Source organism: Triticum aestivum, chromosome 5A (genome assembly GCF_018294505.1).
Source record: "Triticum aestivum cultivar Chinese Spring chromosome 5A, IWGSC CS RefSeq v2.1, whole genome shotgun sequence".
NCBI lineage: Eukaryota > Viridiplantae > Streptophyta > Magnoliopsida > Poales > Poaceae > Triticum > Triticum aestivum.
In genome coordinates this window covers 390,996,915-391,069,003 of record NC_057806.1, presented here as the reverse complement: position 1 = coordinate 391,069,003, position 72,089 = coordinate 390,996,915, and the positions used below count along the sequence as shown (strand labels likewise).

The 72,089-nt window shown below is 41.2% G+C and overlaps 3 protein-coding genes across 6 annotated transcripts; 1 reads left to right on the top strand and 2 right to left on the bottom strand.

Annotated features, from left to right (window-relative positions):
• Window positions 1-36,423: 36,423 nt before the first annotated feature.
• On the bottom strand, window positions 36,424-38,963 carry LOC123103547 (endo-1,4-beta-xylanase 4). The gene is made up of 5 exons (XM_044525164.1): window positions 38,808-38,963; window positions 38,650-38,696; window positions 38,308-38,472; window positions 38,054-38,144; window positions 36,424-37,955 (listed from the first exon to the last, which is right to left on the bottom strand). The coding sequence occupies exons 1-5, from the start codon at window positions 38,863-38,865 to the stop codon at window positions 36,553-36,555; spliced, it is 1,764 nt and encodes a 587-aa protein (XP_044381099.1). The 5' UTR covers window positions 38,866-38,963; the 3' UTR covers window positions 36,424-36,552.
• A 3,528-nt stretch (window positions 38,964-42,491) lies between these two features.
• Window positions 42,492-45,490, bottom strand: LOC123103548 (ubiquitin). Of its 4 annotated transcripts, none has more exons than XR_006449857.1 (5): window positions 45,300-45,490; window positions 44,329-44,544; window positions 44,065-44,131; window positions 43,030-43,109; window positions 42,492-42,823 (listed from the first exon to the last, which is right to left on the bottom strand). XR_006449857.1 is itself a non-coding variant. In XM_044525165.1 (4 exons), the coding sequence occupies exons 1-4, from the start codon at window positions 45,400-45,402 to the stop codon at window positions 42,802-42,804; spliced, it is 408 nt and encodes a 135-aa protein (XP_044381100.1). In that variant the 5' UTR covers window positions 45,403-45,489; the 3' UTR covers window positions 42,492-42,801. The 4 variants fall into 4 exon arrangements, 2 of the variants coding, with proteins under 2 accessions (XP_044381100.1, XP_044381101.1); XR_006449858.1 differs by having other exon boundaries at window positions 44,407-44,544; XM_044525165.1 differs by lacking the exon at window positions 43,030-43,109 and having other exon boundaries at window positions 45,300-45,489.
• Window positions 45,491-53,469: 7,979 nt separating this feature from the next.
• LOC123103549 (uncharacterized) lies at window positions 53,470-54,575 on the top strand. The gene is made up of 2 exons (XM_044525167.1): window positions 53,470-53,869; window positions 54,282-54,575. The coding sequence occupies exons 1-2, from the start codon at window positions 53,532-53,534 to the stop codon at window positions 54,286-54,288; spliced, it is 345 nt and encodes a 114-aa protein (XP_044381102.1). The 5' UTR covers window positions 53,470-53,531; the 3' UTR covers window positions 54,289-54,575.
• The last annotated feature ends 17,514 nt before the right edge of the window (window positions 54,576-72,089 follow it).

Sequence of the window (72,089 nt, the reverse complement as noted above, 5' to 3'; positions counted from 1 at the left end):
TCTATTCCGCCCATAGTGCTATATCCATGGCTCACGCTCATGTATTGCGCGAAAGTTGAAAAAAGTTTGAGATTACTAAAGTATGAAACAATTGCTTGGCTTGTCATCAGGGTTGTGCATGACGAGAGCATTCTTGTGTGACAAAAATGGAGCATGACCAAACTATATGATTTTGTAGGGATGAACTTTCTTTGGCCATCTTATTTTGAGAAGACATGATTGCTTAGTTAGTATGCTTGAAGTATTATTATTTTTATGTCAATATTAAACTTTTGTCTTGAATCTTATGGATCTGAATATTCTTGCCACAATAAAGAGGATTACATGGATAAATATGTTAGGTAGCATTCCACATCAAAAATTCTGTTTTTATCATTTACCTACTCGAGGATGAGCAAGAATTAAGCTTGGGGAAGCTCATACGTCTCCAATGTATCTATAATTTTTGATTTTTTCATGCTATTATATTATCTATTTTGGATGTTTATGGGCTTTATTATACACTTTTATATTATTTTTGGGACTAACCTATTAACTGGAGGCCCAACCCAAATTGTTGTTTTCTTGCCTATTTTAGTGTTTCGAAGAAAAGGAATACCAAACGGAGTCCAAACGGAATGAAACCTTCGGGAGAGTTATTTTTGGAACGGAAGCAATCCAGGAGACTTGGATTAGACGTCAGGGAAGCTTCGAGGAAGTCACGAGGCAGGGAGGCGCGCCCTACCCCCTGGGTGCGCCCCCACCCTTGTGGTCCCCACGTGGCTCCCCTGATCGACTTCTTTCGCTTATATATGTCCATATACCCTAAAAACATCAAGGAACAGAATAGATCGGGAGTTCCACCGCCAGAAGCCTCTGTAGCCACCGAAAACCAATCTAGACCTGTTCTGGCACCCTGCTGGAGGGGGCAATCCCTCTCCGGTGGCCATCTTCATCATCCCGGCGCTCTCCATGACGAGGAGGGAGTAGTTCACCCTCGGGGCTGAGGGTATGTACCAGTAGCTATGTGTTCGATCTCTCTCTCTCTCTCTCTCGTGTTCTTGAGTCGGCACAATCTTGATGTATCGCGAGCTTTGCTATTATATTTGGATCTTATGATGTTTCTTCCCCTATACTCTCTTGTGATGAATTGAGTTTTCCCTTTGAAGTTATCTTATCGGATTGAGTCTTTAAGGATTTGAGAACACTTGATGTATGTCTTGCACGTGCTTCTCTATGGTGACAATGGGATATCACGTGATCCACTTGATGTATGTTTTGGTGATCAACGTGACCTCGTGCACTTATGCATAGGGGTTGGCACACGTTTTCGTCTTGACTCTCTGGTAGAAACTTTGGGGCACTCTTTGAAGTTCTTTGTGTTGGTTGAATAGATGAATCTGAGATTGTGTGATACATATCGTATAATCATAGCCAAAGATACTTGAGGTGACATTGGAGTATCTAGGTGACATTAGGGTTTTGGTTGATTTGTGTCTTAAGGTGTTATTCTAGTACGAACTCTTTGATAGATTGAATGGGAAGAATAGCTTCGCATTATTTTACTATGGACTCTTGAATAGATCGATCATAAAGGATAACTTTGAGGTGGTTTCGTACCCTACAATAATCTCTTCGTTTGTTCTCCGCTATTAGTGACTTTGGAGTGACTCTTTGTTGCATGTTGAGGGATAGTTATATGATCCAATTATGTTATTATTGTTGAGAGAACTTGCACTAGTGAAAGTATGAACCCTAGGCCTTGTTTCCTAGCATTGCAATACTATTTACGCTCACTTTTATTACTTGTTACTTTGCTGTTTTTATAATTTCAGATTACAAAAAACCTATATCTACCATCCATATTGCACTTGTATCACCATCTCTTCGCCGAACTAGTGCACCTATACAATTTACCATTGTATTGGGTGTGTTGGGGACACAAGAGACTCTTTGTTATTTGGTTGCAGGGTTGTTTGAGAGAGACCATCTTCAACCTATGCCTCCCACGGATTGATAAACCTTAGGTCATCCACTTGAGGGAAATTTGCTACCGTCCTACAAACCTCTGCACTTGGAGGCCCAATAACGTCTACAAGAAGAAGGTTGTGTAGTAGACATCATAGAGCATCTTTATAATCACCCAGTTACGTTGTGACGTTTGAGAGCACACTAAGTATTCCTCCGGTATTCGGGAGTTGCATAATCTCATAGTCATAGGAACATGTATAAGTCATGAAGAAAGCAATAGCAACAAACTAAACGATCATAGTGCTAAGCTAATGGATGGGTCTTGTCCATCACATCATTCTCTAATGATGTGATTCCATTCATCAAATGACAACACATGTCTATGGCTAGGAAACTTAACCATCTTTGATTAACAAGCTAGTCAAGTAGAGGCATACTAGGGACACTCTGTTTGTCTATGTATTCACACATGTATCAAGTTTTCGGTTAATACAATTCTAGCATGAATAATAAACATTTATCATAATATAAGGAAATATAAATAACAACTTTATTATTGCCTCTAGGTCATATTTCCTTCAGTCTCCCACTTGCACTAGAGTCAATAATCTAGTTCACATCGTCATGTGATTTAATGCCAATAGTTTACATCTTTATGTGATTAGTTCACATCTCCATGTGACTAATACCCAAAGGGTTTACTAGAGTCAATAATCTAGTTCACATCACTATGTGATTAACACCCAAAGAGTGATCATGTTTTGCCTGTGAGAGAAATTTAGTCAACGGGTCTGCCACATTCAGAGCCGTATGTATTTTGCAAATTTTTCTATGTCTATAATGCTCTGCACGGAGCTACTCTAGCTAATTGCTCCCACTTTCAATATATATCCAGATTGAGACTTAGAGTCATCCAGATCGGTGTCAAAACTTGCATCGACGTAACTCTTTATGACGAACTTTTTTTCACCTCCATAACCGAGAAACATATCCTTATTCCACTAAGGATAATTTTGACCGATGTCCAGTGATCCACTCCTGGATCACTATTGTACTCTCTTGCCAAACTCATGGTGAGGTACATAATAGGTCTGGTACACAACATATCATGCTTTATAGAACCTATGGCTGAGGCATAGGGAATGACTTTTCATTCTCTTACTACTTTCTGCCATGGTCGGGTTTTGAGTCTTTACTCAACTTCATACCTTGCAACACAGGCAAGAACTCCTTCTTTGACTGTTCCATTTTGAACTACTTCAAAAACTTGTCAAGGTATGTACTCATTGAAATTTTTTATCAAGCATCTTGATCTATCTCTATAGATCCTGATGCTCAATATGTAAGAAGCTTCACTGAGGTGTTTCTTTGAAAAACTTCTTTCAAATACTCCTTTATGCTTTCCAAAAATTCTACATTATTTCTGATCAACAATATGTCATTTACATATACTTATCAGAAAGGCTGTAGTGCTCCCAGTCACTTTCTTGTAAATGCAGGCTTCACCGCAAGTCTGTATAAAACTATAAGCTTTGATCAACTTATCAAAGGGCAAATTCCAACTCCGAGATGCTTGCACTAGTCCATAGATGGATCGTTGGATCTTGCTCATTTTGTTAGCACCTTTAGGATTGACAAAACCTTCTGGTTGCATCATATACAATTCTTCTTTAAGATATCCATTAAGGAATGCAGTTTTGACATCCATTTGCCAAATTTCATAAAATGTGGCAATTGCTAACATGATTCGGACAGACTTTAAGCATCGATACGAGTGAGAAAATCTCATCGTAGTCAACATCTTGAACTTGTAAAAACCCTTTTCGACAAGTCAATCTTTGTAGATAGTAACACTACTATCAGCGTCTGTATTCCTCTTGAAGATCCATTTATTCTCAATGGCTTGCCGATCATCGGGCAAGTCAATCAAAGTCCATACTTTGTTCTCATACATGGATCCCATCTCAGATTTCATGGCCTCAAGCCATTTCACAGAATCTGGGCTCATCATCGCTTCCTCATAGTTCGTAGGTTCTCCATGGTCTAGTAACATGGCTTCCAGAACAGGATTACCATACCACTCTGGTGCGTAACATACTCTGGTTGACCTACGAGGTTCGGTAGTAACTTGATCTAAAGTTTCATGATCATCATCATTAACTTCCTCACTAATTGGTGTAGGCATCACTCGAACTGTTTTCTGTGATGAACCATTTTCCAATTTGGGAGAAGGTACAACTACCTCATCAAGTTCTACTTTCCTCCCACTCACTTCTTTCGAGAGAAACTCCTTCTCTAGAAAGGATCCATTCTTAGCAACAGATAACTTGCCTTCGGATCTGTGATAGAAGATGTACCCAATAGTTTCCTTTGGGCATCCTATGAAGATGGATTTCTCTGATTTGGGTTCGAGCTTATCAGGTTGTAACTTTTTCACATAAGCATCGCAACCCTAAACTTTAAGAAACGATAGCTTAGGTTTCTTGCCAAACCACAATTCATATGGTATCGTCTCAACGGATTTAGATGGTGCCCTATTTAATGTGAATGCAGCTGTCTCTAATGCATAACCCCAAAATGATAGTAGTAATTCAGTAAGAGACATCATAGATCGCACCATATCTAATAAAGTACGGTTATGACATTCAAACACACCATTATGTTGTGGTGTTCCAGGTGGCATGAGTCTGTGAAACTATTCCACATTGTTTTAATTGAAGGCCAAACTCATAACTCAAATATTCGCCTCTGCGATCAGATCATAGAAACTTTATTTTCTTGTTACAATGATTCTCTACTTCACTCTGAAATTCTTTGAACTTTTCAAATGTTTTAGACTTGTGTTTCATCAAGTAGATATACCCATATCTGCTCAAATCATCTGTGAAGGTCAGAAAATAATGATGCCCGCCACGAGCCTTAACACTCATCAGACCGCATACATCGGTATGTATTATTTCTGATAAGTTAGTGGCTCGCTCCATTGTTCCAGAGAACGGAGTTTTAGTCATCTTGCCCATGAGGCATGGTTCGCAAGCATCAAGTGATTCATAATTAAGTGATTCCAAAAACCCATCAGCATGGAGTTTCTTCATGCGTTTTACACCAATATGACCTAAACGGCAGTGCCACACAATAAGTTGCACTATCATTATTAACTTTGTATCTTTTGGCATCAATATTATGTGTATCACTGTGATCGAGATTCAGTAAACCATTTACATTGGATGTAAGACCATAGAAGGTTGATACGTCTCCAACGTATCTATAATTTTTGATTGCTCCATGCTATTACATTATCTATTTTGGATGTCAATGGGATTTATTTTAACTTTATATCATTTTTGGGACTAACCTACTAACCGGATACCCAGCCCAAATTGTTGTTTTTTGCCTATTTTAGGGTTTCACCTAAAAGGAATATCAAACGGAGTCCAAACGGAATGAAACCTTCGAGAACGTGATTTTCTCAACGAACGCGATCCAGGAGAATTGGAGTGGGCGTCAAGAAACAATCGAGGAAGCCACGAGGCAGGGAGCGCGCCTACCCTCCCTTGGCACGCCCTCCACCCTCGTGGGCCCCTCGTTGCTCCACCGACCTACTTCTTCCTCCTATATATATCCACGTACCCCCCAAACATCTAGGAGCACCACGAAAACCTAATTCCACTGCCGCAACCTTTTGTACCCGAGAGATCCCATCTCGGGTCCTTTTCCGGAGCTTAGCCAGAGGGGACATTAATCACAGAGGGCCTCTACATCAACTCCATGGCCTCTCTGGTGATGTGTGAGTAGTTTACTTCAGACCTGCGGGTCCATAGCTATTAGCTAGATGGCTTCTTCTCTCTCTTCGGATCTCAATACAAAGTTCTCCTCGGTCTTCTTGGAGATCTATTCGATGTAATCTTCTTTTGCGGTGTGTTTGTCGAGATCCGATGAATTGTGGGTTTATGATCCAGTTTATCTATGAACAATATTTGAATCTCCTCTGAATTCTTTTATGTATGATTGGTTTATCTTTGCAAGTCTCTTCGAATTATCAGTTTGGTTGTGCCTACCAGATTGATCTTTCTTGCATTGGGAGAAGTGCTTAGCTTTGGGTTCAATCTTGCGTTGCTCAATCCCAGTGACATAAAGGGAAACGACACGTATTGTATTGTTGACATCGAGGATAAAAAGATGGGGTTTATATAATATTGCATGAGTTTATCCCTCTACATCATGTCATCTTCCTTAAAGCATTACTCTGTTCTTATGAACTTAATACTCTAGATGCATGCTGGATAGCGGTCGATGTGTGGAGTAATACTAGTAGATGCGGATTCGTTTCAGTCTACTTGTCATGGACGTGATGCCTATATACATGATCATACCTAGATATTCTAACTATGCTCAATTCTATCAATTTCTCGACAGTAGTTCGTTTACCCACTGTGATACTTATGCTCTTGAGAGAAGCCACTAGTGAAACCTATGGCCCCGGGGTCTATCTTCCATCATATTAATCTCCCAACACTTAGTTATTTATATTGCCGTTTATTTTACTTTGCATCTTTATTTCTCTTTATCATAAAAATACCAAAAATATTATCTTATCATATCTATCAGATCTCACTCTCGCAAGTGACCGTGAAGGGATTGACAACCCCTTTATCGCGTTGGTTGCGAGGTTCTTATTTGTTTGTGTAGGTGCGTGGGACTTGAGCATGATCTCCTACTGGATTGATACCTTGGTTCTAATAAACTGAGGGAAATACTTACGCTACTTTGCTGCATCTCCCTTTCCTCTTCAAGGGAAAACCAACGCAGTGCTCAAGAGGTAGCAAGAAGGATTTCTGGTGTCGTTGCCGGGGAGATTCGCGCCAAGTCAAGTCAAGATTTGACTCCCGACAACGAGCCATTTCTGGCGCCGTTGCCAAGTCAAGACATACCAAGTACCCATCACAAACTCTTATCCCTTGCATTACATTATTTGCCATTTGCCTCTCGTTTTCCTCTCCCCCACTTCACCCTTGCAATTTTATTCGCCCTTTTTTCCTCTTGCCCTCTCTTTTTCTGTTCGCCTCTTTTTCGCTTGCTTCTTGTTTTCTCATGTGTTGGATTGCTTGCTTGTCACGATGGCTCAAGATAATACTAAATTGTGTGACTTTGCCAATACCAACAACAATGATTTTCTTAGCACTCCAATTGCTCCTCTTACCGATGCTGAATCTTGTGAAATTAATGTTGCTTTGTTGAATCTTGTCATGAAAGATCAATTCGCCGGCCTTCCTAGTGAAGATGCCGCTACCCATCTAAACAACTTTGTTGATTTGTGTGATATGCAAAAGAACAAAGATGTGGACAATGATATTGTTAAATTGAAGCTATTTCCATTTTCGCTTAGAGATCGTGATAAAGCTTGGTTTTCATCTTTGCCTAAAAATAGTATTGATTCATGGACTAAGTGCAAAGATGCTTTTATCTCTAAGTATTTTCCTCCCGCTAAGATCATCTCTCTTAGAAACGATATTATGAATTTTAAGCAACTTGATCATGAACATGTTACACAATCTTGGGAGAGGATGAAATTAATGATACGTAATTGCCCTACACATGGTTTGAATTTATGGATGATTATACATAATTTTTATGCTGGATTGAATTTTGCTTCTAGAAATCTTTTAGATTCGGCAGCGGGAGGCACTTTTATGGAAATCACTTTAGGAGAAGCTACTAAACTCCTAGATAATTTTATGGTTAATTATTCTCAATGGCACACCGAAAGATCTACTAATAAAAAAGTGCATGCGATTGAAGAAATTAATGTTTTGAGTGGAAAGATGGATGAATTTATGAAATTGTTTGCTAATAAGAGTGCTCCTCTGATCCTAATGATGTGCCTTTGTCTACCTTGATTGAGAATAATAAGGAATCTATGGATGTGAATTTTGTTGGTAGAAACAATTTTGGTAATAACGCGTATAGAGGTAATTTTAATTCTAGGCCGTTTCCTAGTAATTCCTCTAATAATTATGGTAATTCCTCCAACAATTCTTATGGAAATTTTAATAAGATGCCCTCTGAATTTGAGACTAGTGTTAAGGAGTTTATGAATTCGCAAAAGAATTTCAATGCTTTGCTTGAAGAAAAATTGCTTAAGGTTGATGAATTGGCAAGGAACATTGATATAATTTCTCTTGATGTTGATTCTTTGAAACTTAGATCTATTCCACCTAAGCATGATATCAATGAGTCTCTCAAAGCCATGAGAATTTCCATTGATGAGTGCAAAGAAAGAACCGCTAGGATGCATGCTAAGAAAGATTGCTTTGTGAAAGCGTGTTCTTCTAGTTTCTATGAAAATAAAGATGAAGATCTAAAAGTTATTGATGTGTTCCTATTAAATCATTGTTTTGCAATATGAATCTTGATAATGATGGGACTTAAGATGAGCCACCTTTACCTAGAGGGCGTTCCAAAAATCCGGAGTTTTTAGATCTTGATGCAAAAATTGGTAAAAGTGGGATTGAAGAGGTCAAAACTTTAAATATCAATGAACCCACTATTTTGGATTTCAAGAAATTTAATTATGATAATTGCTCTTTGATAGATTGTATTTCCTTGTTGCAATCCACGCTAAATTCTCCTCATGCTTATAGTCAAAATAAAGCTTTTACTAAACACATCATTGATGCTTTGATGCAATCTTATGAAGAAAAACTTGAGATGGAAGTTTACATCCCTATAAAACTTTATGATGAGTGGGAACCTACAATAAAAATAAAAATTAAAGATCATGAGTGCTATGCTTTGTGTGATTTGGGTGCTAGTGTTTCCACGATTCCAAAAACATTGTGTGATTTGCTAGGTTTTCGTGATTTTGATGATTGTTCTTTAAACTTGCACCTTGCGGATTCCACTATTAAGAAAACTATGGGAAGAATTAATGATGTTCTTATTGTTTCAAATAGGAACTATGTGCCCGTAGACTTCATTGTTCTTGATATAGATTGCATTCCTTCATGTCCTATTATTCTTGGTAGACCTTTCCTTAGAACGATTGGTGCAATTATTGATATGACGGAAGAGAATATTAGATTCCAATTTCCATTAAAGAAAGGCACGGAACACTTCCCAAGAAAGAAAATTAAATTACCATATGAATCTACTATGAGATCCAGTTATGGATTGCCTACCAAAGATGGCAATACCTAGATCTATCTTCGCTTTTATGCCTAGCTAGGGGCGTTAAACGATAGCGCTTGTTGGGAGGCAACCCAATTTTATTTTTATTCCTTGCTTTTTTCTCCTATTTAGTAATAAATAATTTATCTAGCCTTCGTTTTCTTTGTGTTTTTTGTGTTTAATTAGTGTTTGCGCCAAGTGTAACCATTGGGAAGACTTGGGGAAAGTCTTTTTGATCTTGCTGTAAAAAACAGAAACTTTAGCGCTCACGAGAATCGCTGCAATTTTTATTTGGAAAGTGCTATTTAGTTAATTCTTTTTCAGATGATTAATAGATAAATTCCTCACGTCCAGCAATTTATTTTAGAATTTTTGGGTTTCCATAGGTTGCGTTAGCTATAGATTACTACAGACTGTTCTGTTTTTGACAGATTCTGTTTTTCGTGTGTTGTTTACTTATTTTGATGAATCTATGGCTAGTAAAAGAGTTTATAAACCATAGAGAAGTTGGAATATAGTAGGTTTAACACCAATATAAATAAATAATGAGTTCATTACAGTACCTTGAAGTGGTGTTTTGTTTTCTTTCTCTAACGGAGCTCACGAGATTTTCTATTTAAGTTTTGTGTTGTGAAGTTTTCAAGTTTTGGGTAAAGATTTGATGGATTATGGAACAAAGAGTGGCAATAGCCTAAGCTTGGGGATTCCCATGTAACCCCAAGGTAAAATTCAAGGACACCAAAAATCCTAAGCTTGGGGATTCCCCGGAAGGCATCCCCACTTTCGTCTTCGTCTATCGGTAACTTTACTTGGAGCTATATTTTTATTCACCACATGATATGTGTTTTGCTTGGAGCGTCTTATATGATCTGAGTCTTTGCTTTTTAGTTTACCACAATCATTCTTGCTGTACAAACCTTTTGATAGAGACTCACGTGATTTGAAATTTATTAGAATACTCTATGTGCATCACTTATATATCTTTTGAGCTATATAGTTTTTGCTCTAGTGCTTAACTTATATCTTTTAGAGCACGGCGGTGGTTTTATTTTATAGAAATAATTGATCTCTCATGCTTCACTTATATTATTTCGAGAGTCCTTTAGAACAACATGGAAATTTGCTTTAATATAAAAACTTTCATAGAAGTGCACTGAATACTATGAGAAGTTTGATACTTGATAATTGTTTTGAGATATGGAGAGGGTGATATTAGAGTCATGCTAGTTGAGTAGTTGTGAATTTGAGAAATACTTGTGTTGAAGTTTGTGATTCCTGTAGCATGCACGTATGGTGAACCGTTATGTGATGAAGTCGGAGCATGATTTATTTATTGATTGTCTTCCTTATGAGTGGCGGTCGGGGACGAGCAATGGTCTTTTCCTACCAATTTATCCCCCTAGGAGCATGCGCATAATACTTTGTTTCGATAACTAATAGATTTTTGCATTAAGTATGTGAGTTCTTTATGACTAATGTTGAGTCCATGGATTATACGCACTCTCACCCTTCCACCATTAATTGCTAGCCTCTCTAATACCGCGCACTTTTCGCCGGTATCATACACCCACCATATACCTTCCTCAAAACAGCCACCATACCTACCTATTATGGCATTTCCATAGCCATCCCGAGATATATTGACATGCAACTTTCCACCGTTCCATTATTATGACACGCTTCATCATTGTCATATTGCTTGCATGATCATGTAGTTGACATCATATTTGTGGCAAAGCCACCGTTCATAATTCTTCATACATGTCACTCATGCATCATTGCACATCCCGGTACACCGCCGGAGGCATTCACATAGAGTCATATTTTGTTCTAAGTATTGAGTTGTAAGTAAAAAGAAGTGTGATGATCATCATTATTAGAGCATTGTCCCAAGTGACGAAAGGATGATGGATACTATGATTCCCCCACAAGTCGGGGTGAGACTCCGGACGAAAAAAAAGGAGAAAAGAGGCCAAAAAGAAGAAAAAAAGAAAGAAGGCCCAAATAAAAAATGAGAGAAAAAGAGAGAAGGGACAATGCTACTATCCTTTTTCCACACTTGTGCTTCAAAGTAGCACCATGTTCTTCAGGTAGAGAGTCTCTTGAGTTATCACTTTCATATACTAGTGGGAATTTTTCATTATAGAACTTGGCTTGTATATTCCAATGATGGGCTTCCTCAAAATGCCCTAGGTCTTCATGAGCAAGCAAGTTGGATGCACACCCACTTAGTTTCTTTTGTTGAGCTTTCATATACTTATAGCTCTAGTGCATCCGTTGCATGGCAATCCCTACTCACTCACATTGATATCTATTGATGGGCATCTCCATAGCCCGTTGATACGCCAAGTTGATGTGAGACTATCTTCTCTTTTTGTCTTCTCCACAACCACCATTCTATTCCACATATAGTGCTATATCCATGGCTCACGCTCATATATTGCGTGAAGATTGAAAAAGTTCGAGAACATCAAAAGTATGAAACAATTGCTTGGCTTGTCATCGGGGTTGTACATGATTTAAATATTTTGTGTGGTGAAGATAGAGCATAGCCAGAATATAATATTTTGTAGGGATAACTTTCTTTGGCCATGTTATTTTGAGAAGACATAATTGCTTAGTTAGTATGCTTGAAATATTATTATTTTATGTCAATATTAAACTTTTATCTTGAATCTTTTGGATCTGAACATTCATGCCACAATAAAGAAAAATTACATTCAGAAATATGTTAGAAAGCATTCCACATCAAAAATTCTTCTTTTATCATTTACCTACTTGAAGACGAGCAGGAATTAAGCTTGGGGATGCTTGATACGTCTCCAACGTATCTATAATTTTTGATTGCTCCATGCTATTATATTATCTATTTTGGATGTCGATGGGCTTTATTTTACACTTTTATATCATTTTTGGGACTAACCTACTAACCGGAGGCCCAGCCCAAATTGTTGTTTTTTGCCTATTTTAGGGTTTCGCCGAAAAGGAATATCAAACGGAGTCCAAATGGAATGAAACCTTCAGGAGCGTGATTTTCTCAACAAACGTGATCCAGGAGACTTGGAGTGGGCGTCAAGAAACAATCAAGGAAGCCACGAGGCAGGGGGCACGCCTACCCCCCTAGGCGCGCCCTCCACCCTCGTGGGCCCTCTCGTTGCTCCACCGACCTACTTCTTCCTCCTATATATATGCACGTACCCCCAAACATCCAGGAGCACCACGAAAACCTAATTCCACCGCCGCAACCTTCTGTACCCGAGATCCCATCTCGGGGCCTTTTCCAGAGCTTCGCCGGAGGGGGCATTGATCACGGAGGGCCTCTACATCAACTCCATGGCCTCTCCAGTGATGTGTGAGTAGTTTATTTCAGACCTATGGGTCCATAGTTATTAGCTAGATGGCTTCTTCTCTCTCTTTGGATCTCAATACAAAGTTCTCCGTGATCTTCTTGGAGATCTATTCGATGTAATCTTCTTTTGCGGTGTGTTTCTCGAGATCCGATGAATTGTGGGTTTATGATCCAGTTTATCTATGAACAATATTTGAATCTCCTCTGAATTCTTTTATGTATGATTGGTTTATCTTTGCAAGTCTCTTTGAATTATCAGTTTGGTTTGGCTTACTAGATTGATCTTTCTTGCAATGGGAGAAGTGCTCGACTTTGGGTTCAATCTTGCGGTGCTCGATGCTAGTGACAGAAAGGGAAATGACACTTATTGTATTGTTGCCATCAAGGATAAAAAGATGGGGTTTATATCATATTGCATGAGTTTATCCCTCTACATCATGTCATCTTCCTTAAAGCATTACTCTGTTCTTATGAACTTAATACTCTAGATGCATGCTGGATAGCGGTCGATGTGTGGAGTAACAGTAGTAGATGCAGAATCATTTCGGTCTACTTGTCACGGACGTGATGCCTATATACATGATCATACCTAGATATTCTCATAACTATGCTCAATTCTATCAATTGCTCGATAGTAATTCGTTTACCCACTGTAATACTTATGCTCTTGAGAGAAGCCACTAGTGAAACCTATGGCCCCCGGATCTATCTTCCATCATATTAATCTTCCAACACTTAGTTATTTCTATTGCCATTTATTTTACTTTGCATCTTTATTTCTCTTTATCATAAAAATACCAAAAATATTATCTTATCATATCTATCAGATCTCACTCTCGTAAGTGACCGTGAAGGGATTGACAACCCCTTTATCGCATTGGTTGTGAGGTTCTAATTTGTTTGTGTAGGTGTGTGGGACTTGAGCGTGATCTCCTACTAGATTGATACCTTGGTTCTCAAAAACTGAGGGAAATACTTATGCTACTTTGCTGCATCACCCTTTCCTCTTCAAGAGAAAACCAACGTAGTGCTCAAGAGGTAGCAAAGGTTTTATTCATGTAAACAGAACAACAATTATTCTCCGACTTTAAGTGAATAACCGTATCGCAATAAACATGATCCAATCTTATTTATGCTCAACGCAAACACCAAATAACATTTATTTAGTTCCAACACTAATCACGAAGGTAGAGGGAGTATGCGATGGTGATCTTATCAACCTTGGAATCATTTTCAACACATATCGTCGCCTCGCCCTCAACTAGTCTTTTTTCATTTTGCAACTCCCGTTTCGAGTTACTAATCATAGCAACTGAACCAATATGAAATACCCAGGGGCTTCTATGAACACTAGTAAAGTACACATCAATAACATGTATATCATATATATTTTTGTTCACTTTGCCATCATTCTTATCCGCCAAGTATTTGGGCAGTTCCGCTTCTAGTGACCATTTCCTATGCAGTACAAGCACTCCATTTCAGGCTTGGGTCTAGCTTTGGGCTTCTTCATGGGAGTGGCAACTTCCTTGTCATTCTTCTTGAAGTTCCCTTTCTTCCCCTTGCCCTTTTTCTTGAAACTAGTGGTCTTGTCAACCATCAACACTTGATGCTTTTCTTGATTTCTACCTTCGCCAATTTCAGCATCGCGAAGAGCTTGGGGAATCGTTTTCATCATCCCTTTCATATTATAGTTCATCACGAAGTTCCAGTAACTTGGTGATAGTGACTAGAGAACTCTGTCAATCACTATCTTATCTGGAAGATTAACTCCCACTTGATTCAAGTGATTCTAGTACTCAGACATTCTGAGCACATGCTCACTGGTCGAGCTATTCTCCTCCATCTTGTAGGCAAAAATACTTGTCAGAGGTCTCATACCTCTCGACTCAGGCATGAGTCTGAAATACCAATTTCAACTCTTGGAACATCTCATATGCTCCATGGCATTTCAAAACATTTATGAAGTCCCTGTTCTAAGCCGTAAAGCATGGTGCACTAAACTATCAAGTAGTCATCATACCGAGCTTGTCAAACGTTCATAATGTCTGCATTTGCTCCTGCAATAGTTCTGTCACCTAGCGGTGCATCAAGGACATAATGCTTCTATGCAGCAGTGAGGATAATCCTCAGATCACGGACCTAGTCCGCATCATTGCTACTATCAACTTTCAACTTAGTTTTCTATAGTAACATATCATAAATAAAACGGGGAAGCTATACGCGAGCAATTGATCTACAACATAGATATGCAAATACTATCAGGACTAAGTTCATGATAAATTTAAGTTCAATTAATCATATTACTTAAGAACTCCCACTTAGATAGACATCCCTCTAGTCATCTAAATGATCATGTGATGCATATCAACTAAACCATGTCCGATCATCACGTGAGATGGAGTAGCTTTCAATGGTGAACATCACTATGTTGATCATATCTACTATATGATTCATGTTTGACCTTTCGGTCTCAGTGTTCCGAGGCCATATCTGCATATGCTAGGCTCGTCAAGTTTAACCCGAGTATTCTGCATGTGCAAAACTGGCTTGCACCCTTTGTATGTGAATGTAGAGCTTATCACACCCGATCATCATGAAGAACTGTCGCAACGGTGCATACTCAAGGAGAACACTTATACCTTGAAATTTTAGTAAGGGATCATCTCATAATGCTACCATCGTACTAAGCAAAATAAGATGCATAAAAGATAAACATCACATGCAATCAAAATATGTGACATGAAATGGCCATTGTCGTGGAATTGTCATGGCAGATGTCCTAGTGTGAGGACTTAGTCGCGAGGCCAACGCATCTATGTGGTAGCTTGAGAGGGGTTGATCAGGATGAGACACGCGAAGCGGATCAACACACAAGACAAGGGTTTAGACAGCTTCGGGCCTCGGGAAACATCATCCGGTAATAGCCCTAAATGCTGTTTGTGGCTACGTCTCATTATAATCATGAGGGAGTCGCCGCATAATCCGGCTCCCCTTTGTTGTATCTAGCCTTAGCGATTATTTTCTGTCCCTCTTGGGGTGCCCTGCCCCTCCTTATATAAGTTGAAGGGGCGGGTTACATTTAGAGTCCTAGTTGGATTAAGACTTAAACTATTCTGACATGTCATCACGGGCTTCTCTCCATGGGCTTCTTAACGTCTCGGGCTTATTAACCCCAGGTGACTCTGTCTGCCGGGTTACCATCTGGCTTACCATTTGGCTTACCATTATCTGCCGGCTTACCATATGGCTTACCATCTGATTTACCATTATCTGTTGGCTTACCATCTGGCTTATAATATGGCTCATAATTTGTGCACCGGCTTACTATCTGGCTTATAACTGTCCGCCGGCTTACCATCTGGCTTATAACTGTCCACCGGCTTACCATCTGGCTTACCAATATCTGGCTTATAACCTGCCTTGTCATCAATGAAATACCAAGTCCTGGCCGGGTCATATCTCCGGCCGAGTCATACCGCGGGGTATATCCCCGACATTAGCCCCCAGTTTAATTTGGATTTATCCATGTTAAACTGATCCTGCAACACAAGAACAAATTTGACAGGTTGTGCTTCGGGTTAAATATTCTTGTAAGCCGGCACCTGAACATCCTTAAGTCCTTGTCATTTCCTTCTTCTAGAAAATCTAGGTCAATAAGCCAGCCTCATAATCAATTTGTTGACGTTGGCTTCTCACAAAAAAATATTGTGGAGAATAATTCATTTGATTCTGCTCCCAATTCTAACCAAAATATTGGTCTTGAAATACTCATCTGATTTTCAGTCGGCTTGAAGATGTAAAACTTGTCAGTTTATCCAAAATTGTCGGCTTGTAAATATTGATGGCACCGGGTCATAATTGTTGCTAATCATCAAGCATGAAAATATCCCTCCCTTATATGCATATCACTTGTAGCATCCAAGTCTTAACAAGGGAGCATAGCAACAGCTTAAAACTTGCTTCAATATAAATGTCACAACCTTGAAGAAATCTAGGTTGCTCATCTCAGTCACTAGTCATAAACTGAATATTCCACATATGTAGCCCCCAAGTGCCTGGTTGTCATGCTTGCAGCGACCTGGGACATGTAATTGCCTTATGCTCATAAAAACTCCAACCAGTGTAGCCCCCAAGGGCCAGGTCATTATGCAATAATGAGCAGGGACTTTGTAGATATGATCATGTAGACTTGAGCAGCAATGTGTAGCCCCCAAGGGATGGCTCAGTAAGATAACACTGAGATGGGACTTTATATATACTTCATTTGAAAATAACATCATATGATGTAGCCTCCATCATAGGGCTTGAACCCACGCCCACAAGGTTAAGAGCCTTGTGCTTTACCAACTGAGCAATGGACCCTTCAATATGATAGATTTAACTTGCGTACCTTGATTTTTTAATAGGAGCAATTGGTAGCTACTACCTCTTGAGCACTGCGTTGGTTTTCCCTTGAAGAGGAAAGGGTGATGCAGCAAAGTAGCATAAGTATTTCCTTCAGTTTTTGAGAACCAAGGTATCAATCCAGTAGGAGACTACACGCAAGTCCCTCGTATCTACACAAACAAATAAGAACCTCACAACCAACGCGATAAAGGGTTATCAATCCCTTCACGGTCACTTACGAGAGTGAGATCTAATAGAGATAATAATAATAAGATAAATATTTTTGGTATTTTTATGATATAGATTGAAAGTAAAGATTGAGAAATAAAATAGATTGCAAACTTATATGATAAAAGATAAACCCGGGGGCCATAGGTTTCACTAGTGGCTTCTCTCAAGATAGCATAAGTATTACAGTGGGTGAACAAATTGTTGTCGAGCAATTGATAGGAAAGTGCATAATTATGAGAATATCTACGCATGATCATGTATATAGGCATCACATCCGCGACAAGTAGACCGAAACAATTTTGCATCTACTACTATTACTCCACACATCGACCGCTATCCAGCATGCATCTAGAGTATTAAGTTCATAAGAACAGAGTAACGCATTAGGCAAGATGACATGATGTAGAGGGATAAACTCAAGCAATATCATATAAACCCCATCTTTTTATCCTCGATGGCAACAATACAATACGTGCCTTGCTACGCGTGCTGTCACTGGGAAAGGACACCGCAAGATTGAACCCAAAGCTAAGCACTTCTCCCATTGCAAGAAAGATCAATCTAGTAGGCCAAACCAAACTGATAATTCGAAGAGACTTGCAAAGATAACCAATCATACATAAAAGATTTCATAGAAGAATCAAATATTGTTCATAGATAAACTTGATCATAAACTCACAATTCATCAGATCTCGACAAACACACCGCAAAAAGAGTTACATCAAATAGATCTCCAACAAGATCGAGGAGAAGATTGTATTGAGATCCAAAGAGAGAGAAGAATCCATCTAGCTAATAACTATGGACCTGAAGGTCTGAGGTAAACTACTCACACGTCATTGGAGAGGCTATGGTGTTGATGTAGAAGCCTTCCGTGATCGATTCCCTCTCCGGCGAAGCTCCAGAAAAGGCCCCAAGATGGGATCTCATGGGTACAGAAGGTTGCGGCGGTGGAAATATGGTTTCGTGGTGCTCCTTTGTTTTCAGGGTATATGGATATATATATATATATATATATATATATATATATATATATAGGAGGAAGAAGTAGGTCGGTGGAGCTATGAGGGGCCCATGAGGGTGGGGGTGCGCCCAGGGGGCAGGCGCGCCTCCCTGCCTCGTGGCTCCCTCGTTTCTTTCTTGACGTCCACTGCAAGTCTCCTGGATCACGTTTGTTCCAAAAATAACTCTCCCAAAGGTTTCATTCCGTTTGATATTCCTTTTCTGCGAAACACTGAAATAGGCAAAAAAACAGCAATTTGCACTAGGCCTTGGGTTAGTAGGTTAGTCCCAAAAATAATATAGAAGTGTATAAATAATCCCATTAACATCCAAAACAGATAATATAATAGTATGGGACAATCAAAAATTATAGATACATTGGAGACGTATCAAGCATCCCCAAGCTTAATTCCTACTCGTCCTCGGGTAGGTAAATGATAAAAACAGAATTTTTGATGTGGAATGCTACTTAGCATAATTCTCAATGTGATTTTCTTTATTGTGGCATGAATGTTTAGATCTGAAAGATTCAAGACAAAAGTTTAATATTGACATAAAAAATTAATACTTCAAGCATACTAACTAAGCAATCATGTCTTCTCAAAATAATATGGCAAAAGAAAGTTCATCCCTACAAAATCATATAGTTTGGTCATGCTCCATTTTCATCACACAAGAATGCTCTCATCATGCACAACCCCGATGACAAGCCAAGCAATTGTTTCATAATTTAGTAATCTCAAGCTTTTTTCAACTTTCACGCAATACATGAGCCATGGATATAGCACTATGGGTGGAATAGAATATGATGATGGAGGTTATGTGGAGAAGACAAAAAAGAGAAAGTCTCACATCGACGAGGCTAATCAATGGGCTAGGGAGATGCCCATTAGTTGATGTCAATGCAAGGAGTAGGGGTTGCCATGCAACGGATGCACTAGAGCTATAAATGTATGAAAGCTCAACAAAAGAAACTAAGTGGGTGTGCATCCAACTTGCTTGCTCACGAAGACCTAGGGCGTTTGAGGAAGCCCATTGTTGGAATATACAAGCCAAGTTCTATAATGAAAATTCCCACTAGTATATGAAAGTGACAAAACAAGAGACTCTCTATCATAAAGATCATGGTGCTACTTTGAAGCACAAGTGTGGAAAAAGAGGATAGTAGCATTGTCCCCTTTTTTGGGCCTTTCTTTTTTTATTTGGCCTTTCTCTTTTTTTGGGACAATGCTCTATTAATGATGATCATCACACTTCTATTTATTTACAACTCAATGATTACAACTCGATACTAGAACAAAATATGACTCTATATGAATGCCTCCGGCAGTGTATCAGGAAGGGCAATGAATCAAGAGTGACATGTATGATAAATGATGAAGCGTGTCATAAATGAAACGGTGGAAAGTTGCATGGCAATATATTTCGAAATGGCTATGGAAATGCCATAATAGGTAGGTATGGTGGCTATTTTGAGGAAGGTATAAGGAGGCTTATGTGTGATAGAGTGTATCATATCACGGGGTTTGGATGCACCGATGAAGTTTGCACCAACTCTCAAGGTGAGAAAGGGCAATGCACGGTACCGAAGAGGCTAGCAATGATGGAAGGTGAGAGTGCGTATAATCCATGGACTCAACATTAGTCTTAAAGAATTCACATACTTATTGCAAAAATCTACAAGTCATCAAAAACCAAGCACTAGGTGCATGCTCCTAGAGGGATAGATTGGTAGGAAAAGACCATCGCTCATCCCCGACCGCCACTCATAAGGAAGACAATCAAAGAACACCTCATATTTCAAATTTGTTACACAACGGTTACCATCCGAGCATGCTACGAGACTTGCAATCTTCAACACAAGTATTTCTCAAATTCACAACTACTCAACTAGAACACTCTAATATCACCATATTTATATCTCAAAACAATTATCAAGTATCAAACTTCTCATAGTATTCAATGCACTTTCCATGATAGTTTTTATTATACCCATCTTGGATGCCTATCATATTAGGACTAGTTTCATAACCAAAGAAAATTACCATGATTTTCTAAAGGACTCTCAAAATAATATAAATGAATCATGAGAGATCAATAATTTCTATAAAATAAAACCACCACCGTGCTCTAAAATGATATAAGTGAAGCACCAGAGCAAAATTATCTAGCTCAAAAGATATAAGTGAAGCACATAGAGTATTCTAATAAATTCCAATTCATGTGTGTCTCTCCCAAAAGGTGTGTACAGCAAGTATTATTGTGGTAAACTAAAAAGAAAAGACTCAAATCATACAAGACGCTCCAAGCAAAACACATATCATGTGGTGAATAAAAATATAGCCTCAAGTAAAGTTACCGATAGAAGAAGATGAAAGAGGGGATGCCTTCCAGGGCATCCCCAAGATTAGGCTCTTTTTTGTCCTTTAATTTTACCTTGGGGTGCCTTGGGAATCCCCAATCTTAGGCTCTTGCCACTCCTTATTCCATAATCCATCAAATCTTTACCCAAAACTTGAAAACTTCACAACACAAAACTTAAACAGAAAATCTCATGAGCTCCATTAGTATAAGAAAAAAACCACCACTTAAGGTGTTGTAATGAACTCATTATTTATTTATATTGGTGTTAAACCTACTGTATTCCAATTTCTCTGTGGTTCATACCCTCCGATACTAGGCATAGATTCATCAAAATAAGCAAACAACACACGAAAAACAGAATCTGGCAAAAACAGAACAGTCTGTAGTAATCTGTAGGTTTCGAATACTTCTGTAACCCCAAAAATTCTAAAATACATTTCTGGACATGAGTAATTTATCTATTAATCATCTTCAAAAAGAATCAACCTAATCGCACTCTCCAGTAAAAAAATGGCAGCAAATCTCGTGAGCGCTAAAGTTTCTGTTTTTTACAGCAAGATCGCAAAGACTTTCCCCAAGTCTTCCCAAAGGTTCTACTTGGCACAAACACTAATTAAAAGCATAAAACCACATATAAAAAGAGGCTAGATGAATTATTTATTGAAAAATAGCAAGGAAAAATATTGTGTTTTCTCCCAGCAAGCGCTTTTCTTTAAAGCCTTTTAGCTAGGCAAAAGATTTCAACGATGCTCACATTAAAGACAAGAACTGAAGCACAAAGAGAGCATCATAAAACACGTGACAAACACATCTAAGTTTAACATACTTCCTATGCACATGCATCTTATAGGCAAACAAATTATCAAGGCAAGCAAAAACTAGCATATGCAAGGAAGTGGAAAGAAACAATAGCAATCTCAACATAACGAGAGGTAATTTAGTAACATGAAAATTTCTACAACCATATTTTCCTCTCTCATAATAATTACATGTAGGATCATAAGTAAATTCAACAATATAGCTACACAAAACATATTCTTAACACGATCCACATGTATGCAAAGTTGACACTCTTCCAAAATAGTGGGATTAGCATTAACTAAATTCATGACCTCTCCAAACCCACTTTTATCAAAAACTTCATAAGATTGAAGATTCTCCAAATATGTGGGATCTAAAGTTGACACTCTTCCAAACCCACTTTTAATATTATTGAAAACATTATAATCAATCTCATATTCATCATGGGGATTAAATAAATTTTCAAGATAATAAGAAGAATCACCCCAATCATGATCATTGCAACAAATAGTAGTCATAGAAAAACTAGCATCCCCAAGCTTGAGGTTTTGCATATCATTAACACAATTGACATTAAGAGAATTTATAATAACATCATTGCAATCATGTTTTTCATCGAAGGAACTATCAAGTATGGGTGTAATAGCAACGATCTCATGTTTAACATAAGGAACTATAGGAAATTCATCTTCATAAATATTGGCATCATGGCCACAAGAATAGCAAGCATCATGTTCATCAAGGGATATTTCAATCAAATCATTGGAATCATAATCATCTATAGATTCATGCATATCATTATTTTCTTCCGAAGCAACGGTCATTCCTTCAATAAATTCTTTGGCATAGACATTATGAGCATAGTTTTCATAGCAATTTTAAGTATGTCAAAATTTTCAGATTCGTAGAGAGTAATATCATACTTTTCAATCAAAGAAGCAACTTTATAATCACCCTTAAAAGCAACAAATTCTTCAATTTGTTCGATATCGTAGTAACTATAAACACCCTTTGCATAAGAAGATAAGATTTCATTATCATTAAACTCACAAAGGTAGGGGAGGTGTTTTTTAGGGTTCTTAGAGCAACAAGTAAAATTAAAAAAATTCACAAAGATTCCAAGAATAACACATCAATCTGTTTATTTGATCCCATAAGAGTCTCCCTTTTTCAGACAAACGATGACGCACAAAATGAGAATGCTCATCTAAAGATTTCCCATCAACTAGGCTAGTTGGGGTTTCAGCACAAGCGCATAGGGACCGAAGATTATCCAAGTAGAACACTTTAAGTGGATCCATATCAATAGATTTTTAGCAAGAAAAGATGCAAGCAAATAGAAGGCACGTGGAAACACAAACAAAAATACATACGGGAAGAGGGCGAAGAGAAGGCAAAGGCAAAGGTGAAATGGGGGAGAGGAAAACGAGAGGCAAATGGAAAATAATGTAATGCGAGGGATAAGAGTTTGTGATGGGTACTTGGTATGTCTTGACTTGTTGTCGATCTCCCCGGCAACGGCGCCAGAAATGGCTTGTTGACGGGAGATCAAATCTTGATTTGACTTGGTGCAACCTCCCCGGCAACTGCGCCAGAAATCCTTTTTGCTACCTCTTGAGCATTGGGTCGGTTTTCCTTTGAAGAGGAAAGGGTGATGCAGCAAAGTAGCGTAAGTATTTCCCTTAGTTTTTGAGAACCAATGTATCAATCCGGTAGGAGACTACACGCAAGTCCCTCATACCTACACAAACAAATAAGAACCTTGCAACCAACGCGATAAAGGGGTTAACAATCCCTTCACGGCCACTTACGAGAGTGAGATCTGATAGAGATAATAATAATAAGATAAATATTTTTGGTATTTTATGATATAGATTGAAAGTAAAGATTGCGAAATAAAATAGATTGGAAACTTATATGATAAAAGAGAGACCCGGGGGCCATAGGTTTCACTAGTGGCTTCTCTCAAGATAGCATAAGTATTACGGTGGGTGAACAAATTGCTGTCAAGCAATTGATAGAAAAGTGCATAATTAAGAGAATATCTAGGCATGATCATGTATATAGGCATCACGTCCGCGACAAGTAGACCGAAACAATTCTGCATCTACTACTATTACTCCACACATCAACGACTATCCAGCATGCATCTAGAGTATTAAGTTCATAAGAACAGAGTAACGCATTAGGCAAGATGACATGATGTAGAGGGATAAACTCAAGCAATATGATATAAACCCCATCTTTTTATCCTCGATGGCGACAATAAAATACGTGCCTTGCTGCCCCTGCTGTCACTGGGAAAGGACACCGCAAGATTGAACCCAAAGCTAAGCACTTCTCCCATTGCAAGAAAGATCAATCTAGTAGGCCAAACCAAACTGATAATTCAAAGAGACTTGCAAAGATAACCAATCATACATAAAAGATTTCAGAGAAGAATCAAATATTGTTCATAGATAAACTTGATCATAAACCCACAATTCATCGGATCTCGACAAACACACCGCAAAAAAGAGTTACATCAAATAGACCTCCAAGAAGATCGAGGAGAACATTGTATTAAGATCTAAAGAGAGAGAAGAAGCCATCTAGCTAATAACTATGGACCTGAAGGTCTGAGGTAAACTACTCACACGTCATCGGAGAGGCTATGGTGTTGATGTAGAAGCCCTCCATGATCGATTCCCTCTCCGGTGGAGCTCCGAAAAAGGCTCCAAGATGGGATCTCTTGGGTACAGAAGGTTGCGGCGGTGGAAATACGGTTTTGTGGTGCTCCTTTGTTTTCGGGGTATATGGATATATATATAGGAGGAAGAAGTAGGTCGGTGGAGCTACGAGGGGCCCATGAGGGTGGGGGCGCCCAGGGGGATAGGCGCGCCGCCCTGCCTCGTGGCTCCCTCGTTTCTTTCTTGACGTCCACTCCAAGTCCCCTGGATCACGTTTGTTCCAAAAATAACTCTCCCGAAGGTTTCATTCCGTTTGGATTCCGTTTGATATTCTTTTTCTGTGAAACACTGAAATAGGCAAAAAAATAGCAATTTGCACTGGGCATTGGGTTAGTAGGTTAGTCCCAAAAATAATATAAAAGTGTATAAATAAGCCCATTAACATCCAAAACAGATAATATAATAGCATGGAATAATCAAAAATTATAGATACGTTGGAGACATATCAGTAGCCCCAAGGGCCGTATCATTACAATGTGATGAGTCGGGTCTTCAATAAGGCAAGTAAAAAATGATTTTGCATTAGCCCCCAAGTGTCATGGTGCATGCTTGCAGCGACATGGGACTTGTATATTTGTTGTAATCTCAATTTTGAACAATGTAGCCCCTAAGTGTCGCGTCGTAAGCGTGCAGCGACTCGGGACTACTCCTTCCATTATAGAATAAATCATATCCATTGATAAAATAATAGCCATTGCGCTGAAGTGACTTTGAAAACCTCAATCATAATACTGCTTATTGATAACCATAACAAAAAATCCAGCCATGTTGGCTATTCAAGATTTTAATAATATAATCCAATGATTTATAAGCGCATGATTCCAATGGCGCAATCCAAAATATACTGGCGACTTAACATCCAAAACCAGGGCAGGGAGTAATATTCCAGAACTTAGAGCATAGCGCTTCCAAGTATATAAGATCATCATACACTAACGACTTATTGTCCAAAGCCATGCCGGGTTAATAAACACTGGATAATTTCATGTATGAACCATAAGGCATCATAGCCCTCATCGGTTTTTAACCATGTATTAATATGTCACAGGAGAGGAACCTCAAAAATGTTCAAATCAAATAACAAAAAATCAAGGCTTTCATAGGCGGCCAGGCCTAAAAAATCAAGTGCTTTCAAGGGCCGCACATCCACTGAGTTAAACCTTCATACAAACCTTATAAGCCGGACCTCACATAACCAATCGTCGTTTTAACTTTGACAAGTTCAGGGTCTGTATAAGATTGACTTGTCAAAAGTACGGTGGGTCGTTCGAAGATTACCTGGGTGGAGTGGCAGACTTAAAAAGGCAGGATAGCCCGGGTTTTTAGGTGAAAAAACCTGGCTTCCAAGCCTGGCTTTCAAGCCTATTACAAGGGTCATAAAAACTCTTGTCCGTTGAACAAAGAGCCCCCAAGTAACATTTTATTTCAGGCATATAAGCCGGATCAACAAGAGTAATCATAGCTATGCTCGATGAGCAGGAAGCCCCCAAGTGATATATTTCTGAGCTGTGCTCGCCGGGTACCTATGTTTGAGTTGTGCTGTCCAATAAACTCTCTTTGGTCCCTAGTGTGAGGACTTAGTCGTGAGGCCAACGCATCTATGTGGTAGCTTGAGAGGGGTTGATCGGGATGACAGACGTGAAGCGTATTAACACACAAGACAAGGGTTTAGACAGCTTCGGGCCCCGGGAAACATCATCCGGTAATAGCCCTATATGCTATTTGTGGCTAGGTCTCACTATACTCATGAGGGACTCGCCGCATAAGCTGGCTCCCCTTTGTTGTATCTAGCCTTGGCGATTATTTTATGTCCCTCTTGGGGTGCCCTGCCCCTCCTTATATAAGTTGAAAGGGCGGGTTACATGTAGAGTCCTAGTCGGATTAAGACTTAAACTATTCTGACTTATCATCACGGGCTTCTCTCCATGGGCTTCTTAACGTCTTGGGCTTCTTAACATCTCGGGCTTGTTAACCCCAGGCGACTCCGTCTGCCAGGTTATTGTCTGGCTTACCATTATCTGTCGGCTTACCATATGGCTTACCATCTGACTTACCATTATCTGCCGGCTTACCATCTGGCTTATAATCTGGCTCTTAATCTGTTCGCCGGCTTACAATCTGGATTATAACTGTCCGTCGGCTTACCATCTGGCTTATAACTGTCCACCGACTTACCATCTGGCTTACTAATATCTGGCTTATAATCTGTCTTGTCATCAATGAAATACCAAGTCCTGGCCGGGTCATATCTCCGGCCGGGTCATACCGCGGGGTATATCCCCGACAGCCATCATCATCTTGCACCTTTGATCTCCATCTCGAAAGTACCGTCATGATCTCTATCGTCACCAGCATGACACCATGATCTCCATCATCTTGATCTTTATCAATGTGTCGTCACATGGTCATCTCGCCAACTATTACTTTTGCAACTATTGCTATCGCATAGCTATAAAGTAAAGCAAGTATATGGCGCTTGCATCTTATGCAATAAAGAGACAACCATAAGGACCCTGCCAGTTGCCGATAACTTCAACAAAACATGATCATCTCATGCAACAATTTATATCTCATGATATCTTGACCATATCACATCACAACATACCCTGCAAAAACAAGTTAGACGTCCTCTACTTTGTTGTTGCAAGTTTTACGTGGCTGCTACGGGCTTCTAGCAAGAACCGTTCTTACCTACGCATGAAAACCACAACGATTTTTTTGTCAAGTGTGTTGTTTTAACCTTCAACAAGGACCGGGCGTAGTCAAACTCGATTCAACTAAAGTTGGAGAAACAGACACCCACTAGCCACCTGTGTGCGAAGCACGGCGGTAGAACCAGTCTCATGAACGTGGTCATGTAATGTCGATCTGGGCTGCTTCATCCAACAATACCACCGAATCAAAGTATGACATACTGGTAAGCAGTATGACTATTATCGCCCACAACTCTTTGTGTTCTGCAACTGCATATAACATCTACGCATAGACCTGACTCAGATGCCACTTTTGGGGAACGTAGTATTTCAAAAAAATTCCTACGATCACGCAAGATCTATCTAGGAGAAGCATCGCAACGAGCGGGGAGAGTGTGTACACGTACCCTCGTAGACCGAAAGCGGAAGCGTTTAGTAACGCGGTTGATGTACTCGAACGTCTTTGCGATCCAACCGATCCAAGTACCAAACGCACGGCACCTCCGCGATGTGCACACGTTCAACTCGGTGACGTTCCTCGAACTCTTGATCCAGTTGAGGCAGAGCGAGAGTTTTCTCAGCACGACGACATGGTTACGGTGATGATGAAGTTACTGAGGCAAGGCTTCGCCTAAGCACTACGACAATATGACCGAGGTGGAAAACTATGGAGGGGGGAACCACACACGGCTAAGAAAAATCTTGTGTGTCTATGGGGCCCCTCCCCGGTATATAAAGGAGGGGAGGAGGAGGAGAAGGGCCGGCCACGAGGGGCGCGCCCAAAGTGGGGATTCCTACTCCTGGTAGGAGTAGGTTTCCCCCTTTCCTAGTCCAAGTAAGAGAAGAAGGAAAGAGAGGAGAGGGAGAAGGAAAGAGGGGGGCGCTGCCCCCTCCCTAGTCCAATTCGTACCAGCCCATGGGTGGGTGCATGGTCTCCCCTTGTCGCCCTTCTCTTCTTTCCACTAAGGCCCATGAAGGCCCAATACTTCCCCCGGCGAATTTCCGTAACTCTCCAGTACTCCGATCCCTTGGCGAATTTACGGTCTGAATGATGAAGCTATTGTGGTGATCAAGGTGTTTGGACTAGAGTACTTGAGAGAAACAACTTCCAAAGACACCCCACGGCTCATGGAACTTTCAGAAGCAAGAGGTTGGCCAGATATGCTCTGATCTCTGGATTGCATGCACGGGCAATGGAAGAATTGCTTATATGCACTACAATGGCAATATCAGGGCCAATGCAAAGAAGCCCACCATCATTTTTGAAGCACTTGCATCACAAGACTTCTGGATTTGGCACTCTTTCTTTGGGATGTCCGGTCTCACAATGATATCAACATGCTGCAGTGGCATGGGCAGAGCTACATGGTACTTGGGTGTACAAATGTACACCCATCATTTTGCCAAAAAAACATTAAGTATTCACATGTACAAAATAATATGCATCATATAAATTAGAAAACATGAGTAAATCTATAAATTAGGGACTTTGAACACCCATTATATGAATGTTAGCTCCGCCACTGTGCAGCGGTCCCCATTGTTTGCGATGTTCTATGCGAAAGAAACTCCTCTATGCAACTATAACATGAATGGTCATGACTGCAACATGGGCTATTATCTTTGTGATGGTATTTATCCTTCACGGAAGGCCTTTGTCAAGATCATATCTGATCCAAGGGGTGAGAAAAAATCTCACTTTTCCCGGCAAGGAGTTAGAAAGGACCTTGAGACGGCATTTGGAGAGCTCCAAACCATTTTTGTAGTTGTGTTGAGGACCTGTAAAAATATCGGATCCAGAGACATTGTGTGTGCGTGGGAGGGGCCGGGGGGTGATGACAGCCTGTGTGTGATTATGCACAACATGATTGTGGAGGATGAGGGTGATGGAGTTTGTCACGGTATGGAATTTGAGCGCATGAGTGATCCTCTCCGACTTGCAGAACAGAATCTGACAACGTTTGAGGATTTTAGCCAAATGTATCAATAGATTCTCCATGTAGCAACTCATGAGCAACTTCAACAGATCTAGTTGAGCATTTGTGGACACTTCGAGGGAAGAACTAACAAATGTATCCGCATAAGTTGAATTCAAGTTTAAACTATTTTATCAGAAAACTTCATGTTTAGATATTCCCTCCCTCCCAAAATAAGTAACTCAACTTTGTCCTAACTTTGATACAAACTTAGTACATAGTTGAGTCACTTATTTTAGGACGGAGTGATTAATGTTTATATTTGAATTGTTATTGCATTGGGATCTTTGCACAACATGATTATGGTGAATTTATTTTTAATCTATACCTATACCAATATAAAAAGACACAAAGGGACAAATCCAATAATCGGAACCATCAAACAATGTCAAGCCAACGACCTACATTTCTCCAATGGTGAGCCTTCAACATGTTTCTCATGCAATTAATACCATACCAAAAATCATCGTCTACGTTAATCACACAATAACTGCATAATTGATATCCTACCTATTATCAATGTACGATCAATTTCCTTCCTAATATCAACGTGCATTGCATGTACGTATTTACTAGTTATTTTAAGTGCTCTGGGTATAGGAAAAAAACAGAGACAAATATTTCATGCATAGGGTTGGATGACTGTCACCTATCTGCTGTCCACGAACATGTCCAGACATATCCACGGATATTTGGAGTGTCCATTTCATGGCATTAGAGATGCCCTCAAGAGGCTATTTATGCAAGAATTAAGCTTTCCTATTAACCTTTTTTGTCATCATACAACTATTTTTTTCCGCAAACATAGTTGTGGTAACATTCACGATGAAAATTGTGTGCCAAAATCACCAATTTATCAATAAATGCATTAAGTTTGCGCGTATTACTGTCTCCGTTCTAGACAGGTGACACAAATGTGTAATAATTTTTTTCTTACATTGAAAACTTATTAAGGAAAACACTATTTAAACTGGTTAAGGTGAAAAATAGAAGCAGGATCCTGATAAGTGCCGCACGTGTGGGCTGAAGGATGTCAGATCACACGCCCTTCTAGCCACCCATTGTGACACGTCAGCCTTTTTATCTTTTTCACACATGCATATATACAAGCAGAGAAGAAAACCGATGATGTCAACGAGAATCTTTGAGTTTTTCAAACTTAAAAATGTTTTATCTCTTAAATGAAAAATCCGATTGAAAATCCATTTTCAACATTAAATCCGTCGCGGCGAGAACTTCAAAACTAGATCACATATCTATATATTTCGACGACATTTTTTTGGCGATCAAAAGTTCCCATGTCTATTGCACATAAATTGCCATGATGTTTACACTCAAGTTGACATGATATGTTGCAACTACATTTTCTTCAAGTTTAAAGTAAATTTTGACATGTTATGAAAAAAGAAATTAAACTTGCCATGGTGAATACTAAAATTTGACATGATCCAGGAAATAATTTTGACATGGTTCACAATTAAAAAGAAAATCCGCCATCGGTTACTTTAAAAATGCATGGTCAATGATCCAAATTTACCATGAACTAGAAACTAAAATTGCCATGATGAATTACTTAATTTTCCATGATACATGCACAAAAATTTGCCATGGTTCATACAAAAAATAATTTTCATGGTCAAATACTATAATCGCCATGGTCAAAATACTAAAATCACCATGATTTGTAAATTAAAATTGCCATCATGAATTACTAAAAATTGCCATGATCCATGAATTAAATTTGTTGTGGTTAATTAGTAAAAATTTCCATGGTCAATTAATAGAAAAATCGTGAAAAGTAGTTGAAATACAATGGTATTTTCAAATCTAGAAGAAAAAAATAGATGAAACATATCATGGCAACTTTAGTGTAAACACTATGGCAACTTCAGTGTAACATCATGGAAACTTTTGGCCCCAAAAAAGTCGTCGAAACATATCAATATGCAATCTAGTTTTGAAGATCTCGCCGAGACGGATTCAATGATGAAAACGGATTTTTAATTGAATTTTTTATTTAAGAGATAAACCATTTTTAAGTCTAAAAAACCAAAAAGATTTCGCTGATGTCATCTATTTGATGTGGCAAAATGAATGATAATGGGAGTGTTTGGACCATGTTGTTTCATGCCACATGCGTGGCAATTATCATTTGGGTAGAAATAATGTTTTCACGAAGTCAACCAAGTGAAACACACCATTAGTTACGAAACTCATCAAAGATGTGTGGATTGGCCACACATCTCAAGTTTGGGTTGCAAAGCACGTATTCCATGTGTTGATTGGCCACACATCTAGTAAAATATGATGTAGTGATTACATAACTTTGTTTTATGAGCATCTTAATCGCTTTCTGACCCCACAGATGAAATGACGCTAATGTGGCGTGTTGACTAGGTAAAGGAGATCATTTTGGCACAGAACATTCTCATGTACAATAATCAGTGAGTATACCGCATTGCTGGAAACGAGTATTTTACAAAAAAGACCCTTACATAATCTATTTAAGATTCTTTTCACACACATTGTGATTCGAGTTAAAATTCCCCAATCCGATATAGGGCACATACAATGATGATATCTTAACGATGCCACATACAATAATTAGTGAGGTAAAAAACATTGCATTCTCTTGCCTAAGAAATGGCCTCTTAATAAGAAAGCTTTAAAAAATAAAGACACCAAAGGGCGTCTGATAAAAAACAAAACAAAAAACAAAAGTCAGTACAATGGATAGACAACTCGGCACGGATGGACCAGAAAAACTAAATTACATTGAAAATGATACTAGACTTGTTCTTCCTTAGTTGTATGCCGCCCGCTAAAGATTGAAAATTTGACTTAACCAACACTAAAGGAAAGGGACACCTGCTGACGCACTTGTCATACCAGGCTTTCAAGACTGCAATAGCTACTCGCCCCCTGAGACGAGATCTATAAATCACCGAAGCATGCATCACCCCAGATAGTACATGCTTGCAATCGATCACCACCATTCAGAGGGTTGGAGAAACTGAACCATGCCACCGAACAACATGAAAGAAGGTGTCAAAGCCGCCGCACCAATAGACATCCAATAGCTCTCGCTGAAAGACACACCAACTGCCAAGATCGAAAGAGAACCAACAGATGTGGGGAGACAAACTCTCACAAGCATCTTCCTCAACGCCGAATTGGACATTGTCGATGTAGGAAGCTACCAAAGAGACATTAATTCAACACACCATCGCCGCGACCACCTCGTCGATATCACTAGAGAAACAAAAATCTAAGGAAAAGAAAATGAAACGGACGGGTCCCCACTCCCGTCTATGTGGTAGCCGGACAGGAAAGAGGGGGAGGACTGAGGCGCTAGCCTGTGGGGAAGTTGTGACATCACCGACTAGGGTTGCGAGTTATGAGCAGCAACCGGCGAGTTTGTCATGCTTTTCGTAGTCTCTACTACTATTAAACAAGCAAACATATTCTTTTCTAAGCACACCCGAAAACACGTACACAGAACTACCGAGAGAAAATATCACCACACGATCTGGCCCACCTAATTAGATCTAACCGTCAACATAAAACTTAACCCTCACCTGTGTACGTCTAGCAATTCACGAGGGCGGACGAAACTCTGCCATATCTATCGAACGCTTGTAGTCCGCGGCCAAAAAAATAGGCACAATTGACGTGTCCTCCCCTGCCGTGGACGTTGCCGCCGGCGATTGTGACGGCCACGAGAATCCCCTGTGTCGGCGTCCCTGGCGGCTGCACTCGTCGAGCCATCCTCGGGATCATCCGCGGGTCCTCTCCCTTGGGCTCTCCGAGACCTAGCACCCATTCCCTTATTTCACCTCCCGTCGAGGAAGACCGGTAAGAGTAGGCAGGGGGAGATGGGAATGGGAGGTCGGTCCTGTGGTACGCGGTGAGGGACGAGGCACCGCTGCGGCAGGAGAAGAAAGCGCGGGCGGGAGCTGACGCCCGCGGAGCGCCTGCTCGACCTCGTCGAGCTGAAGCGGCTGCGGCGGGCGGGATGGGGGACGGGTCGGTGCGGGCCAAGAAGTCCGGGGTGACGACAAGGTGATGAAGGGCGTGTGCAGGGTGTGATCCGGCTGCCAGGATCTCGCTACCGTCTGGGTCGTCGGGCCGCAATGTGGGGTGACGGAAGCCACGACAAACCCGCAGCAGCCGGTGGTGGCCGCCTCCGGTGGGCGGCACACGAGGCCTCCTAGCCGGCGTCGCAGTCGGCAAGCAAGCCTGAGAAGTGGCGTGGTGGAGCGGCCCCTGGGTTGCAGTCATCAATAATAAAGGTATGTTCTCTGCCCATATCTCTATTGTATGCGCATCCTCAAGAAGTACCCCAACTCTCACCTCGACACCGTGAAACTCAACAAGATGTTCGTGGCCATGCTCCGCAGCAAGTAGCTTCGGTGATTGACTCATATGTCATATCTCCCTCTATATCAGTTGACATGATTCTGCATCCAGTGTAGCATTATTTTCAAGATCTGATTTCTGAACACCTCTTGTTGTAATACAGGGCCTCCCTTAGCTGGTATAATGTGAGGTACAAGGCTGAGGAGATTTTCAAGGATTTGATGGCCAAGACTCCCAAGTTCAATGACCTGCTGCGGTTGCCCAATCACCGAGACAGGCCCCACCGCATTCTCCCCATAGGATCCTGGTATGTTCTTCGTACTTCAAATTCTCACTCATGTTCTGAATCCTTGACAATCTAAGTCATCACACCTTGCTCCATTTCAACAAGTATGTGATTGATCTTCAGTTCCAGTTAGAATTGATGTATCTATACTCTTTATAATTGATGTAATCAAATTGGTTGCTTCAAATTTTGTTCGGGTATGTGCTTTCACTGATTACCTTAATGCCAGTAATTCATGATTTTCGCTTCATATATGAAATGATTTGGCTGCTCTTGTTTAATATCCTTCAGTACACCTGTAAGTTCTATAGCAAATGGTTGTAAGCAGTCTCGGTTCGACTAACAATATTGATAGATACCAAATAGTGCTACCAATCATCAATGTCAACTATCCCAACTCTATATTAGTTCTAGCAAATAATCTGATAGAAAATAATCGATTTCAGAAAAAATCTGCAAAACTTGTAAGTTTACACAATTCTATTGTTTTAATCTTTGCACTAAGAATTTCCATGCCTATATTTTTATAGGTATTCTTAGCAATTCGGATTGTACACTGAAATTTAGGTGCTTTTGGAGAGCTTACTGTACAATAAAATTATCTACCTTGCAACATCATTTATACTTCATGTTTGGGGTTCTATTCATGAGCACTAGGCACTTCCCGACACTGCCACAATTATTCTAGAACCTCTTTAAATTTGCAATTGTCATCAGACCATGTCACGTGTCCAGTACAGGTTTTCCAGTCAACTATTCAGATTATTGACTTTGAACGATATTTTCAGTCCTACTGAGTTTGCAAAGGACGCGCCAGGCCAAGATTAATTACAATTTTTGTAAATTACATCGATTTATTCATGTACCTGCTCCTTAAATTATAGTGATTCAATCATAGAAATTTCAGGTCTTTCTTCGAGTGTCCGGAAAAATGATTCAACGCGCGTTTGCCAGAAACTGTAGAAACACGTGTTGAGCATGTCAGTCTATGCATGGGCAGGAGTGAACCTGTAGATTATGCTGGAGACAGTATCCAAAAAAATTCTTCGAGATGGCGTTGCTGCTGCTGCTGCTCCAGTGCTCCTTCTATGGGCAAAGTGGAGGCTGCAGTTCGAGGACTTCAAGGAGGAAAGGAAGACATGATTGCTTCTTGGAGAGGTGAGTTGTTTCCTTGCAGAAAAAAAAAATCTTTAGAGTTGTTTGACTGAACCTTTTCCACTGTCATTGTTATGTTGAAATAAAAAAACTTGCATGAATTGTTATTGGTCACTCAATGCCGGAGCCGTTGTTGGTTAATTAGAAATTGGATTGTACTCCAAGAGTCCATAAGATGTCATTTCCATATGTGGTAGCTAATTTCAGAACTTGGCAACATTTTTCTAAATATAGGGCTGGGCAGTATGAGCCAACCACAGGGGAGGATATTTCAAGAGAATAAACTGATTGTAGTTGCCGAATTGGTATTAGTAAGTTGCTGTTCCAACTTCCTAGAGAACCACAGGGGTTCTTTTCTAAAAATGCCTCTAATGCGTAATTCATCTAAGGAGTGTTTTAGTGTTGTGATTCAGCCCTCCTGCAAGCGGTCATTTTGGAGCTTTCCATTGCCTCCGGCGAATGTCATCTCCCAGCTTGTGGCCTTGCCCCCAAGTTTTTTCTTACTGTAGTACGCCGCAAATGATTTTCTATTGGTTATTTTAACTGATCACAACACTCCAAATAGAAAGCGTGATAATAAGATTGCCCCTTTTGTGTTTTCTACAAAAAGTAGCCTCCATGCTTCTCAAATCTGGGTGTTGTTTTCTCCAGAGGCTTTCATTTACAGAGAAGCACATCAATGGAGAAAAAAGGTGTGGTGAAAGGCAATCTGTTTCAGGTACATACTCTGTACTGATTAAAACATACGAGCAAGGTTGCCAAAATGATATTCTATCTCAAAATGTTTTCTAAAACCTGACCTCATAAATTTTGTTGTCTTATTCATATTTGTTCTCCACCGCTTTTTGTCCATAGCTTTTGGTCTCATTCTCTTCATTATGTTGGGATTTTACAAGCATTGAGCAGTCACATGGCAAGTATAAGGGACATCCTCACTGCAACAGAGAGGTTGAAATAAGAAGTTGAGGTGATCAATCAAGGCAATAAATTGTATCATATTCTTCTGAATGAAGAGGTACCTATCCCCACTGTTTCAAAATCGAATATCGGAATGGTGCTTTGGTTTTTTACTCTTATTTGTTGCAGCGCATCGCGACGATGACGAGCACTTGTGTTTTTGACATGCTGCACGTCTGTTTTTGTCGACCTTTGATTCATGTATATATGTAAATTCTATGGAAATGTATCATATGAAATGTGAATTCATAACTCTATGGTTGATGTAATCTTTATTATGTATATTCTCAGTAATGAAATACATATTAATATGAAATTATTTTTTCATTCATTTCTTATTTTTCCTAACGGTTATAACATACTAGGATATATCACTCCCTGCGTTGCCAAACCGTTTTTTTAGACACTAATTTGCCAAAACTGACACCCACATAACCATTGCTCATGTTTGAACTATGAAGTCATCACTTAAATATCCCACTAAGTTTTTTTGCATGGTTTGACGTGCATTGCACGTGCACAATTACTAGTACTCCCTCCTTCCATCTATATAGGGCCTAATGCGTTTCTTAAGACCGCCTTTGACTATTGAAAAGATTAATAGTACATGACATGCATAATGTGAAAATTATATCATTGAAAGCTCCTTTCACACATGAATTTGACGGTGTGTTTTGTGTAAGTTGCATGTCATATATTATTGCTCTAACATTTGGTCAAAGTTAGCCTTGAAAAATGCATTAGGCCTTATATAGATGAAAGGAGGGAGTAGCAACCAGTCACCGCTCTTAACAAGAAAGATTGACATTTATCTTTGTTGTACGGGATTCTTCCTTGTATTCACAATTTTTTAATTTTTACTTTTATTCTATCACCCCATAATTTCTTTAAGACCTCGTAACATTAAATGCCAGAGATATCAATACTACATTATATAACAAGTTCCCTTTCTATTCCATTCCTAACATGGGGAGGTTCCTTTATTTTACTATTTGTTTCCGTTATCTGATGGTAGTGAAAAAGAAAATATAACAAGTTTTATTGCATTCTCTAGTTGGCGTGGAACTACATAAAAGAAGAATTCCTATGATCGCCTTATTTTACCAACCATTCTACGTGGCTAAATAAGTCTCATAGTATATTCCTACAGCTTCACACTGATGATGTGCTCGGAGGCTGCTGACCCCGCATCCACCGTCATGGTGTGGGACACGGCCGTCGTCTGCGAAGGGTGGTCCACCGTTAACTTGTAATCGCCGTGGGCGAGGTCGAGCTCGAGCATTCCATTCGCGTCGGTGGCGGCGGACGTCTTGTGCGTCTTCCACTCGGCGATGAGCTTGTCGACGAGGTCGCCGACGGGTAGGTTCTTGAAGCTGTTGTCGGTGAGGCACATGACGTAGCATCCGTAGGGGTGCCACGCGGCCCACATGACGATGCCCTGCACGCCCGGGTGGCCGTAGGCTTCCCTTAGCACCTGCTCGAGGAACTTGACCTGGTTGGGGCCCTTGACGACGTCGACCTCGGTCATCCACATGGGCAGCTTGAGCTGCGCGAGCGTGTCGAGGGCGCCCCTGACGTAGGGGAGGTTGGGCGTGGTGAAGTGGCTCTCGAGCCCGACACCGAACTTGAAGCCGGCGTTGCCAGGGTAGCCCTGAATGAGCTTCATCTTGGCGACGTACTTGGTGGGCGTGCCGTTGGGGTCCATGGGCTGCTCCAGCGTGTTGAACTCGTTCATGAAGAGGACGGCGGTGTGGTCGATCTGGCCGACCTGCTGGTAGATCATGGGCGACGCGCTGGGGCCGAGCTTGGTCTCGAAGAAGTTGAAGTGCAGGTTCTCGTTCACCACGTCCCAGTGGATGAGCTTCCCGGCGTAGCGCGACACCACGTTCTTGAGCCGCTTCTGCATGGCCGCCTTGAGCTGGTTCAGGTTCATCGGCATCACCCACTTGAGCTGCGAGCTCTGGTCGTCCCAGAACACGTTGTGCCCGCGCACCTTGACGCCGTACTTCTGGGCCAGCGCCAGCATGGCGTCCGGGGTGCGGTAGTCCTCCTGGTTCTGGACCCACTCCGTGCCGTACCACTTCATCTCGTTCTCCATGGTGGCCACCGTGAAGCGCGAGAAGAACCACTTCTCGTACGCCGGGTTGCCCAGGATCTCCTTGGTCATCGCGTTGCCGAACGGGAACCCGGCGCGGAGTTGCTGGATGCTCACGTTGGCGTTCGCCATCGGCTGCCCGTCGGGGCCCCTGGCGACGATCTTCACCGTGCTCCGGCGGGCCTTGTTGGCGGACTGGCGAGCGTGGGCGTTCCATTCCTCGAAAGAGAAGGGCTGCAGGGAGACGCTGTCCACCCAGATGTCCACCGGAGCGTCACTCTCGAAGAAGACCTCGCCTTGCCCGTAGTGATAGGCGCGCGCGGTCATGCCGCCCTTGAGCATGGTCCAGCAGCCGGACTGGGCGTCGATGGCGCCGGCGGTGATGTTCTCGCCGTTGGGGGCCTTGACCACCGCACGCACGTGGGCCGTGCCGGCCGACACCCGCAGCCATGCTGCACACGCGGAACACCAAGATGAACTTGGTCACATGCACTGCATCATGCACACCTACGTACGTTACGTACATTCGGTATGGAATGTATATATATACCTGATAGCGAGTAGTGAGTGTCGCCCTTCATCTGGATTTTCTGGTAGACGCTGTGGGACGGCGAGGCGGCCACGGCGCCGGTGCCCAACGGCAGTGGCGTAGCTAGGGGGTGGCCAGGGTGGTCCATGGACCACCCTGGAATTTCCCCATAGTGTATTAAAAATATATTTCTTTGAAAATAAATAAACTTATGTAAATATTTCTATTGGTGGACCACCCTGACTTATTGGGCTGGCTACGCCACTGCCCAACGGGGAGCTGCTCGCGCCCTGCACCACGGCGAACTTGTTGCCGGAGGCCGACTTTCTGACGCCGGCCTTGATGTCCCGGCGCGTCGACCACCCCATCAGGCCGTTGTTGAACTCGCCGTTCTGGATGATGCCGCCTTTGTAGAGGGGCTTCATCGGATCACCCAGGCACTGAAACCACAACGACATGCTTGTAAACGAATTATGAAAACTGATGGTTGTTTCTTTGTCACACAACAATATCGATCTAACTATAGATTTCGTTTTTGGAGGCTGCATGCATGCATGCACAGATCAAGATCGAGACAAACAACACCAGAAAGACTCAACAGGAACGCCGTGACTTGCCTCGATACTAGCCGTATGATCATATTCCACAGACTGGACAATGCACCCTGCATCAACACAGACACACGTCAGCGAGGTGACCGTGCGTTTCATGCCCATATTCACGTTAATTAACGTACGGGCACATAAAATTAATCACCATCAAGGCATCAACTGACCTTGGAGCAGCGAGATCCATAGCAAAGAGAGCACCAGTTTCTCGACGAAATTCCTCATTGTCACTCCCTCTCAGTTACTCGTACTGACTGAGATGCGTTAGTGAATGGACAGATGGAGGTAAATATCCCACATATATAAGCACGCACTGCAGAGTAACCGGTGAATTTGTCAGTTTCACTTGACTCGGCACTACTCAGCGACAGATACGGTGTAACGAAGAGGCAGTTCAGAATGTGCGGATGCCATATCAAGTTCCCAAAGAGTGTTACAGACTGTGTCCTCGTTGCATGCGTCGCCCCAGCCACTCGTGTTGGAGCTCCTCCAGCAGAGCTGTCGTGTGTGGATAATCACCGTAAATAACCGCCGGTGTAATATTTTGACCCCCAAAATCAATCGAGCAGAGTCGTTACGAGCTCCATCGTCATGTTTTTGGAGATCACTCTAAACCGAGCCTGCACGCCTCCATATTTGAAGGGTGTTTTTGGAGCACACTTCATCCTGAAAAAGGTTTGGCCCGACCGACATTTCCCCACTCTTCTTTCATCGTGTGACGCCTCCTCCCTCCCTCGTCATAGCGTCGTCTTTAGCACCCGCAGTCCCCGCCGACAACACCATGGACTCTATCCCGACTCCCATGTCACATTCCTCTGGTTTGAAGCCGGTTCCCGCGACTTCCCTGCCTACACATCACCTCCCGCTCTCCGCTGGCCCAACATTAGTGCAGAAATGCCACCAGACTGACTTCATAAGTGATGCGTCAATTTCAATCCATGTCAATGCGGTTTTTTTCGAAATAGTGATGGTGTGGGTATATTTGGTAGGTTACTGGTGGCGTGGCTGCATTTTCACACGACACAAGTGTGTGACACCAAGTGTCCGGCACAAGTTAATGGTGACGAGGCACAAGTCTGCACGCCACTGGTATTGTCACTAGTGCTGACGTGTGCCTTCTCCACATGCATTGCAATGTGTCCCATCGAAGAACCGGGGTAAGAAGGCGGCTGCGACGGGCAGCATCCCTTCCGCTCACCCCTTCGTCTTGGTGGCGGGTGAAACTCAGATGTCTACCCAACTCCAATACATTCATAGATTTTCCTAGTTGGTAAAGAAAACCTCTTACCTGTCTTTTCTTTCGATAGGTTCATTTGAATGTAGTTTGGCAGTGAAATAATGGTGGATCTTTGTGTGTAGTGATGCTTTTGTGCATTTGGGAGCACGGTCAAGAACAAATCATTCTTAAATAGTATGGTGGATGATTTGGTTGTGGCCAATGATTTTGATCTTGTTGGTGAGTCGGTCCTGCAGTTTGAGCAATTGAATAAGGAGGACAAATATGACGAATTGGATCAATCTCATTTCTCCGGTTCTTCGAGGAAGAAAGGAATTCAGATCGTAAACTACACCAGGAGTGAGGATGCTGCTCCTTTGAGGGCATGGCAGGATATTACTCTCGATGCGATCCATCAGAAAGATCAAACGAGTGCATACTATTGGAGGCGCATCGAGTAGGGTTCCATCATAACCTTGGCTTAAATCCAACCAAACTCTTTAATTCAAGAGATGTGCAACCATTGGGATGGTTATTTGGAACAAGTGAGGAACCCTCCTAGAGGTGTCACCAGTGACCAATATAAGAACACTCCTGTTATTTTTTAGAAAAAAGTATACTTTTCATCCCTCAATTCTTCTTGAAGTCTAGATTTGGTCCCTTAACTCCAAAACCGGACAACTTGCACCCTTAACTACTGAAACCGGACAAGATTCATCCCTGGTCACAGTTTTGACCGGTTTTGGTGTTGTCACGCCCCGGTTTTGACCGTGCCGACTCAAATCCGCGTACATTTTCTAATTCCGCTTAATGTTTTCAAATTCGGGTACTTTTTCAAATACGTGAACTTTTAAAAAATTGTGTACTTTTTCCAAATCCGCGTACTTTTTCAAGTACACATATTTTTTTAATCCACGTACTTTTTTAAAGTTCATGTGGTTTTTTCAAATTCATGTAATTTTTTAAAATTGACGTACTTATTCATATTCGCGTACATTTTTTTGGATTTGAAAATTTTATGCGAACTTGAAAACGTACGCGGATTTGAATTTCTTTCACGCAAAATAGAAAAAAATGTGTGGAGTTGAAAAATTATGTCAACTTGAAACAACTATCTGAATTTCAAACAAAGTTCATGGATTGGAAAAGGAACATGGATTAAAAAACTACACCAACTTTACAAAGTATGCGGATTTGAAACAAGTACGTGAATTTCAAAAACACTTCATAGATTTGAAAAAAAAACTTGGATTTGATAAAATTACACGAACTTGAAAAAATACACTGATTTGAAAAAAGTACACAAATTTCAAAAAGTTCATGGATATGAAAAAATTAGACGAATTTGAGTCAGCACCGGTCAAAACCGGGGTCAGTCAGCACTAAAACCGGTCAAAATCGAGAGCAGGGACGAACCTTGTCCGGTTTCGTTAGTTGGGGTGCAAGTTGTTCGGTTTCGGAGTTGAGGGACCAAATCTAGACTTCACCCAAAGTTGAGGGACGAAAAGTATACTTTTCTCTATTTTTTATTATTGTAACCTTAAGCATTTTCAATATTGCTCCTCCACATTGTTGGAGAGTACTCGATGTCAATGAGAAGTGAAAAATGAGGAATGAGGAGGCTCCTTCAAAACATGAGAGGTCGTGAAACATTTCCTCTTTGGTATTGGGTGACAGCGAGGAAGATGATGGTGATGGAGAGGATAGGGTGGCTAGAAGTCCCACACCGGTGTCTAGCGTGGAGTGGCATGACGGAAAGGAAGTGGTCAAAGAAGATGCCCAAGAAACAAGGAGAGGTGCAGGTGTTAAAAAATAAGATTGATGAGTTGATCAATTAAAGGAATCAGTACATGGAGAGGAGGAAACAAGAAAAGTTGGAGATAGAGAAGAGTAAGCTTCAAAAGAAGAGGCCAAGGTTGAAAGCTATGCATGAAACTGTAAGCCCATGGAAGAAATGATGGCACGTAGGCTTCAACTTGAGGAGAATCATTTTGTTTTTGCAAGAGTAGAATCGGTTGATGCAAGAGAAGGTGTATGAGGAAAACCGGTTGATGATGTTTGATCCCACTACCATGAATCCAACATCAAGATCATTTTTGTAGGTAATACAAGTGGCGATCATGCGTTTTAGGACGACATGGAGCGCCCAACATATTTGAGGAGGAGCAGACGACATGTGATTTGTATATATCGGTTGAATGTATGCATGATGCTTTGTCTCTTTTTTCATGCAGCTTAGTTGCTTACGGAATAATACAAAACGTTCCACCCAAATCAAAATGTGTGAACAAAAAGATCGTTTCATCGAAACATGTGAACGAAAGAAGAAAATGAGATATGACGACTATGTGCTTGTGCGCCTTGGCCACAGTGCCGGCCGGCGATGGACACGCAGCAGCACAGTGAAGCAACAGAATTGCCTACACCGATATTTGGGTGGGCCAGTTCAACAACCTGAGCAACTCAACTGAAACCGGAACAGAGAAACAGAAGGGTCACATAATACAGGAACAAAACTTGGCACATAACAGAATGCTAACAATTGGCCGAAACTGAACCAAGGTGCCTGCCATGTAAACTGGAGAAGCATCCATTCATCTATTCCAACAGAATAGAACCCATGTCCATGTGATGATAACAGCAGGAATTCGTAACTAGCATCCCTTAAGCACGGCATCACCATCAAGAGTATTTAGGGGATCATCAACAGAACCCATGATGCAACAGGAATCCATAGTACTATTCAGCTAGAGTACGCATTTAGGGTGTTTAAAACCCAGCAGCAGCAGCAGGAACTTAAAAGGTACTACGGGTAACCAGAAGCTACTATGGTATCAATCAAGAAGCTAATATAAGGAGACGGTAGGGTAAATTCAGCTGGTGCGTGTCACTTGGGTATCCCTTTCTCTTGCTGGCCAGTGCAGTGCTTCATGGGTCCCTGGGTTTCAGCTTCTTCTTGGTCCTCGTCTGAAAATATAGCGTGTTGAAACAGAGTTAAGTTGGCAGCTACAAGTGATTCAAATCTCTAGGAGTGGGTTATCAATCCATTGCACACACTGCTGCGGAATCGGGAGATCGACGATCGATTCAGCACAGTAGAATATGGAGAGCAGTACACAGCACAAATATAACTGAAGAAGACATGATAACATATACAGAGCTGTACTAGTTACCTCTGTCAGCGTCAGATTGATGCAAAACACAAGTGAGCTGACTTGGCACATTGACTTTTTGAAACAAACATCATTGAATTCTGTGTGTTAAGGATAAATACTTAGAGAAGGTGTTTGATGCTACAATAACTGAAGCCACATAGCACAGGACAGTATTATGGTGACCAAGGCCAAGAGATATTAACAATGATAGCGTCATATTGTCTAGAATGATACACACTGTAGTATAGTTAGCTCCATTATGTGTCTAAAATGGTACAGTAGTACTACCTTAGAATAACTGCACCATGAATAAATATGGATGATGAAAAACAGAATATGCTCGATGCTATATGGTGACTTAAGGCATGACAAAACGAAGAACATGCATGGACAGTATCCATCAGGTCAAATAAACAAGTGACTCCAACAAATAGGATTAAAGTTGGCATCTACTGTACAAGTAATTGAAATCTCTACGAGCGGGGTATCACTCAATTGCACACACTGCTGCAGAATCGGGAGGTCGATGATTCAGCAGAGCAGAAAATGAAGAGCAGTTCACAGCACAAATATAACTTAAGGAGGCATAACATAAACAAAGCTGTAGTAGTAAGCGCCCTTAGCATCTAGAATTCTAGATTGATGCAAAACACTAGTGATCTGACTTGGCATATTTACTCTGAAACAGGCATCATGAGATTGCTTATATTGACATACACACAAGGTGTTTGATGCTACAATGAGTCAATGACTAGAGCCAAATAGCATGGACAGGACTATATTTATGGTGACTTAAGGCCAAAAACATGAACGACGATAGCATAGTAAGCTCCATATTACTTCTAAATTGATACATAAGTGCCTTCCAATAACTCTGAAACAAGCATCATAACAAAACACCGTGATGAAAAACACAATATGTTCGACACACTATGTATATATGCTGACTGAGGTATGACGAAACCAAGAACAAGCATGGACAGCATGTATAAAGGACACTAAGGCCAAGCATGAAAGGTGATAGCACAATAATCGATCGCAGTTAAGGCTCACCTCGTTGCAGTGGCCACATTTCTTCTTGCGGCAGTTGGCAGACCTGAGGGGAAGGCGTGCATAGCACCTGCAAAACAAAATTTCTGTGATGTTAGGGCATGTCTACATTGTCATTGCAGTGATTGCACACAAAATTGCTTCTCAACGATTATCTTCTTATGCAAAATATGACAAGGAAATGTTTAAGAGTGGTCATATGCCACTGCTAATTAGTTGGCAACTACAACAAACAAGCACATCAGAGATAGCTCATAGCAACCACACCTTCAAACAGCACATGCATGTACTTGAGGGCGAGCTGAAGGAGGTTGGGCTCGATTGGTGGGTAGGTTCCCCCCTTACCGGTGCCGCCCCTGCCGCCGTGGAGGCGGAGCACGAGGTGAAGCGTGGACTCCTTCTGGATGTTGTAGTCCGCCAGCGTGTGGCCTTCTTCCAGCTGCTTCCCTGCGAAGATGAGGCGCTGCTGATCCGGCGGCACATCTGCAGTTAATTACAGCAGTCCATCAGGCGGGAGACCAGTAATTAGAGAACGACCAACACTAATTTAAGATCAACAGCAGTTAGATTTGGTATCCAAATCGAGAGTTCAAATTTGAAATGCGTCGTCGCTAGCAGGTTGCTGAAGAAAGCAGACGGTCCCATCACTTATTAGGAAACTCATAAACGCAAGCCGATCTAACTCTACCCGCGGGACTCGTCTCGGGTCATGTCTATTGATGTGAAGCTAGCTTGAGTACTTAACGCGACGGATCGCCCAGATCGCGCGCTCTGCTCTGTTCCCAACCAATATGAACAGCGACAGGAAGCAAGCACTACTCGGCAATCTACCAATCGAACACGCAAAAACGCAGAGAAATGTTCCTAGCATCGCCTGGATTTGATGCGCGGAAGGGTAAACCGAAAACGAAGAGTAAAACAAGCGCCTCCACAGGCCGATCGGAACAAACAGACGCAAGGGAGAGGGCATCCCGACGGCGAGCAAGCGACTGGAGCAAACGCAGAGGAATGTTTCGAGCTAGCATCTCTCGGATTCGATCGGAAACAGGCATGTGTAAACAGAAAACGAGGATTGAAACAAGCGCCTCCAATTCCGAGGTCCGACCGACACTAGAACAGGAGCGCAACAGATGCAAGCAACAGGGCCGCCGGGCGGCGAGCAGAAGGGGCAAAGGGTCGTAGGCGAGCGCGCACACCAATGCGGCACAGAGATGAGAGGCGGGGAGATGTTTCGCTACCTTCCTTGTCGTGGATCCTGGCCTTGACGTCGGCGATGTCGTGGCCGCCCTCGACCTCGAGCGTGATCGTCTTCCCCGACGGCGTCTTGACGAAGATCTGCATCTTCGCGGGTCGCCGGAGTGCAGCGTGGGTGGCGGTGGCGGTGGTGTGTGGTGGTGTGGAGTTGGATGGACAGCGCCGCGGACTTGGCGCACCTTATATAGAGCGGAGCGGAGCGTGTGAGGGGGAGGGAGGGGGGCTTGGACTTGAGTTGACGCGTCCGCTACGAAACCCTCGGAGCCCGAAGCGTGGATGGATAGGCCCGAATGGAGTGCGAGTGTGGAATCGCTAAGCCCTGCAGGGCCCGGCCCGGCCCGGGGATTTTGGTCACTGACTGGTGGACCGTACCGGTGGTGCCGTGCCGAGAAAGTTCGATGGTTTCACTCTCTGGGAAAGGTTGTTTTCCTTTAAAAAATTGACAAAGGATGGATTTTATTAGCTTAATATGAAACATCAAGAAGATACAAATACAAAGAGCATATACCTGGTCTCTGCATAGTTAAGATACACACAGTCAACATAAACGCACGCAGACAAAAATCACACCAACAATTAGTAAAGTCATACGACCGAAGCTATGCCAAGGCGGATAGAAAACAAAAAGAAAGTGAAAAAAGCAATGATAATCCACGCTGAGCAGGTGTTGATCCAAAAGAAGATGGTGCAAGCGCACGTGATCTGAGCGTGGACACAGCCACGCAAACTAAACGCGCACGCACTATGAAAGCGGCTTGCCAAAGACCATCCGCGGAACCAGAACCTCCATCGATGTTCAAGTGACATCGGTCACAGCTCAAATGGCAAGAGATGGTACCGCCAAAATCTCATGGAGACGCTCCGGCGATCCCATGCTTCCGACGCAAGTGTTTGTCAATGGTAAATCTTAGCATCATCATGGGCCTCAGACAATACACCACGAGCCTACATTGCACCGCCTTGGCTGCAACAAGCCGTCAATATCATCGAACATGATTTGGCTATCTGTACCGCTATCACATCCCTCGACTACCACTGTGCATCATGTTCGCAAGGTCACACTGCAGCAACGGATCATCCCTGCTTGACGGCACAAAAGCAACCGGCAAACCACCAACAGCCACTAGTCTCGCTAGCTAGGCCCAACTCCAAGATGATACCCCCAACGGGGAACACGACCCCAAGTGCCGCCATCATCCGATCCGGGCGAACCCGGACCTAGGGTTTCCCCTCAAGTGTTCTGGGAGGGAAGTCGAAGATTACATGTCAACGCCTTCATCAAGGTAGCGACGCCCATAGGCGCCGTCGTCGTTCACTTTGACCGTAGTCAAAGTCTGGCTTTCGCCCGCAATCTCCATCTCCTCCAGAAAAATGAGCCTAGCTGCTCCACCACATCCACCTTCTTCACCACAGGACCACCATGGCCGGAGGACTGGATCCTTCTAAGCCGAAAAGTCCCGAGGCAGGCCGATGAGATATGAATCAGATCAGGGAACCGCACCGCCTGAAGAAGACGCCAGGCCAGATCGTCGGAGCGTCGTCCCCTTGTGCACGCCATCCAGCCACTGCCATGCATCTGGGCCTCCCAGCGCCGCCGCCCGTCGATGAGCGCCGCAGCCCCACTACCCTCTCCCGCAGATCCGACCAAGGCATCCTGTGGCCAGCCGCCACACGGATCAGCCGAGGCATCCGATGGGTTGCCGCCAATGAGATCCAGGCCCAAGGAGAGAGGTCGACTCAGGGAAGCGCCCCGCCGCTGCCGTCCCCGGACCTGCCCGGGCTTCGCCTGCAGGGCCTCAGGCGGCGGCAAGACGAGAAGGAGGGAGAGGGAGTCCGGCGGCGACGCGATTGGATCTCCCCCAAGTCGCCAGAGAAGGAGGGGGTGTTTTCTTTATTACCTAGGTAAAAGATGGGCGGCTTTTTCATTACTTCCTCCGTACCTTCATATAAGTCATTTTTTAACACCGTGACAGTGTAATTAACAGCAGCAAGTTCGTTCAAATGATATTTCAGATCAGATCCGGGACATCATTAATCCCACACGGCATCAACAGAGTGCCTTGCCCTACTAGCGAGAACATCAGCCACCAGATTACATGATGTAGACTGATGAGTAAAAACAACGGAGTTTTATCATTTATGTCACTAGTTGTGTCTCACTACTCAATTTTACCAATAAAAATTACAACTACCAAAAATATCATCCTTCCGTGGGTTGCTTGCGCAAAAATGACATAAGATATCTAAAAATTAGCATCGTTTCATTAGATGTTTGCTCAAAAATGTCATTAGACATCGTTATTGCTAGATCAAAGCCGTTGACCATGTTATATGACAAAAATACCCATAGACCCACATGGTAGTTCTCTCTATCTTGTAAGATAAATGTGCCCCCCACAAGTCATGACTAAGGGCTTGTTCGGAGACTCGCTAGCTTCTTCAAAACTTCTCGTATCCAACTTCTAACTTGACAATTTTCTGCACATATTCTTGTGGGAGCGGCGGCCTTATGCTGGGCAATGTGGCTTACCAGTAATGTTGTGGTTTGTAACAATAAATGTGTCTCATCTCCTATGCAGGTTATTCATATTTGTACACGATGGCTCCGTACGTGGTCTATCCAGCAGAAGCCGGAGGACAGTGACCTTTTTATGATGGTGTCTATGTGGCTGGAGCGTACGGCCAGGGAGGTTTTCTACCCCATGGATGGCGGTGTGATTTACGGATAGGATCTACCGCTCCTTAGGCTAGACATGATTTATTGCTTGGCTTTGTATCGAATTATTTTATTTTTAGGGTGCTTTGGACGTTATTGCTGTGTGCATCTAGCTATGCAGAGGCCGGACTTTCTTTCAATACGATTGTATCACCTCAATATATCTATTTACTAAAAAGTCCTTTATCAAAAAAACTTTTAACTTGACAAAATTGAGTAGTGGGATATAACTAGTGACATCACCGTCACGATATTTTACAGAAAAGTTTCTTATATTTAAGAAAACAACCCGCAGCACATCTTTGTTTTTCTGTCCGGCAGCCGCCGCACAGGGATAACTGTTGACTGGGCCGGCCCGCTGTCACGTGAAAACAGTCAAACAATTTCATTGGAAAAAACACCTGAGCAAGGGATCAAACCCTGGACCTCAACTCGTCAGCGCTCCTCAATCGCCAGATGAGCTGTTGAACTTCAACGTTTAATTACAGGTTATAAGAACCATATGACAGGACGAGATCTAAATAGTGAAAATTTCACCGAAAAAGAAATACGCTCGTGCAAGGGGATCGAACCCTTCACTGCAGATTTGTGAGTGCTCGACGTTCACCACAATACCTGATGACCTTAGTTGTGTACATAAATTGAACTAAAAAATTAGTACATACCATTGCTGCACTGCTGGGCCTACTCAGCATAAAGTCACCGCAATGATGGGCCTTCTTTTATTCACTAGTAAGCATGCACGTGCAACGCACGTCTAAATCAAAAGCAACCTATAAAATTCATGTGGGTATTATTCTTAATTCATATTGAAACTAATTAACTTCCATGTTACGGAAGCTCTTCTGGGTGAAATGAAGCTTACTGTATACTATTCTCTTCATTTAAAAATATAAGATGTTTGTATATTTCAATATAGACTATACAAACTAAAATGAGTGAACAAACACAATAAAACGTGTCTATATACATTCAATCCGTACAAAAGTTAGAATATCTTGTATTTGTGAATGGAGGGAGTGCTAATCGTGTATGTATGTTGTCTTGATCAACGCATTCTGAATTCATATTCCAAAAATTTGGTGAGGGGTGGCGGTGGGGGTAGAATATATGTAGTGTCTGATGATCCCCATGTCTCATGAGGTTTAATACAAACCCCATGACTTATCTATTGATGATGTCATGTAAAGTGCTAGTAGACAAGGAAATCCCAAACCAAGAAATCATAGTCAGATAGTAAAGTATGCAACATATCTAATTTCTTGTGCGAACTTGAAAGGACATATAATAGGTATAGTCATTGTCCAAGTGAACATGATAGAGATGCAAACTTTGATTAAAGATACTAAAAGAGGTGCATATAATTTGTTCTCTCCTGGGTTCAGCCTACATGTTATCTTCATAAGTTGAATTGCTGGACTCGAATACAAAGGGAGTCGGTGAGATAGAAGAGTTCGCCAGTGGTCAAGACCATTTTGCCCCCATCCTGAGTTTCTCGCATCACCTGTAGTGCGACATTTGTGACCAAAAATGAAGGGAATTTAACATTTCTACATGACATACATGGTATTCAAAATTAGTTATGTGAAGATTAAACACAAATTAAACTTGTCATATCAACATCTCAACTGTAGAGGACTGTTGATGGGCATATCTTTCCCCGATTGACAGGTTTGAATTGTTGTCAGTGATAGGACCAAATGCACGGGCAAATTCATGTAAAAATGTAAGTAAAATGAAAGAAAAACAGACTCACCTAATTGAGCAACGCGCGACCAAGAATACAATTGCAAACATGGTGCTGGGACCGTGGGGGCAAGAGTACGTTACTCTATTCAGTATGAAAATACATTAGACATGCATACAATAAACAAGGCTCTGTCATAGTTCTTCACAAGTACATATTGCATACATAAGTTGAAGGGGTTTCTTAAAGAAAAGCAGCATGCTGTACTTGTCACTCCTGAGTGGCAAGCACGTTGTTGAAGTAGGATAATCACAATCGGCATCCTTGAACGAGCTATCACTGGCTTCAAGTACAACTTGTACAAAGTTTATTAATTTGTCTAGCTTTTTGCCTGAATCATGGGTGCTCTCAATACACGCACCTCTGAAAATAGAGAGCACCCATATAAGCTTAAATTGCTTGGCTGTGGTAGGATATTAAAAAACAGACTTGTTCCTTGTTGTTATAGAAATGCATGGCATGAGCTGCAGTTATTTTATATCTTCTATTTTGGATTGCCGGGGTTCATGTTCCCGTCCAACCCGCATTAGCAAAATATGTAGGCCTTATCGGTATAGTGGACAACTCTAGAGCTAATGGAAGTGCATAACCTCCATACATCTGCATCAGGCTTGCTTACCAACTACTCGGTAGAAGTTGAAACCGAGCTCAACATAATGAAAAAAAAGTTCAGGAAATACACCGTGCCCTTGTCGACAGTATGTAAGAATCATACCTGAACACTATATGCAGACATGTAGACCACAAAGCAGCTAGTCATTCCTATTGTATAGATTTCTAAGTCTTAGGATGTGGTAAAATTATAGGTAAGCAGGTTAGCCCTGTCATTTGGATCAAGATGGTTGTTATACATCTCTCACCTCCACCTCAGTCCATCAGTTATAAGCAAATCATGCAAGGCTTTATTTATAAGCAAGGCACATACCTGCTTCACACCAGCATGTCAACTGCTCACGTACATGCTAAAAATGAGCTCATAAGCTTTACTGCCATTGCACCTACTGAAGAGGCTAGGCTGTACTATCCCCGCAAACACCAGTACTGGGCATCAGGCAGTCGAATAGAACATGCATATAATTAATTTTCCTGCATGTAAAAAGCAAAAATCAGCCTAGGCAGCGTGGTGCCAGTATTGGTAGGGCGTCAGAATCATGCCTGAAGGATAGCCACATAGTGGAGGGCAGTAGCGTCGGCTGAGGGGTGTGGCGAATACGTCCGTGGGGCAGCAGCCGAGCGTCAAAGCCACGGATGGCTATGGCGACCTACGCTCCAGGAGTGGCCAGAGAGTAACACAGGTGGGTTACACATCCGCCTAGCCGTCGACTCTATCTTTCTCACCATCCCCTGCGAGTAACAGCAAGAGGCGGCGGCCTTGACAGGGACCTTCTTGTTTACTGGCTGCAGGGCTGCCCGCGCTGCTGGAGGAACAGCTACGCCGTTCTGAAAACCACCAGAGCAATTTAGAATCCATCATCAAGAAATTGCTTTAGAAGGCATGCAAGAAGAAACGGGATGGTATATGTGCCTTGGATGGATCGGTCTAGGCCTTCTTCAAGAGTTGAGCACCAAACCTCTTGATGATTGGACGATTGATCCCTGTCGGTAGCTGGATCTTGTTGTTGGAGCAAACAAGACGGGATCCAGTTCAACACAAAGAATGGACAAAGAGGGGAAGAAAGTAAAACAGGATGGGCCTTCGATCCTTGTGTTGATTTTCTTACCTGTCGAAGACCTGGGCGTGGACGACGCTGCCAATTTCCCCGAGGCCCGAGCACGTGCATGTTTCCTCCTGCACCGGGGCGGCCGACGTCGGTGGCGATGGCCTTGAGCTTCCCTGCGGGTAGTGCGACACCTGAACATCACCAAGAGAAACATGAGTAAAGATCAAGGAGTTGCTTGTTTGACGGACGAATCCGGCAAGAAACTCGCTCTCATCAGTCTGCCCTGGTTGGATACGTAGATAAAATCCGATCTTGGCAAATTATTAGAGTCGTATGAACAACATACTAAGAGAGAAACCCAATGGCGCAGGCGTGACCAAACCGAGAGCCACTACAGAGGTGTTCTTGACGCGGCACGGTGGGAAAGATAGAGTCGACGGCTCGCCAGATGTGTAACCCACTTGTGTTGGCCGCCGGCTGTGGAGCGGCCATTGGTGCTTGTTGTTTCGGCTCCTGAACGGAACATGGCGGAGCGACGGCCTCCAATTCCTCTGATCTAGGCGGCATCGCGTGGGCGTGGGGAGCGAGAGGAGTGGAGGAGGTTGGTGATGACTCCGTGCGGCAGGCGTGCATGCCTCCTATTTGATTGGAAGAGATTTTTGGTAGGGAAGGAATTAACAGATGGAATAACGTGATTAGTGGGAAACGGCATGTGGAATATTCCTATGCGGGTGGAGTACGGTCAGTCATCCTAAATTGCTAACTACACACATGACTCGGGATTAAGTTAATCATAACCATTAGATTTTATTCAGTGGGTTTAATCTAGCGGTGCTAATCAATCTGGGTACAATTGTTGTGTGGCGTTAAGAAAGAAATTGTTCGATTGTTTAATAGTAGTATAGATAGCGAGGCACACGACAATATTATATGTTAAATTATCTCACCTCGCCTGTTGACACTGATTCTTACAAGTTTATATATGTTTGTAGTTGACCTTAAATATCAACAAGATGACTAAAAACAGATCATAGGCTGTCTTGGAGGTGTATTAAAGCAATGATGAATGATGGATTGGAGGATTGTGGAATGGAAGGATATTCACGTACCGATTCTGGAATGGAAGGATATTAACAAGAAAAAAATCAATTGTGGGGTTGCAAAGATGCAAAGGAATTAAATCAGTGGTGATTGAGAAATAATGGTGAAACTAAAGTGAGAGAGATGAATCGGGCACTCAATAGGATATTAACAAAAAAATCAATTGTGGATTGCCAAAGATGCAAAGGAATTAAACCAGTGGTAATTGAGAAATAATGGTGGAATTAGAGATGAATCGGGCACTCAATCTGCAATCATGTTTGCCTCGAACTAAAGGCTGATTAATAATGAGAAAGAGAGCCCCGATTAAATAGGTGAAAAAAAATGCACGCGATGCACAAACGTTGTTGTCCTTTAGCAGTCCATCAAGAAATGTGGTCAAAAAATTTGAAGCTGCATATATACGTAGTATGTCTTCTATGACATACTCGGCAAGAGTTTGTCCCATCTTTTATTGTGTGCACAAAATGATGAACTTAAAGATGTGGGTCAAAGGAATTCCAGTATTCTTTCCGCTATATACTAGACTAGAGAGCTAAAACTGTAAATTCTAGCATCAAGTAGGATGATTATGCTATTCTCGTGTAACACCCACAATGCGGCTATATCTCCCACGTGTCGGGGCACAACTTAGAGGCATATCCGCATGGTAGGCTTGTCGCAAGAAGGGTAATCTTCACACGTCCTATTTAGGACAGTATAACCACACCTAAGGCGAGCTCTCTCAGGCCCTCAACGTTTCTGGCCGTCAGATTCGCGTTAGATTAGTTTCTGGCCGTCAGATCTTCCTCTAAGTGGCAGTTTATCGCGATATGGGCTGGCTGTCCTAAATAGACCGCTATTTTGGAAACTTTTTTGAAGGCCTGTGGTTAATTGGACTTCTACAGGCAGCCCATTTAGGTGATCCGACGCTGCGCTTTATCTCCGTAAGAAAAAACTGTTCGCTCAAACAGGTGGAAAGGGATCGGTGGGGGCTCGATCTCATACAGGGATGCCGGTGAGGCGGCGACGCAGGCGGTCTACGATGGGATCCAGTGTCCGCTGGTCTTCCCAGTGGATCGAGCCGAGGCGCTCAAGGCGATCCAGCGGCGCCCGGCCTTCTCAGTGGATCCAGCCGAGGCGCGCCAGGGAATCATCCTTGGGTTTGGAGTTGGTGACCGAGGAGGAGGCGGCACCGGCGATGGCGAGCAAGCCGTGCACGAGGCCACGGCGACTCCACAAAGTCTGCTCCGCTCTCCCCGACCCTCGACGGCGTGCTCTCCGACCTCCACTCCCTCCTTCTCTCCACGCTCGCCGCGTCGCTGCCCTCCCCGTCACCATGGCGACGATGTGAGTTTCCCCACTCTCTCAGGCCCCTTTTTCCTCTCCTCCCCATGTGCATCACCTTTATACCCCATGAGCAGAAATTGCCTCTCATCCCCATCCTGCGCGGAACAAGTTAGGTCTGGAAGGTGGAAGATATGAACTTATAGCCTGCCTTGTGAATGTTTGATTAGGAATGAGGTGATCTGATGAGATGATGTTGTTTTTCAAGCATAGGTCTGGAAGGGGGGGAGATATGAGATTATAGCCTGCCTTGGTGGCCACGTTGAGGGATCAATCCTGTTGTTTCCTTATTAGAAAATAAATTGGTGTATTTCTGATAAGAATTTTGTACATTATGATGCAAGTTTATCTACTCTTTACCTGGGACGGCTGCATGATTTTGTGACTGATTGCTACAGATGATAATTTCTTGTAGGTTCTAAAGACTCGAGGTCATTGACCCTCATCAAGGCATCTAAGATGGAGCGACCTGTTAATGTCGTGGACACATATTTTCTATTTGATCATGTATGCTCCTGTAGCCATGTTCTTAAGTTGTTTTATGTAGTCCTACATACAATTGAACTCAGAACACATGGTCATGCCTCTGCTAAAGTTACTTGGAACTTTTACATGCTAAGACCATATCCTCCTCATGTGTAATTTTCTTGAAATGACAAGCCCTTATGCCGGTGCATTTTGCAATGTGCCTTCTGATTAATGTGTCGAAGTTGGATCGGGTACCAATTATGTGTACATGCTTCAATCTTCAGTGCCAATTTATTTTGTCGGGCCCATATCGTTCTCACTTTCAAGCCTTGATTTATCATACCTTTAGCTTTGATAAGGTATTTTTACCAACGACAAGAGAGTACCTAACTGTTCATTGTGGGCATTTTCCTTATAAATTAGAAGAGAAAATGGTTACGTGGTGAGACAGATTTATGTGATCACGTGCTTACTCTGTTCTGCATGTGCTAGCTATGGACCTAGAAAATGAAGATACTGAAATTTTCCTCGCAAACGCAGATTCCTGGAAGAACTGATTTAGAGTGCCATATCTACAGTTGATGTCATCAATGATTCAGTAGCTCCTTTATAGAAGATCCTCTGTCTGTTATGCTCATCTCTTACGATGAAATTTTGGCTCAGATTTCCTGTCAGGTTTGCCCGGAAAAGCGTCGAAAGAAGACAGATAATATCTTCTAATATGCACATATCCCCAGAAAGCAATTTGCTAATATCGTATTTAATAATTAGAATATGTTTGCACAACTCCATAACGTTCTGACCAATAGTTAGAAGTGGTTATTACAATAATCATGTTTTTACAATTTAGCACATGCAGATAAAGGAAATAATTATTCCAGATAAACCGTTGGTCTTTCAAAGTTATAATATTTATTACTATATAAGCAGAATATGATTTTCTTATCTAGCTGCAGCAGTGAGATAAATCTTCGTATGCACTTGCATAGTTTAGGTTTTCGTTGTAATTATACGTACTATGTTGTGATTGTGGTCGTCAGTGTTATGACTTCTGTTCTTTGTGTCAATATACACTTTTCCCGGAATAAATATCAATTATTTAGTTTTCATGTTTTTATTAATGAAGCAGCAACACATCTATATTTTTATCATCTCGGATGTTTGGAACTTTATTATCTTTGACTAATGGCATACCTTTGTTTTCAAACACTGGCTGGGCTCAAGAATCCTACTTGGCTTATTTAGAGAAGCATATGTAAGCTATATTTGATAAATGCTCTCAGCCTTAGGTTGCTAATATTGTAAAGGTGGGCATATAATCTGGTCACTTCTTGCTTGTGTCAAAAAGATTTACAGATGTATATACGTTTGGTTTAGTTAATGTTACTTTTTGTGCCTACCTCAACATAATTGCTAAAACATTAGCATAAAAATATCCTGATTACTAAAGGATATTTGTTTATGCAATTGAAGTTCCATGTTTTGTTTCTCTTATACTTATGGAAATCCCTATCATTCGACCGAAAAAATAGATTGGCGCAGCAACGCGCGCTATCGATGATCTAGTGTACTGAATAAGAAAGGGGTAAAGAGTTGGCTTACAATCGCCAATTCACACAAATACAAGTTAAAAATACATCATCCAAAATACAAACAAGGTCCGACTATGGAATCAAAATAAAAGAAGACAACCCCAAATGCTAGATCCTCGATCGTCCCAACTGAGCTCCACTACTGATTAACTGGAAACGAAACAAAACAACTATCAAGATCTTCATCGAGCTCCCACTTGAGCTCGGTTGCGTCACCTGCACTGGTATCATTGATACGTCTCCGTCGTATCTACTTTTCCAAACACTTTTGCCCTTATTTTGGACTCTAACCTGCATGATTTGAATGGAACTAACCCGGACTGACGCTGTTTTTAGCAGAATTACTATGGTGTTATTTATGTGCAGAAACAAACGTTCTCGGAATGACCTGAAGCTTCACGGAGCAACTTTTTGGAAAATATAAAAAATACATGTAAAAGATGAAGGCCGGGGGGCCCACCACCTGTCCACGAGGGTGGGGGGCACGCCCCCTACCTCGTGGGCCCCCTGGTGCCTCTGCGACTCCAACTCCAACTCTATATATTGTGTTTCGGGGAGAAAAAAATAAGGGAGAAGAATTCATTGCGTTTTACGATACGGAGCCGCCGCCAAGCCCTAAAACCTCTCGGGAGGGCTGATCTGGAGTCCGTTCGGGGCTCCGGAGAGGGGAATCCGTCGCCATCGTCATCATCAACCATCCTCCATCACCAATTTCATGATGCTCACCGCCATGCGTGCGTAATTCCATCGTAGGCTTGCTGGACGGTGATGGGTTGGATGGAATCTATCATGTAATCGAGTTAGTTTTGTTAGGGTTTGATCCCTAGTATCCACTATGTTCTGAGATTGATGTTGCTATGACTTTGCTATGCTTAATGCTTGTCACTAGGGCCCGAGTGCCATGATTTCAGATCTGAACCTATTATGTTTTCATCAATATATGAGTGTTCTTGATCCTATCTTGCAAGTCTATAGTCACCTATTATGTGTTATGATCCGTTAACCCCGAAGTGACAATAATCGGGATACTTACTGGTGATGACCGTAGTTTGAGGAGTTCATGTATTCACTATGTGTTAATGTTTTGTTCCGGTTCTCTATTAAAAGGAGGCCTTAATATCCCTTAGTTTTCGTAAGGACCCCGCTGCCACGGGAGGGTAGGACAAAAGATGTCATGCAAGTTCTTTTCCATAAGCACGTATGACTATGTTCGGAATACATGCCTACATTATATCAATGAACTGGAGCTAGTTCTGTGTCATCCTAGGTTATGACTGTTACATGATGAACCGCATCCGGCATAATTCTCCATCACCGATCCATTGCCTACGAGCATTCCATATATTGTTCTTCGCTTATTTACTTTTACATTGCTATTGCTATTATTACTACAAAATACCAAAAACATTACTTTTACTACTGTTACCTTTTGCTACCATTACCACTACTATCATATTACTTTGCTACTAAATACTTTGCTGCAGATATTAAGTTTCCAGGTGTGGTTGAATTGACAACTCAGCTGCTAATACTTGAGAGTATTCTTTGGCTCCCCTTGTGTCGAATCAATAAATTTGGTTTGAATACTTTACCCTCGAAAACTGTTGCGATCCCCTATACTTGTGGGTTATCAAGACTATTTGCTGGCGCCGTTGCCGGGGAGCATAGCTCTATTCTTTGAGTCACTTGGGATTTATATCTGCTTATCGTTATAAAGAACTTGAAAGATCCAAGAACCAAGATTTATCCCTCAACTACGAGGGGAGGTAAGGAACTGCCATCTAGCTCTGCGCTTGATTCACCTTCTGTTTTGAGTAAGCTTGCGACACCTAAAACTGCTTCTGCTATTCGTTCTGATATGTCGCATGTTATTGATGATGCTACTTCTGCTATGCATGATACTTATGATGAAACTACTTCTATGCTTGATACTAGTGTGCCACTTGGTGAATTTCTTGATGAACAACTTGCTAGGGGCTAGAGACATTGAAAATATTGAATCTGATAATACTTATGAAAGTGATGATGAAGAATCACTTGTTATTCCTGAGGGTTATGTTTTTGATCAAGAAGCCTCTTTAGCTATTTTAGCTTGCAAAGATAGATACGAACATAAGAGGTTATTAGCTAAATGGAATAAGCAATCTCTAAATGCTAGAATGAAACCTGACCCTGCTTTTGCTACTTCACCTATTTGTGTTACCGATAAGGATTATGAATTTTCTGTTGATTCTGATATAATTACTTTGGTTGAATCTGATCCTTTTCATGGTTATGAATCTGAAACTGTTGTGGCACATCTTACTAAACTGAATGATATAGCCACCCTGTTCACTACTGATGAGATAACTCGTTACTTTTATATCCTTAAAATATTTCCGTTCTCATTAAAGGGTGATGCTAAGATATGGTTTAATTCTCTTGATCCTGGTTGTGTGCGTAGTCCCCAGGATATGATTTATTACTTCTCTGCTAAATATTTCCCTACTCACAAGAAACAAGCTGCTTTAAGGGATATATATAATTTTGTGCAAATTAAAGAAGAGAGTCTCCCACAAGCTTGGGGGAGGCTTCTCCAATTACTTAATGCTTTGCCTGATCATCCTCTTAAGAAAAATGAAATACTTGATATCTTTTATAATGGACTAACCGATGCCTCCAGAGATTACCTGGACAGTTGTGCTGGTTCTGTTTTTAGGGAAAGAACATCGGATGAAGCTGAAATTCTATTGAATAATATGTTGGCAAATGAAACTAATTGGACACCTCCGGAGCCAATTCCTGAGCCTATTCCTAAACCAACTCCGAAGAAGAGGGGTATTCTATTTCTCAGTCCTGAAGATATGCAAGAGGTAAAGAAATCTATGAAAGAAAAAGGTATTAAAGCTGAAGATGTTAAGAATTTACCTCCTATTGAAGAAATACATGGTCTTAATTTACCGTCTGTTGAAGAAACATATGATCTTAATCCTTTACCTATTGAAGAAACTCGTGGTCTTGATAACCCGACACAGGTAGTAAAGGTAAATTCTCTCTATAGATATGATAAAGCTGAAATCCCATTTACTAAGTTTGCTAGCCCATGCTTAGATGATTTTGATAGATTTATGGCTAAGCAAGAAGATTTTAATGCTTATTTTGGTAGACAATTGAAATACAATTCAAATATGCTTGAACACTTGGGTGATTATATGGCTAATGTTAAAGGTGAACTTAAACTTATTAGTAAACATGCTTCTATGGTTACCACTCAAGTAGAACAAGTACTTAAAGCTCAAAATGATTTGCTCAATGAATTGAATAGTAAGGATAATGATAATGTTGTTAGAGTTATGACTAGAGGTGGTAAAATGACTTAGGAACCTTTGTATCCTAAAAGCCATCCTAAGAGAATTGAGCAAGATTCTCAGAGAAATAATATAGATGCACCTAGTCCTTCTAAAAGGAAGAAAAATAAAAATGATAGGACATTGCATGCTTCTAGTGAACCTGTTACTGAAACACCTGAGAATCCAAATGATATTTCTATTTCTGACGATGAAACTCAATCTGGTAATGAACCTGTAACTAGTAATAATGTTAATAATAATGTTCATGATGATTCTCAACCTAGTAATGATAATGATATAGAAATTGAACCTGCTGTTGATCTTGATGACCCACAATCAAAGAATCAACGTTATGATAAGAAAGACTTTGTTGCAAGGAAACATGGTAAAGAAAGAGAACCATGGGTTCAGAAACCCATGCATTTTCCTCCTAAACCATCAAAGAAAAAGGATGATGAGGATTTTGAGCGCTTTGCTGAAATGATTAGACTTGTCTTTTTGCGTATGCGATTAACTGATATGCTCAAAATGAATCCTTATGCTAAGTATATGAAAGAAATTGTTATAAATAAGAGAAAGATACCGGAAGCTGAAATTTCCACCATGCTTGCTAATTATACTTTTAAGGGTGGAATACCAAAGAAACTTGGAGATCCAGGAGTACCCACTATACCATGCTCTATTAAAAGAAACTATGTAAAAACTGCTTTATGTGATCTTGGAGCAGTGTTAGTGTTATGCCTCTCTCTTTATATCGTAGACTTGATTTGAATAAGTTGACACCTACTGAAATATCTTTTCAAATGGTTGATAAATCAACTGCTATACCTGTCGGTATCTATGAGGATGTGTCTGTTGTAGTTGCAAACGTTACTATTTTAACGGACTTTGTTATTCTTGATATTCCCGAGGACGATAGTATGTCTATTATTCTTGGAAGACCCTTTTTGAATACTGCAGGGGCTGTTATTGATTTCACTAAAGGCAATGTCACTTTTCATGTTAATGATAATGAGCACACAGTACACTTTCCAAGGAAACAACCTCAAGTTCATAGTATCAACTCTATTGGAAAGATTCCATCGATTATATTTGGAGGTTTTGAATTTCCTCTTCCTACTGTCAAGAAGAAATATGATATTCTTATTATTGGGGATGTGCATATCCCTGTTGAGGTAACATAGTGTTATTCGAAATTTCTCCGGTTCCATGTTATTCGGAATGAGTTCGTTAACAAGACTTGATCAACCTTGTTAGTGGATTCCTTTTGATGATCATGAGATGGATGAAATTAGAGAACACAACCTTCTGTACCCCACTTTTACTTTCTGTTATTTATATTAAATAAAATAAAAATACTGATTTTCTATCTGTTATCTGATTATCCGTGCAATATAAAAATACCCCGAAAATAAAAGTTCTCCGAATGCCCTGAAATTTAAATATGATTTTTTCTAGAATATTTGAGAATATTTGGTACTGAGAACACAGCAGGGGGGTCAACCACCTGCCCACAAGGGTGGAGGGCGCGCCCTACCCCCTGGGCGCGCCCCCCTGCCTCGTGGGCCCACGGTGGCCCTCCTCCACTTATTCCTGCACCCACACACTTCTTCTTCCTCCCACAAACACGAATATCCAGCTCAAGCACGAGTTCTAGCTCATCTTGCTGCCATTTTCGATCTCCTTGCTCAAAGCACCTCTCACAAAACTGCTTGGGGAGATTGTTCCTTGGTATGTGACTCCTCCATTGGTCCAGTTAGTTTTTGTTCTAGTGCTTTATTCATTGCAAATTTTTGCTGCTTAGGTGACCCTGTTCTTGAGCTTGCATGTCAAATTTATATGGTCAAAAATAGTTTTGATGCATGATATAGGCTCTAGGCACTTGTATGAGTAGTTGCTATCAATATTATTGAGTTTGGTTCACTTTTATTTTGAAGTTACTAAAAAAATTCAGAATTTTTCAGAGGAAGAAGTATGCTTAAGAAAATGTTCTAGGGTGGTTCTTCAAGGAAGCAAGGACCCAGGCTTGCAATGCGTGATGCTGATGATGAGCCACCAAGAGACGCTATAGTGCGTCCTTGTGAATGGCCTTCTGAGAACTTTATGGATCGAGCGGGAATTAAGGAAGAATTTAACGCATATTTGCGTAACGCTGATCTTGTGAGCTTCGAGGAAGAGAAGTGCAGCCAGTATCACAATCTCACTAATTCTTTTGTGAGGAGGTTTGAATTTTCAACTTCACATAATTCTCCACTGTTTGATCTTTATGAAAATTCTTATACTATGGACTTAGAGGACTTTACCACTGCTTGCAAACTTCCACAATGGGGTAGTATAAGGGATCCTCGCAAATCTGAATTTAGAGATTTTCTTGCTAGTATAACTGTGGGAGAATCTAGAGATATAACACAAGCCACCATAGGGAGCATTCACTTTCCTGCTATACATTATTTTGCTCTCTTCATAGGTAGATGCATTAATGGTAAAGATGAGGCATGTCACATGTGTGTCCCCGATCTCAGTATTCTTAGGAGTGCTGTGTTAGGAGATAAATCTTATAATTTGGGAGACATTATTGCACGTAGGTTGCATCTTAATAGATTTAATGGAGATATCTTTGGTGGAATTTATGCAACCCGCATAGCTAATTTTCTTGGTGTAGCCATACGCGAAGATGATATTGAATTACCTCCTGCTTATCAAGATTTTAATGCTATGGTTCACCACCAGTTTGTCGAGAGGAATGAATCACCTCTCCAGTATTGACTAATCTTTGACAGACGCCGTGCTGTCCATATTACTCTCCCTGCTCCTGCTTTCTTTGATCAGCAGGCAAAAGGAAGATATACTATTACCATAGAGGAGGCAGATGAGTACGAGAGGAGAGCGGAGGCCGCTCGTCGCCACGCTGCAGCTCAGCAGGCGATAGCCGCTGCATCTCAGTACGACCCCAACTACTATTATGGATATCCGCCAGGCCAGCCGTGGCCATAGACCAACTTAGGCCAAAAGCCTAAACTTGGGGGAGTACGTATTTCCCACCGACATTACATTTATATTCACACACTCATTGCTAGATGTTGGTGCTCATACTTTTTCATTGTATCTGATGTCTACTACACAACCTTCTTCTTGTAGACGTTGTTGGGCCTCCAAATGCAGAGGTTTGTAGGATAGTAGCAAATTTCCCTCAAGTGGATGGCCTGAGGTTTATCAATCCGTAGGAGGCGTAGGATGAAGATGGTCTCTCTCAAGCAACCCTGCAACCAAATAATAAAGAGTCTCTTGTGTCCCCAACACACCCAATACAATGGTAAATTGTATAGGTGCACTAGTTCGGCGAAGAGATGGTGATACAAGTGGTATATGGATAGTAGATAATAGTTTTTGTAATCTGAAAATATAAAAATAGCAAGGTAACTAATGATAAAAGTGAGCGTAAACGGTATTGCAATGCATTGAAACAAGGCCTAGGGTTCATACTTTCGCTAGTGTAAGTTCCCTTAACAATACTAACATAATTGGATCATAAAACTATCCCTCAACATGCAACAAAGAGTCACTCCAAAGTCACTAATAGCGGAGAACGAACGAAGAGATTATGGTAGGGTACAAAACCACCTCAAAGTTATTCTTTCCAATCAATCCGTTGGGCTATTCCTATAAGTGTAACAAATAGCCCTAGAGTTCGTACTAGAATAACACCTTAAGACACAAATCAACCAAAACCCTAATGTCACCTAGATACTCCAATGTCACCTCAAGTATCTGTGGGTATGATTAGACGATATGCATCACACAATCTCAGATTCATCTATTCAACCAACACAAAGGACCTCGAAGAGTGCCCCAAAGTTCCTACCGGAGAATCACGACGAAAACGTGTGTGAACCCCTATGCATAGGTTCCCAATGTCACGAAACCCGCAAGTTGATCACCAAGACATACATCAAGTGTTCTCAAGTCTTTAAAGACTCAATCCGATAAGATAACTCCAAAGGGAAAACTCAATTCATTACAAGAGAGAAGAGGGGGAGGAGAAACATAGGATCCAACTATAATAGCAAAGCTCGCGATACATCAAGATCGTATCATCTCAAGAACACGAGAGAGAGAGAGATCAAACACATAGCTACTGGTACATACCCTCAGCCCCGAGGGAGAACTACTCCCTCCTTGTCATGGAGAGCGCCGGGATGATGAAGATGGCCACCGGTGAGGGTTTCCCCCTCCGACAGGGTGCCGGAACAGGGTCCCGATTGGTTTTTGGTGGCTACGGAGGCTTCTGGTGGCGGAACTCCCGATCTATGTTGCGTTCTAGAAGTTTTAGGGTATATGGAGTTATATAGGCAGAAGAAGCACGTCAGGGGAGCCACGGGGGCCCCACGAGGCAGGGGGCGCGCCCCCCACCCTCGTGGGCAGCTCCCGTATCTTCTGACGTGAAGTCCAAGTCCATCAGGTGTGTTTCCTTCCAAAAATAACTTCTCCAGTTGATTTCGTTCCATTTCGACTCCGTCTGATATTCCTTTTCTTCAAAACACTGAAATAGACATAAAACAACAAATCTGGGCTGGGCCTCCGGTTAATAGGTTAGTCCCAAAAATAATATAGAAGTGGATAATAAAGTCCAGTATTGCCCAAAACAGTAGATAATATAGCATGGAGCAATCAAAAATTATGGATACGTTGGAGACATATCAAGCATCCCCAAGCTTAATTCCTGCTTGTCCTCCAGTAGGTAAATGATAAAAAAAGATAATTTTTGATGTGGAATGCTAGTTGGCATAATTTCAATGTAATTCTTCTTAATTGTGGCATGAATATTCAGATCCATAAGATTCAAGACAAAAGTTCATATTGACATAAAAATAATAATACTTCAAGCATACTAACTAAGCAATTATGTCTTCTCAAAATAACATGGCCAAAGAAAGTTCATCCCTACAAAATCATATAGTTTAGTCATGTTTCATTTTCGTCACACAAGAATGCTCTCATCATGCACAACCCCGATGACAAGCCAAGCAATTGTTTCATACTTTAGTAATCTCAAACTCATAAACTTTCACGCAATATATGAGCGCGAGCCATGGATATAGCACTATGGGTGGAATAGAATAATGAGGGGGTTATGTGGAGAAGACAAAAAAATAAAGTCTCACATCAATGAGGCTAATCAATGGGCTATGGAGATGCCCATCGATTGATGTTAGTCCAAGGAGTAGGGATTGCCATGCAACGGATGCACTAGAGCTATAAATATATGAAAGCTGAACAAAAGAAACTAGTGGGCGTGCATCCAACTTGCTTGCTCAGGAAGACCTAGGGCACTTGAGGAGGCCCATTTTGGAATATACAAGCCAAGTTCTATAATGAAAATTCCCACTAGTATATGAAAGTGATAACATATGAGACTCTCTATATGAAAAACATGGTGCTACTTTGAAGCACAAGTGTGGAAAAAGGATAGTAGCATTGCCCCTTTTTATTATTTGGCCCCTTTTTATTATTTGGCCTTTCTTTTTTTCTCTTTTTTTATTTGGCCTTTCTTTCTTTTCTTTTTTTGGCCTCCCCTTTTTTTTGGGACAATGCTCTATTAATGATGATCATAACACTTCTATTTATTTACAACTTAATGATACAACTCGATACTAGAACAAAGTATGACTCTATATGAATGCCTCCGGCGGTGTACTTGCGATGAATCAAGAGCGACATGTATGAAAAATTATGAATGGTGGCTTTCCCACAAATACGATGTCAACTACATGATCATGCAAAGCAATATGACAATGATGATGCGTGTCATAATAAACGGAACGGTGGAAAGTTGCATGGCAATATATCTCGGAATGGCTATGGAAATGCCATAATAGGTAGGTATGGTGGCTATTTTGAGGAAGATATAAGGAGGTTTATGTGTGATAGAGCGTATCATATCACGGGGTTTGGATGCACCGGCGAAGTTTGCGCCAACTCTCAGTGTGAGAAAGGGCAATGCACGGTATCGAAGAGGCTAGCAAGGATGGAAGGGTGAGAGTGCGTATAATCCATGGACTCAACATTAGTCATAAAGAACTCACATACTTATTGCAAAAATCTACAAGTCATCAAAAACCTCGGTACTACGCGCATGCTCCTAGGGGGATAGATTAGTAGGAAAAGACCATCGCTCGTCCCGACCGCCACTCATAAGGAGGACAATCAAATAACACCTCATGTTTCAAATTTGTTACACAACGTTTACCATATGTGCATGCTACGGGACTTGCAAACTTCAACACAAGCATTTCTCAATTTCACAACTACTCAACTAGCACGACTTTGATATTATTACCTCTATATCTCAAAACAATCATCAAGCATCAAACTTCTCTTAGTATTCAAACCACTCATAAGAGAATTTTATTATTAATCTTGTATACCTAGCATATTAGGATTTTAAGCAAATTACCATGCTATTTAAGACTCTCAAAATAATATAAGTTAAGCATGAGAGTTCATCTATTTCTTCAAAATAAAACTACCACCATGCTCTAAAAGGTATAAGTGAAGCACTAGAGCAAATGACAAACTACTCCGAAAGATATAAGTGAAGATCAACGAGTAGTCGAATAATTATGCAACTATGTGAAGACCCTCTAACATTTAATAATTTCAGATCTTGGTATTTTATTCAAACAGCAAGCAAAGCAAAAGAAAATGACATTCTAAGAATAGCAAACATCATGTGAAGAAGCAAAAACTTAGGATCAACCGATACTAACCGATAGTTGTTGAAGAAGAAAGGTGGGATGCCAACCGGGGCATCCCCAAGCTTAGATGCTTGAGACTTCTTGAAATATTATCTTGGGGTGCCTTGGGCATCCCCAAGCTTGAGCTTTTGTGTCTCCTTAATTCCTCTCATATCACGGTCTCCCTAAATCTCAAAAGCTTCATCCACACAAAACTCAACAAGGACTCGTGAGATAAGTTAGTATAAACCATTGCAAAAACCTTATCATACTCTACTGTAGCAAATCACTAAAATTATTATTCAACATTTCATACTAAATGCCTCTGCATATTTAATAGTCCTATCCTCAAATAGAATCATTAAAGAAGCAAACATATGCAAACAATGCAAACATAACAGCAATCTGCCTAAACAGGATAGTCTGTAAAGAATGCTGCAACATCCATACTTCCCTAGCTCCAAAAATTATGAAAGAAAATTCCCACTGTAGTAAATTTATCAGAGCTTAATATGCAAAAGGTTTCAACATTTTATCACATTCTTACTTTTCTAGGGAATTATTGCAACAGCGGTAAACTTTCTGTTTTCAAACAGCAACATGTATACTTGTAACATAGGCATAGTAAAGGCTATCAATGCCACTTTTATTGAAATAAAAGATGCAAAACATTGTTCTAAATAACAGCAAGAAAATCCTAACAAAATAAATTGACGCTCCAAGCAAAACACATATCATGTGGCGAATAAAAATATAGCTCCAAGTAAAGTTACCGATGAACGAAGACGAAAGAGGGGATGCCTTCCGGGGCATCCCCAAGCTTAGGCTCTTGGCTATCCTTGAATATTACCTTGGGGTGCCTTGGGCATCCCCAAGCTTAGGCTCTTGCCACTCCTTATTCCATAGTCCATCGAATCCTTACCCAAAACTTGAAAACTTCACAACACAAAACTTAACAGAAAACTCGTAAGCTCCGTTAGTATAAGAAAATAAATCACCACTTCAAGGTACTGTAATGAACTCATTATTTATTTATATTGGTGTTAAACCTACTGTATTCCAACTTCTCTATGGTTTATAAACTATTTTACTAGCCATAGATTCATCAAAATAAGTAAACAACACATGAAAAACAGAATCTGTCAAAAACAGAACAGTCTGTAGTAATCTGGATCAGACGTATACTTCTGGAACTCATAAAATTCTCAAATAAATTGCTGTACCTGAGGAATTTATCTATTAATCATCTGCAAAAATAATTAACTAAATAGCACTCTCCAAATAAAAATGGCAGCAATTCTCGTGAGCGCTAAAGTTTCTGTTTTTTACAGCATGATCAACAAGACTTTCCCCAAGTCTTCCCAAAGGTTCTACTTGGCACAAACACTAATTAAAAGCATAAAACCACATCTAAACAGAGGCTAGATGAATTATTTATTACTAAACAGGAACAAGAATCAAGGAACAAAAATAAAATTGGGTTGACTCCCAACAAGCGCTATCGTTTAATGCCCCTAGCTAGGCATGATGATTTCAATGATGCTGACATAAAGGATAAGAATTGTAACATAAAGAGAGCATCATGAAGAATATGACTAGCACATTTAGGGATTTTGTGAGCAAACAACTTATGGGAACAAGAATCAACTTGCATAGGAAGGTAAAACAAGCATAACTTCAAAATTTTAAGCACATAGAGAGGAAACTTGATATTATTGCAATTCCTACAAGCATATATTCCTCCCTCATAATAATTTTCAGTAGCATCATGAATGAATTCAACAATATAACCAGCACCTAAAGCATTCTTTTCATGATCTACAAGCATAGAAAATTTACTACTCTCCACATAAGCAAAATTCTTCTCATGAATAATAGTGGGAGCAAACTCAACAAAATAACTATCATGTGATTGAAAATTAAGATCAAGATGACAAGTTTCATGGTTATAATTATTCTTTAAAGCATACGTGTCATCACAATAATCATCATAGATAGGAGGCATGCTTTCATCATAATAAATTTGCTCATCAAAACTTGGGGGACAAAAAATATCATCTTCATCAAACATAGCTTCCCCAAGCTTGTGGCTTTGCATATCATTAGCATCATGGATATTCAAGGAATTCATACTAACAACATTGCAATCATGCTCATCATTCAAATATTTAGTGCCAAACATTTTATAGATTTCTTCTTCTAGCACTTGAGCACAATTATCCTTTCCATCATACTCACGAAATATATTAAAAAGGTGAAGCGTATGAGACAAACTCAATTCCATTTTTTATAGTTTTCTTTTATAAACTAAACTAGTGATAAAACAAGAAACTAAAAGACTCGATTGCAAGATCTAAAGATATACCTTCAAGCACTCACCTCCCCGGCAACGGCGCCAGAAAAGAGCTTGATGTCTACTACACAACCTTCTTCTTGTAGACGTTGTTGGGCCTCCAAGTGCAGAGGTTTGTAGGACAGTAGCAAATTTCCCTCAAGTGGATGACCTAAGGTTTATCAATCCGTAGGAGGCGTAGGATGAAGATGGTCTCTCTCAAGCAACCCTGCAACCAAATAACAAAGAGTCTCTTGTGTCCCCAACACACCCAATACAATGGTAAATTGTATAGGTGCACTAGTTCGGCGAAGAGATGGTGATACAAGTGGTATATGGATAGTAGATAATAGTTTTTGTAATCTGAAAATATAAAAACAGCACGGTAACTAATGATAAAAGTGAGCGTAAACGGTATTGCAATGCGTTGAAACAAGGCCTAGGGTTCATACTTTCGCTAGTGTAAGTTCCCTCAACAATACTAACATAATTGGATCACATAAACTATCCCTCAACATGCAACAAAGAGTCACTCCAAAGTCACTAATAGCGGAGAACGAACGAAGAGATTATGGTAGGGTACGAAACCACCTCAAAGTTATTCTTTCCAATCAATCCGTTGGGCTATTCCTATAAGTGTCACAAACAGCCCTAGAGTTCGTACTAGAATAACATCTTAAGACACAAATCAACCAAAACCCTAATGTCACCTAGATACTCCAATGTCACCTCAAGTATCCGTGGGTATGATTATACGATATGCATCACACAATCTCAGATTCATCTATTCAACCAACACAAAGGACCTCGAAGAGTGCCCCAAAGTTCCTACCAGAGAATCACAACGAAAACGTGTGCGAACCCCTATGCATAGGTTTCCAATGTCACGAAACCCGCAAGTTGATCACCAAGACATACATCAAGTGTTCTCAAGTCTTTAAAGACTCAATCCGATAAGATAACTCCAAAGGGAAAACTCAATTCATTACAAGAGAGAAGAGGGGGAGGAGAAACATAGGATCCAACTATAATAACAAAGCTCACGATACATCAAGATCGTATCATCTCAAGAACACGAGAGAGAGAGAGATCAAACACATAGCTACTGGTACATACCCTCAGCCCCGAGGGAGAACTACTCCCTCCTCGTCATGGAGATCGTCGGGATGATGAAGATGGCCACCAGTGAGGGTTCCCCCCTCCGGCAGGGTGCCGGAACAGGGTCCCGATTGGTTTTTGGTGGCTACAGAGGCTTCTAGCAGCGGAACTCCCGATCTATGTTGCGTTCTGGAAGTTTTAGGGTATATGGAGTTATATAGGCAGAAGAAGCACGTCAGGGGAGCCACGGGGGCCCCACGAGGCAGGGGGCGCGCCACCCACCCTCGTGGGCAGCTCCCGTATCTTCTGACATGAGGTCCAAGTCCATCATGTGTGTTTCCTTCCAAAAATAACTTCTCCAGTTGATTTCGTTCCGTTTCGACTCCGTCTGATATTCCTTTTCTTCAAAACACTAAAATAGACATAAAACAACAAATCTGGGCTGGGCCTCCGGTTAATAGGTTAGTCCCAAAAATAATGTAAAAGTGGATAATAAAGCCCAATATTGCCTAAAACAGTAGATAATATAGCATGGAGCACTCAAAAATTATAGATACGTTGGAGACGTATCAAGCATCCCCAAGCTTAATTCCTGCTTGTCCTCGAGTAGGTAAATGATAAAAAAGATAATTTTTGATGTGGAATGCTAGTTGGCATAATTTCAATGTAATTCTTCTTACTTGTGGCATGAATATTCAGATCCATAAGATTCAAGACAAAAGTTCATATTGACATAAAAATAATAATACTTCAAGCATACTAACTAAGCAATTATGTCTTCTCAGAATAACATGGCCAAAGAAAGTTCATCCCTACAAAATCATATAGTTTAGTCATGTTTCATTTTTGTCACACAAGAATGCTCTCATCATGCACAACCCCGATGACAAGCCAAGCAATTGTTTCATACTTTAGTAATCTCAAACTCATAAACTTTCACGCAATATATGAGCGCGAGCCATGGATATAGCACTATGGGTGGAATAGAATAATGAGGGGGTTATGTGGAGAAGACAAACAAAAATAAAGTCTCACATCAACGAGGCTAATCAATGGGCTATGGAGATGCCCATCGATTGATGTTAATGCAAGGAGTAGGGATTGCCATGCAACGGATGCACTAGACCTATAAATGTATGAAAGCTCAACAAAAGAAACTAGTGGGTGTGCATCCAACTTGCTTGCTCACGAAGACCTAGGGCACTTGAGGAGGCCCATTGTTGGAATATACAAGCCAAGTTCTATAATGAAAATTCCCACTAGTATATGAAAGTGATAACATATGAGACTCTCTATATGCAAAACATGGTGCTACTTTGAAGCACAAGTGTGGGAAAAGGATAGTAGCATTGCCCCTTTTTATTATTTGGCCCCTTTTTTAATTGACATTTCTTTTTTTCTCTTTTTTTATTTGGCCTTTCTTTCTTTTCTTTTTTTTGGCCTCCCCTTTTTTTGGGACAATGATCTATTAATGATGGTCATCACACTTCTATTTATTTACAACTCAATGATACAACTCGATACTAGAACAAAGTATGACTCTATATGAATGCCTCCGGCGGTGTACCGGGATTGCGATGAATCAAGAGCGACATGTATGAAAAATTATGAACGGTGGATTTCCCACAAATACGATGTCAACTACATGATCATGCAAAGCAATATGACAATGATGATTTGTGTCATAATAAACAGAACGGTGGAAAGTTGTATGGCAATATATCTCAGAATGGCTATGGAAATTCCATAATAGGTAGGTATGGTGGCTGTTTTGAGGAAGATATAAGGAGGTTTATGTGTGACATAGCGTATGATATCACGAGGTTTGGATGCACCGGCGAAGTTTGCGCCAACTCTCAATGTGAGAAAGGGCAATGCACGGTACCGAAGAGGCTAGCAAGGATGGAAGGGTGAGAGTGCGTATAATCCATGGACTCAACATTAGTCATAAAGAACTCACATACTTATTGCAAAAATCTACAAGTCATCAAAAACCTCGGTACTACGCGCATGCTCCTAGGGGGATAGATTGGTAGGAAAAGACCATCGCTCGTCCCCGACCGCCACTCATAAGGAGGACAATCAAATAACACCTCATGTTTCAAATTTGTTACACAACGTTTACCATATGTCCATGCTACGGGACTTGCAAACTTCAACACAAGCATTTCTCAATTTCACAACTACTCAACTAGCACGACTTTGATATTATTACCTCCATATCTCAAAACAATCATCAAGCATCAAACTTCTCTTAGTATTCAAAACACTCATAAGAGAATTTTATTATTAATCTTGTATACCTAGCATATTAGGATTTTAAGCAAATTACCATGCTATTTAAGACTCTCAAAATAATATAAGTGAAGCATGAGAGTTCATCTATTTCTTCAAAATAAAACTACCACCATGCTCTAAAAGATATAAGTGAAGCACTAGAGCAAATGACAAACTACTCCGAAAGATATAAGTGAAGATCAATGAGTAGTCGAATAATTATGCAACTATGTGAAGACTCTCTAACATTTAATAATTTCAGATCTTGGTATTTTATTCAAACAGCAAGCAAAGCAAAATAAAATGACATTCTAAGAATAGCAAACATCATGTGAAGAAGCAAAAACTTAGGATCAACCGATACTAACCGATAGTTGTTGAAGAAGAAAGGTG

Bases quoted from the DNA above. Each gene is read 5' to 3' on its own strand.
- LOC123103547 (XM_044525164.1), bottom strand. From the start codon at position 38,865: ATGAGGAATTTCGTCGAGAAACTGGTGCTCTCTTTGCTATGGATCTCG. The intron at 38,697-38,807 runs GTCAGTTGATGC...GTGTTGATGCAG, and splicing joins ATGGATCTCGCTGCTCCAAG to GGTGCATTGTCCAGTCTGTG. The intron at 38,145-38,307 runs CCGTTGGGCAGT...GCTACGCCACTG, and splicing joins TGCAGGGCGCGAGCAGCTCC to CCGTTGGGCACCGGCGCCGT.
- LOC123103549 (XM_044525167.1), top strand. From the start codon at position 53,532: ATGCCGGTGAGGCGGCGACGCAGGCGGTCTACGATGGGATCCAGTGTC.
- LOC123103548 (XM_044525165.1), bottom strand. From the start codon at position 45,402: ATGCAGATCTTCGTCAAGACGCCGTCGGGGAAGACGATCACGCTCGAG. The intron at 44,132-44,328 runs GTGTGGTTGCTA...TTTGTTTTGCAG, and splicing joins CATGCATGTGCTGTTTGAAG to GTGCTATGCACGCCTTCCCC. The intron at 42,824-44,064 runs GTGAGCCTTAAC...CTATATTTTCAG, and splicing joins AATGTGGCCACTGCAACGAG to ACGAGGACCAAGAAGAAGCT.